The following is a 72,089-nucleotide window of genomic DNA, read 5'->3' as shown; positions in this document are numbered from 1 at the left end:
TGAAGTCTTTTGAGGATGAGTCTCAAGTCGAGTCTCAAGTCACTGTGTGTACGACTTTAGTCGCACTCGAGTCCAAGTGTCTAACTTGAGTCCCCATCTCTAATCCATCATTATGTGTATCTACTTTTATTATAGTAAGGTTACAGTTACATGTATGCGGAAATTCAGTGCAGTCTTTTTACATCAGTTTGTACATACAACTGCGCTGCAAAGGAACAAAAGGGGACCTGACTATTAAAGCAGGCAGAGTGTTGACTTTGAAAGGATATACCATATCTGAAGTTTGCAAGGCTGCAAGTGTTAACAAGTTTTATTTCATGCTGTAGGGAAATTAATTGAGTTCAGGCAGAGCACACAAGTTGTGCTTGCTTGAGTTGCCTGGCAATGGTTGCTTCATTCATGCTTCACCATAAGCTGCTTAGCCACGAGATGACTAGGAATGGCCTGAATGTTCAGAATCTTTTCTGCTAAATCTAACTGTATCATTATTTGCTATTCATGGTCAATTAATCAAATAACGTATGTATGACAGCCACATTCACACATCTACTGTATAACACAACATTTAATATCGGGGAAAATACTGAAAGAAAGTGTTAGGAAAAAAAGTCAATGAATTAAATGCAAATACCAGAGGATCCTCTTGACTAGTCACCATCTGCAGAGTCTCATCCAGATTTACAGAGCTCAGTTTCTTTCTGGGTAGAAAACAAACACATTTAAACTATTTAAATGAATATAAGATTATCCACAAATAAAACCAGGGGATAATTATAGATTATCTGGTGTACCTTTGGCATTTCTTTGCCAAAGAGCAAAGGGCTGCTGAAAAGAGTACCCCAATCAAAAAGGCAATGATGATTTTCAGCCATGAAACCATTTTTGATAGTTTGCTGGTCTGATCTGCAATCAAGAGCAACAAAATAAATCTTGGTGTCCATCTTGTTCAACAATAATATATTTGCAATAGCTTATTTCTTGTGGGACAAAGGTCACAGTAATAAGTGAGAGGAAAGGCAATGGTCTGCAATAGCAGAAGTGTTTTAGTTGAGGAAACGTACCCTCTTGTTCGGATGCGTTTGTTCTGATGGTGAAGTTCTCTTTTGCCTCCCTGCTTGCCTCATTGCTGCTGACACACTGAACAACAGTGCTGTTGTGGTCATTTGATTTTAGGGTGATGGTGCTGTTGACTGTGTGTTTGGACACAGTGGTAATAACAGAGTATTCAGTGTGGTCCTTCAACAGCGGCCATTTAATGGTGGGTAAAGGAAACCCCTCACTGATACACATACAGGTCAGAACCTCTGACTGATTTCTGCATCCAGAGCTGTTCAGGATCTTTGGAAACACTGCAAAAACAGAATCACAACATCAAACAAAGTGCACAGGAAGCTGACACACACACATCAGGACCTCCGATTAAATAAATCCGGTTAATAGTGTAAAATGTGAACATACACTTCCTTTTCAAGAAGATTAGTACAGCCTACTTACAAGTCACAGTTATATCAGCATTTACAGTCAGAGTCGTGTCCAGGTGTTTTGCTGTACAGATGTACTGTCCAGAATGTTCTACAGTCACATTATGAATGACAAGTGTGGCTGATCCAGTGTCGTTCTGCAGGCCAGTCTCAGGTCCATTACGCAGGTGTGTGTTGGAACCAAGAACAGTCCACGTGATATGAGATAGAGGGAAACTTTCAACACTGCAGGTCAGATCCAGAGCATCTCCCTCCTTAACAATCGTATTCCCAGTGATTACAGGCTTTTTCATATCTGTGAAGAAAACATTTGAAGAGAAGATAGAAAACACATTTCTTTGTTTTTTTTCTTATGCAAGCACACACATAGTTGGTCAAATGTATACATTCACACAATTATAATTAGTCCTGTAGTCCTGTAACTTGAAAAGACTTTCTTCAGGCACTATAGTGACTTTCTTACCCACAGAAATAGGAAAAGTCTGCCATAGTGTATGTGCTACCAGTAATACTTAATAGTTAAATGGGTATGACTCCAAATTATGCATAAACTGCCCCTAAAAATATACACGGTATGATATACAGTATATACTTAATGAGATATATATCCTTTTACACATTGTAAATTAAGTAAATGATCTTGTGATGGCATTCATGCATGGTCGCAGTGTTTTTTTAATATACTACCACTGGAAGGCGCCAAAGTCTCAACATGTTCGAGCTCTACACAGTGGTTTTCACAGACAAGTTTTTATTATTCCGAACACGTGGCTACAGTGAGAACAACCTGGAAGCCTTCACAATGCCTCCAAGGGCTTTTCTTATTTACATTAGAAACTAAGGCAAATAGTCAAAAAAGAAATCATCTCAGTTTCAGTTAACTAAAAGAGGAAATACTACATGAAATGTACTTACACATCACTGTTACATCAACGTTTTGGATCAGTGTGTTGTTCAGATGTTTGGCTGTGCAGGTGTACTGTCCTGAATCTTCTGCTGTCATGTTAGCGATGGAAAAAGTTCCTATTCCACTTTCTTCCTGCAGGTAGGTTTCAGTGTCGTTCTGCTGAGTAGTTTCTGTTCCATTTTGCTTGTATTTGTCAGAATATATAGTCCATGTGATTAGAGATGGAGGGAAACTTTCAACACTGCAGGTCAGATTCAGAGTCTCACCCTCCTTCACACGTGTTTTCCCAGTGATTTTAACTCCTTTACATCTATGAGACAAAGTGATATATGATATTATTTACAATGTTATATAGCACCTCTAAATTCCCAACTTTCCTGTAAGAAGACTGGATTTATAAAATTGAACACAGCTCAGAAAACCATCAGAAGTGACATGAGAGAACATCTCTTAACAAATACTTTAGATGAAAGGTAAAGGTGATAACAGACAGTAGGTGCTACTCACAGATCACATTCAGAGTCACTGTCTCCTCTGTAGTGATGTTGTTTGTGAACCTGACCCTGCAGGTGACATTGGTGCCGTGGTGTTCAGCTGAAGAGTTAAACATCAAAGTTGAGCTGTGTCTTTGTGTGACAGCAGTCTCAGTCTTGAAAGCAGTGATGTTTCCTGTGATGTGAGAGTCGTTCTGTCCTGGTCCTCTCCACAGCCAGGTGATTTCAGGATCAGATCCAGAGCAGAGACCAGGAGCAGTGCAGGTCAGTGTGGTCTGCTGTCCCTCTGTTAGTGGAGGAATCATAACTGTGGGCTTCTGGATCAGATCTAATGAGAGAGCAGTCCATGAGTGGAATCAGGTGAGCAGATGATGATCATTCACTAACATTTGGGCCAAAACAATCAGATACTTTGTTGAACATTTCAATGGGCAACAACATTATTTATGCTCCATTAAGACTGCAAATATAACAACTATGTTGGTGCACTTTTTCAGCACAACAATAAAAATCTTCACTGTATATTTTTGTTGTAGCTCTACATACCTGTAACAGAGACAGTTGCTCTTGGAGAGAATGTAAATCCTCTGCCCTCTCATACCAGGTGACACCAGTAACTCTGAGCTGATATGATCCAGAGTCTGACTCAGTGAGGTCACTGATGATGATGCTGCAGTTCTTCTGACTCACGTCAGGCTCCAATAGTGACACTCGTCCTTCAAACCCAGACTGAACTTGTCTGTTGTTGTTAGTTTGGAACATTACGTCTGAATCAGCACATCTTGGTTTAGATTGTTCACATTTGTACCAAACTATATTTTGGGGTGTGAAGCCATAACTAGTGGTGAAAGAACACGGTATCACAACACAGAATCCAGCCACTGCTGTTGTTTCTCCTTCATTAAGAGTGATACAGAATCCACTTTGACAGCGTGTTCTTTTCTCCACTGATGCTCCTGTTAATGCAAACAGTGAGAGAAAAACAGGGATAGAGGATATTTATATTTTGACAACACACCAATGTTTATTAACTGACGAAGAAAGGCTAATACTCCTGACAGATCAGAAATCAGATTTAGAAATACTTTATTGATCCCAGAGGGAAAATTATTTTGTAACAATTGTCACTTTGCATGTCAGAAATAGAAATAATAATAGAAAGTAGGTAAGTAGAAAATATATGTAGCCAGGTGAACCAGGGGTACAGAGTTAAATAATAGTAATTCGGTTAGCTGCATATCAGGCTTTTGTCAGCTCAAGGGGGTAAGCCAGGGATCGGACAGTGAAGCCGACCAAAGCCTGCATGGAGGGATCCATGTAGGCCCAAAAATGACGTCAAAACCCTGTGACACCCTGTGATGCACATGAGAGATGTAACCGTATTGCTTACATTATAAACTCTCTGCAATAAAAACAAACTATCAGAGCAATCAGAGACGCAGTGTTGTTGTTTGGCAGGTGAGCCTCGTAGGTGGGCTTCACTGCTTCACTGTCTGATCTCTGGCTTACCCCCTTGGTTGCGCGGTGTAGAGAAATACAGTAATAATCCTTAAGATCGGCAGACGAAAGAGTTAACTAACTAGCGGACCAAGGTAGATGCATGAAGACCTGGGTGTCCCAGCTGATTCCTGACGATTGATAGACGAGTGTGTGTGTGTGTGTGTGTGTGTGTGTGTGTGTCTTCGCCACGAGGGGAAGAGACTGCTGACCAGCGGCAACAGCAGGGAGATATGTGTGCGGAGTTCTTGGTGTGTGTGTGTGTGTGTGTGTGTGAGGATGCACACTGCACAGTAGAACAAAAGGCCACTACTGTTGTCTAGTCTAGAGTGGTGTTATCTAATCCAGATGTCTAGATTTTGATGTTGCCCAGATTTTGGCTGTTTTACAGCTTTGGTTGTTGAGAATTTAGGTCTAGAGTTCCAGTTTAGAGGTAACTGGATTCTACCAGAGTGAGTGTGAACTAGTTATGGCAGCTGTTTACATATCGTGATATGGTTAAGGTGTACTATAGGGTACTGTTAAGTCACATAGTTGAGATCAGATGCAATAAGCAAAGGATGACTAAGAAAGTTATTCCTGTGTTTTATATAACCACCAACTGCCTTAAACCCTTGACTTTACATGGTTAACGCTGTTCTCATTTGGGGAATAAAAACCCAAATTTATTGTGTGTTTGGCCTCATCATTCCTGGCCTAGCCACATATAACATAAAAATAAATTTAAAATATAAAGGAGTGTGGATATATACAGTACTTTACAGTATTATCAGAAATATAATGATAAATAGTATTAGTGAATAACATAGTAATAGTAATAATGATTGGTTATTTTGTCTTTGTCTTGTCTTTATCTCTAATATTGTTTGCAAAGAAAACCGTAATTTACAAAACTATTAACTATTTATACAGAGTTTCCAAGTAAGTCAATAAATGCTGTGAGCTGGTAAATTCAGGGTGGAAAAACTAAATAGTTGTAATTTGAAAGAGCATGTCAGGTAAACATTTACAGGCAAAATTATTGCTAACATTGTTATTCATATGAAACAAGAAAGGTAGTAAAGTAAGACCAGTGTGTGGTAGTTTGATTTTTCATCGTTATCCATATCTTTAAAGTTGGCATCACAACAAGATTTTGATAAAAATGCATACCTGTGTCTGCATTGCTGCCTCTTACAGAGAAAAGCAAAGTCGCCCAGATGAGAACAAACATCCTGATTTGATGATCACTCCACAGGACAAAATTTGCACTGAAAGTGTAGTAAACATGCAGAAACTGAACCAAAGGAAACTCCACAGATGACATCGGAAATCTTAATACAGGATATTGCATGTTCAGTTATTCCGTAGTTGCGAGATTAATACTTACCCAAGCATGTTACTAACCCTTTTTTCATTTGTAAAAGGGACCTTATGACATCTGTTCTCAAATGGTCTTTTATACTGTAACTTTTCTTTACACAATAATCTCTACAACAACTGTAGCTTTGGGCTCCCTTAATCATTTACTAAAGCGAACTAAAGCACTCTATAGGACAGTCCACTGTTGTGAATTATTTTAGAGCATTATAGCCTAAATTGTTATCATTAATTACTAGAGCAATGGTCTGCATTGTCATCATTTAAAGTGTTATTTTGTAGTGTAAAGTTAGGATCACAGTGTTAAAATGTCTCGGGTTACGTATGTAACCCTTGTTCCCCGAGAAGGGGAATGAGACACTGCGTCGGTGACGACACTATGGCAACGCCTCTGGGCGTGGCAGGGCTGAATCATGAATGAAACTACTCCAATCCTATTGGTGTTGCTAAAACGGTACTGTGTGACGGCGTAACTGGAGGCGTGTATAAGCACGCCAGCACACAGGACACCTCAGCTCTTTGTTATTCAGCAAGCACTCCAGGCGGGGTGAGGTGTGGCGGACCGACGCAATGTCTCGTTCCCCTTCTCGGGGGACAAGGGTTACATACGTAACCCGAGACATTCCCCTTCAAGGGAACTCAAACTGCGTCAACGCCCGCCCTTCTTCACGTTGAGATGAAGGTGGGCGAGGACGATATCTCGATGCCGAACCGCTAACTCTCGCGACTGAGCCAGAATGAGCCAGTCGTCAATGTAGTAGTATGCAGATGCCCTGGAGCCTCATCGGGGCCAGAGCTGCATCCATGCACTTGGTGAACGTGCGAGGGGAGAGCGCTAGGCCGAACAGAAAAACTCAATACTGGTACGCCGCGCCCCTGAAGGCGAACCTCAGGAACTACTTGGGAGAGGGACGGATGGAGATTTGGATTGTGACAAAACATGTATTACAAAACATACATTAATATAGACCATCACAGTAAGAATGTCCTGTTTCTAGCATGGAGCACAAACAACACCAGTTTATTCCACAAAAATCAGGTTATGGATGAAATAGCATGATCAAGCGGAGGGCATGAAAAGGACACAGGGAGGAGGAGCAGGCAATCAGGGACTTTCCCAGATCCAGGTGCAGTAAGAAAGAGAGCCAAGAGATGATGTGAAGCCAAGAAACAGAGCTAAAAAAGGAAGTCCAAGTCAGTTGTTACATGGTTTTCATGTCAACTCGGGTCACTGTTCTGGTAACAGAATGGAGCTCTATTTTGCACCGATCTCTGACACACTCCGGTGGAACTTTTGTATTCTAATTGGTGTCTGTTTTTGTTGATATGAATGTTGGTAAAAGTTCAGGCTTTCTTATCTGGCCCAAGTCTTGAATTTTTACACGACACCACCCCTACTACCAGAAAATTCACAAACGTCAAAAAGTATTTGATATTATTTTGAAATTAGTTAGGGAAGAATTAATCACTTCAGCAACTTCCATTTGGAGTCCAAAAACACATTTACAAACATTTTAGATCCTCCTGCTCTGAACTGACCCTTCTTCTCCTCTATTTTCTGTTTCTTTCCTTTTTGTGCAACAACATGGTTTCAGGAAGTCCCCAGTTCTCCCCTACTTCTAATTTTGTTTACATAGCACAATGTCACGGCTTTACAGCAAATGACACCCTCTTTTCTTAAACCGCTACTTGCCTACATATTGACCACTTTGTTGTGGTGGCAGCCCGGCTGACGGTGAGTGTCCTGGTTTTTTCTCCTTTTTATCAGTTTTTCTGCTTTTTTCCTTGGTTTCCTGTTCTCTGCCTGCCTCCCTGTGTTTTCTCCCCTGTGTGCTCTCTCTCTCCCTCTGCTCCTGAGCCCAGCCAACTACCTGCACCTGCATCCCATCCGCCACCTCGTCAGCCTGCCACACCTGCCAATAATCACCTCATGACTGCCTGTATTTCAACCCCGGTTCTCCACACCATCCTCGCTTGCTCCCTTGGTTCCCCGTGCCTGTGCTTCCCCGACGTCCTCCTCTCCCTCCACTCCAGTCCCTCTCACCCTTTTTCCCTCAATAAATCTCCTTCCCTCAGAGTGCTGCATTTGGGTCCTCTCTGTCCACACACCACACCCCGTAACAGAACGATCAAGCCAACTATGGACCCAGCAACCGCCCTTCAGGAGGCGGCTAGTCAGCTGTGCAAGGAGCTGTTGGAGTTGGAGGAGAAGTGGAGGGGCTCGACTCACACGGGCTACAAGCTGGCGCTTTTGACCTTTGGCCAGGTAAAGGTTTCTCAGAGGCCTTGGCTGAGAGACGCCGTCCCAGAGTGGCTGGCCAGATTTTTCCATCTCCCCGCTAGCCCTCGGTGGTCTCCTACCCAACCCGCTAGTTGCAGCCTGCCCCCATGCCTGCCAGCGCCGCTGGCCCCCAGCCTGTCCCTCGGCCTGCTAGCCCCCAGTTTGGTCCAGGTCCCCAGCCCGCTAGCGCCGCTGGCCCCCAGCCTGTCCTTTGGCCTGCTAGCGCTGCTAGCCCCCAGTCTGACCCTGTCCCTCGGCCTGCTAGCGCCGCTAGCCCCCAGTTTGGTCCAGATCCCCAACTCACTAGCGCCGCTAGCACCCAGCCTGGCCCTGATCCCCAGCCAGTTAGCCCCCTGCCTGGCCGGCCCATCTGCCCGCGTGACCCCCCCAACAAAGACTCTGGGACTATGAATCTCCTGGCCTTCTTTGCCATGAAGGCCGGGGAGTCAGAAGAAGCACGGGCAGCCAGTCTGCGGCCTACTAGTGTGGAGGCCAGTTTCCCCCCCCGGCTTCATGTCTGATCCACCTCCAGTAAGGCAAGCTGGAGGGCGACGTGGACCCCGCCGTCGAGGAGCAAAGACGTCGGTGGTCCGACCAACACCAGCCCCGTTGGTGGCCCAGCCGACCCCTGCTCCTCGTGTTCTGTTGGCGGATGGACCGGCTTCAGCCCCGCCGGTGGTCCGGCTGACCCCTGTTCCTCGCACCAAGGCCCTCAGCCCAGCAGCCTCATCCCTGACTCCCCCCGCTGCTGTCGCGCTGCCAGCCCCTAGCCCGGCTCCCCGGCCTCTGGAGAGGTCGCCAAGCCCGGCTCCCTGCCCGGCCGAACTCTCTGGCTTGTCTCGCCTTGCTCCCCGGCCTCTGGAGAGGTCGTCTCGCCCCCTAGCCCGTCCCTCGGGCCGCCCGCCCGAACTCTCTGGCTTGTCTCGCCTTGCTCCCCGGCCTCTGGAGAGGTCGACCCTCCTGGCTCCCCAGCTCTGTCCTCGGGCCGCCCGCCGGACCTCCCTGGCTCCCCCAGTTCGCCCTTGGGCGGCACAGCTCAGTCCTTGGCCTGCCCGCTGGACCAACCTGGCTCCCCTGCTCTGTCCTCAGTCAGCCCCCCTGAACTCCATGGCTCCCCTGGTCCGCCCGAACCCCTTGGTCCCTCTGCTGCCCTCGGGACGTCCGCCTATATTGGATACATACATACATATACACATATTTCTAAACATCATAACAATCAATTGGGAAATCTCACATTAAAAAGAGAATCTTAAAAATCACATATGTCAAACATTTTGACATTCAAATACTAGATGGTCTCTGACAGGGTTGTCAAGTTCCTGATTTTACATAAAGAATATGCTTTCAAATATAAGATGAAGCTGACAAAAAGGTTAAATGCGTATATTAGAATAAGAGCACAGGGAAAGTATTTTATTACTAGCAGTGACATGGTGTAGTACTGGTACTGCTAGCAAACATTTTTATTTTAAGTACTGACAACGTAGATATTAAGACCATTGCCAACTGCACGATGAAATTTAAACAATACACTACATTTAAAGGTTTAAATCAAACTGAAATCTCACACAGCTGAAGATGTGACCAATTAACTGCCAAATGTGAGAACTGAGTACATTTACTCAACAACATTTAGAAAATGAATGATGGTATAAAAGCTTCAACAACAATTTTTGTCCAAAATTTATTTATTCCAGTGCAAAAAAAATCCTTCATGCACGCTGTCTGAAAACCATCCCTGAAGACTGTAAAGACATGGTGAAAGCTGATTTGTCACTTCAAAGGTTGTCCAATAACACCATACTCTGGTGATCTGTCTGTTTTCTGCAGGGACTTCTAAGTTCTGTCCACTTGACTTGGTTTCACTTTTTTTCTTGCTTTCCTTTGGAGAAAAATATAGAATGAGTCATGATCTTTTGCCTAAAAGTCTCCAGTGCATCAACATACCATTTAAACATAACATGCAGATGGAGTAACATGCCAAAGGAACATCACGTAGATTCTGTAGAAGACACTTCCACTATACCAGCAACGGCCTGGGGAAGCACTTCAGATCTGCAATGTTGCACAGGACCTACAGTAAGAAATGACATAATGTAGATTGTATAAATGTTCTAGTATTATCATTATGCTGTACATGTTTCGGCCACTTTTTATTAGCCATATAGACCCAGTGAGTGAGTCACCTTTAAATTTTGTATTGTCAAATAATGTGTATGAAAAGGCCAGAGAAAAAGAAGGAACTGTAATTGCTCCATTGTGTTTTGGATAACAGAATTGTATAAACTGGTAACACAATATGATTATACCATTATGATACAATACAACAATGTAATTATTTTAATTATTGTCCCGCTCTACCCAACTAGCCCAAGATCTCAGAATCATTTTTAAAATCTCTGAAAACTAAAGCAAAATCCTCCCTTAAGTCCTGTAGTCATTTAATTAAATGTAAATTGCACAAACTTACAGGAGGGAGTAGCCAACACAATATCCACACAGAAGTACAGCTTGTAAAGGTAATAATGGTACAGACTGAAAATGAATAATGGTACAGATATTTATAGTAGTGTTAATAACATTAATAACAAAAATAATAACAAAAGGACTAGTTATAATAATTGTAGCAGAGGATGTCGAGCAGGAACACAGGGGCAGCAGGTGACTCTCAGGTGCTAATGAGCTGGTAAATTCAGGGTGGAAAAACCAAAGAACCTCAGGAAGGACATCCATCCATCATCAAACGCTTATCCTGCGTACAGGGTCGCGGGGGGCTGGAGCCAATCCCAGCCAAATCCAGTAATGATGCATACCTGTGTCTGCATTACTGCCTCTCACAGAGAAAAGCAAAGTCACCCAGATGAGAGCAAACATCCTGATTTGATGCTTGAGACATTCAGTCTCTCCCTCCACAGGACAACGTTACACTGCAAGTGTGGTAAGAAAAAACAAAAAATACCCAGTTCAATTCAGTTGCTGAAAATGAAACAGGTGAAGCTCCAGAGTTGACATCACACATCTCAATACAGGATGTTGCATATTCAGTTATTCCACAGTTGCTTAATTAAATTTGGCCACCTCTTCACCCAGGGTGCAGCTAATCTGATACTTTTATTGTGAAGCAGTTTTTTAAAATCTGCTCTAGAAAGGTCCTATATAAATAAACAGAATTATAACAGCTCTGAATTAATATATATAATTTCTGCAATACTCCAGGGCCCATGTCCGAGTGTGGGTCCCCTGAATCATTGATACCCCCACAGTAACAAAAAACAACTCTGACAAAAAAGAACATCTGTAATCCTCCCAGCCCTTAAGCACCATTTCTCTAGTGCCAACAGTCACCTTTACTTATCAGTATTATTTTTATTCAAAAAGATTTAACAAGGTAAATGTTGTGTTTTACCTCTAGCTTGTTCTCCTGCTCTCTTTTCTCCACAGTGATTTCTGCTGAGTGGTTCTGACTCTTCACTTTTCAATTTCTCCCATCTTTGTGCAACAGCAAGGATTCAGGAAGTTTCCTTTCCTGGTATAAGCATGCAAAACTAAGCAAGTAAACTAAGGGGTGGTGAGGGTGTGCCTTTTCCCAAACTATGTCTGAGGGGTGGCCCACAGTCCCAGACTTTGAAAAGCTCTGATTTAACAAATCAGTCAGATGATGGTCCTGCCATCTTCCCCAAATTCAGTGGAAGGTGACACTTGTTAGTTCTGAGGCTGGCCAATGTCATCCTACTCTGGTGATGGGTCTGTCTTCTGCAGTGACGTACGTTCTGTCCTCTTTGTTTGGTTTCACCTTTTTTCTTGTGTTTTCCTATGGAGAGAAGAACGAGTGGAACATGATGTCTCTGCACTGACAGAGCCTTCAAACCATAAAATGATGATGTAGTAACATACCAAAGGAACATCATGCAGATGACAGGGAAGCACTGCACTTGGTCCATGTTGATCTGATTTTTGAAATTACATACTGTCAATTGTATAACTATTCAAGTGTTCTACTCAGTGGCTATTGTGTACACACCCCCATTTACCAAATCATAAATCTTTATATAAAATGATTCAGTAATATTCAAATTATAGCCGATATAGGGTATATATAAAACAGCTGAAGGCCAAGAAGAAACAAGGGAAAACTTTTCAGCATAATATATATTTTTATACAATCAGCTCAACTAAGGGTTTCTTTATATACTTGATAATTTGTGCACGTTTTTTAAGCTGCTGTTAATTAAACCCAATGCTTCTGAAAGACTACTTGTGAGTTTCACATTAATCCAGAGTATGTAATATCACTGGCATAATATAGTAAAAGTGAGGCAGAGGAAATTAGAAAAACATGTTGCTCCAATGTGAGCTGGTAATTTAATAAAACCTTCAGAAGATTGAAATGTTTAGTTGCTGTTTGAATGTGTGTGGGAACCATTGCATGGTTGTTTTTGCAACATCCTCCAGCATGACCGGTTTGGCGGTGGGTCAGTAATGATGGCGGGTGGCATTTCTTTGGGCGGCCGCACAGCCCTCCATGTGCTCGCCAGAGGTAGCCTGACTGCCATTAGGTACCGAGATGAGATCCTCAGACCCCTTGTGAGAACATACGCTGGAGCGGTTGGCCCTGGGTTCCTCCTAATGCAAGACAATGCTAGACCTCATGTGGCTGGAGTGTGTCAGCAGTTCTTGCAAGAGGAAGGCATTGATGCTATGGACTGGCCCGCCCGTTCCCCAGACCTGAATCCAATTGAGCACGTCTGGGACATCATGTCTCGCTCCATCCACAGACTGTCCAGGAGTTGGCGGATGCTTTAGTCCGGTGTGGGAGGAGATCCCTCAGGGGACCATCCGCCACCTCATCAGGAGCATGCCCAGGCGTTGTAGGGAGGTCATACAAGCACGTGGAGGCCACACACACTACTGAGCCTCATTTTGACTTGTTTTAAGGACATTACATCAAAGTTGAATCAGCCTGTAGTGTGGTTTTCCACTTTGATTTTGAGTGACTCCAAATCCAGACCTCCATGGGTTGATAAATTTAATCTCCATTGATAATTTGTGTGATTGTTGTCAGCACATTCAAATATCTAAAGAAAGGAGTATTTAATGAGTATTTCATTCAGAGCTAGGATGTGTGTTCCCTTTATTGTTTTGAGCAGTGTATGTAGCTCCAAGCTGAAAACCACCTGTAAGCTTTAAAAATAAATAGCTTTCTATGCATTTCGGCCTTTTGTCCACATGCAAACTTTGCCATTGCCAGCAGCCTACCAGAATGTTTTTGCTGCAGTTTTCTCAAATTATTTTTGATTAAGAATTTGACTAAATTGGCACAAATCTGATTCTACATAAATGGAAGGATAACATTTTAAAGACATTTATAATTTAACATTGACATTCTTATCAGTATTGTTATTCAATTTTATTTATATAGCACCAAATCACAACAGTTATCTCACAGCTGACTGCAGACTGTACTCCGTTATCTACAGAAGCCCAACAATTCCCACCAAGAGCAAGCACTAGGTGACAGAGGCAAGGAAAACTTCCTTTTAAGAGGCAGAAACCTCAAGCAGAACCATGGCTCAGGGTGGGCGGACATCTGCCTCGACCGGTTGGGGGTGAGAGAATGGACAAGAGGAAGAGAGAAAAGATGGATGAAAGAGAGAGGCAGCCTACACAATACACACAGACAGTAAAGGTGATGTTGCTATAGACTAAATGAAAAGTGTTATAGAGTAGGTATAGTAGTGTTGATAACAATCATAATGTTAATAAGACTAGTAACAATAGTCGTAGCAGAGGGTGTCAAGCAGGAACACGGGGCAGCAGGTGACCCGCAGCAACAGATCCAGACACCACAGCAGGAAGTGGTAGAACGAGGGACGAGAAAGCACAAGACTACCAGAAAGGGGAGAAGTCGAGTTAGTAACATGCAATAATGGGATGAGGTTGCATACAGAGGGAGAGAAAGTAGAGAGAGGAGCTCAGTGCATCATGGGAAATTGCCCGGCAGTCTAGGCCTATAGCAGCATAACTAAGGGATGGTTCAGGACTCACCTGAGCCAGCCCTAACTATAAGCTTTATTAGAGGAAAGTCTTAAGCCTACTCTTAAATGTGGATGTGTCTGCCTCCTGAACCCAAACTGGAACCTGGTTCCACAGGAGAGGAGCTTGATAGCTGAATGCTCTGGCTCCTAGTCTACTTTTGGAGACTCTAGGAACCACAAGTAACCCTGCATTCTGGGAGCGCAGTGCTCTGGTGGGGTAGTAAGGTACTATGAGCTCTTTAAGATAAGATGGTGCCTGATCATTAAGAGCTTTGTAGGTAAGAAGAATGATTTTAAATTCCATTCTGGATTTTACTGGAAGCCAATGCAAAGAAGCTAAAACAGGAGAAATGTGATCTCTTTTCCTGGTTCCTGTCAGAACACGTTCTGCAGCATTCTGGATCAGCTGAAGAGTCTTAATGGACTTTTGAGCAGCCTGATAAGAATTGCAGTAATCCAGCCTGGAAGTAACAAATGCATGGACTAGTTTTTCTGCATCTTTTTAGACAGGATGTTCGCAATATTATGTAGGTGAAAAAAGGCAGTCCTTGAAATTTGCTTAATGTGAGACTTAAATGACATGTCCTGATCAAAGATAACTCCAAGATTCCTCAGTTGTGCTGGAGGCCAGGGCGATGTCATCAAGGGAAACTCTTTAGATAATGCGTCACGGAGGTACTTATGGTTATGAGGCAAGGCTGGTGGTGACACTAAAAGGAATCGCCACCAGACACTAACTATCCAACAACGCCACCTGGGGACTTCCCCAGGAAATGCTCTGCTTTGACTAACCCTTTATACAAAGGCTACACAGGCTTATTGAAGTAACAGACATGGCTCCGAAAGAATAACTCATTTATTGATAACTGGCAACTGGAAGTGCCTGAAAAGATGAATAATGTAAATAAATATCAAATTACAATTGAATACAAAAGATTAAATTTTGCAGACAAGTTTCTTTTTTTTTTTTTTTTTTTTTTTTTTAAGAACACTCCCAGTTATTGAATATAATTGACAGAGTGGGCCAGCTGTGGAGAGTCAAACTAAGGTGTGCTCCAGGGGTGCACCAATTTACCCACTGCAATCCAGTTCACTGCAAGTTGTCTCACTACCAAATCGTGCCCCAGTGCCGTTAACACTACAATCAGTGAAGGGAGCCAAACTAGTGTGCCTAGCTTCCACCACAAACAGACCACTAAAACAAAAAAAAATACAAAGCGTAGTCAACTGGGGAGTGCCACCTGGAGGCACTACCACCAGTGTACCAGCAACAGTTGTTAAAATCCTAATTTAACAAAGGCAAAACAGCAGCTGACAACCTACAATTAAAGACACAACAGGTTTAAAAAAGTAATCAGTGTGCAATGTCATCTCAGGTAGTTACCATACCTAACTTGTTGCTCATTAAGCTTCTCATACCTTAACACACAGTGCTCTGTACAGGACAATGCATCATGCCTCTCCAGAATGGGAACCTTGGAATCAGCCAAAACACATAACACACAGGCAGCATACTGCTGCAAAACATAACCTCAGTCAGTGGAAAAACAAAACACAAACATAAGGTTTTCTTTAACTCAATCACCTACCTAAACATCAGAGGGTTACATGTGGCAACCTACAGGCAGGGAAAAGGCAAAGAGACAACCATAATAACACAGCTGCCTTAAATAAGCTCTGCTAATGAGGGGGTTTGATCTGGGTGGAGCTAATTTGATGCTCTAGAGGTGCGTTCAAGAGCAGCTAAACACCTATAGGCCTGCATAGAAGCACACACCACTACAGTAACAAGATTCAGTAAAGTATTACACTGTACCTGTCACAGAGAAGAGCGGCGTTGCCCAGATGAGAACAAACATCCTACTTATTGAGAGAGTCAGTGAAGTAGGACAAACGAAAGGACAAACTTTACCTTTCAGAAGTGCAAACATTTTATACGTTAAGTGCAACAATCACAGGACGTTTAGTTGATGAAGCTGAAGAAATTCCTTCAATGGTGACAGCAAAGATTTAAATACAGGATGTTGCATGATCACATTTTCTGTAGTCACATTAATAAATACGGCTAACATCTTCTTCAGTTGTATCCTTGGAGTGTTTACAGTTTTTCCCAATTGCCAACACACTAAAATGACATGCACAGCACAATTATTTAAACGGACACACAGAGAGCAACACTTCTTCTCAAGTCTCCAAAAATCTAAACACATTTTCTGCTTTACACACATTTTGCATTTCAAAATGCCACTTTTTAAATGCGCTGAACACAGTTCTCTGCATAAGACACAACAATCTGACATAAAGTGACATGTTTGCCATTTCAAAACACTACCATTCAAAATGACACTACATGAGCTAATTGGCCAATTACATGTGCCACCTGGCCAAACACCGCAATGGTTAATTGTTAACACTTCAATCAGGATGTAAGCACTATGAAAAGACCACAGGTGAGCACCTTTTTTTTTACAACAACAATGGAAGACGTTGCAGAGAGAGGAAGAGGAAGAGGGAGGTTGAGAATAAGAGGGGAGGAAGAGTGAGAGGTAGGGGTAGAGCAGGTAGAGGAGTTCATGGCCAAAGAAGACAAACACTTTCAAATGAAATCAGAGCAACCATAGTAGATCATGTCATCAACCATGGGCTGACAATGCGTGAGGCTGGACAGAGAGTGCAGCCAAACTTGAGCCGTTTTACTGTCCAAGTTTCAAACTGTACAAGTTTCCTGTACAATGTACTCTACTGTGGGGGAAAAATATTTAGGCTGTATTGTCCAAGCCCTATATATTTTTTTATTTTCTTTTTTAAGGACTGAGAGACGACACCATGGTGGAGGAAGGGGCCAAATGTTCACCGGGGCACAGGAAGCTGGCATTGTAAACTTGGTTTTGGAACATAATGAAATCAGATTACAAGAAACGTGGTGGGAACATCACAATGTGCGCTGCCATTTCCAGTATGCATGGTGTCCTCCACCGTCATGCCAACCTTGGACCATACAACACAGCCCATATTCTCACATTTCTGGACAGACTTCACAACATTCTCATACCACCAGAGCATATGAATGATGCAGACCATCAAAGAAACCGGTACGTTGTAGTATGGGACAACGTGAGCTTTCATAGTGCAGCCCCAGTCCAAAACTGGTTTGCTGACCACCCAACATTTCTCGTGCAATACCTCCCACCATACTCACCATTTCTGAACCCCATAGAAGAGTTTCTTTTCGGCATGGCGGTGGAAGGTATACGACCGGCAGCCCTTTGTGCGCATGCCTCTTGTGCAGGCTACGGAAGAGGCATGTGATGAGATTGATGTGGGTGCAATTCAGGGATGGATAAGGCACTCAAGGTGCTTCTTCCCTCGCTGTCTGGCAAGGGAAGATATTGCCTGTGATGTTGACGAGGCGTTGTGGCCAGACCCGGCTGTGCGGCAAGATGCTGCCTAATTATTTTTCTTGCCTTTTTTTTTACTATAATATATTTTTTCTGAAATTTTCTTTTTCAGTTTACTGTTTTTTGTAAGAATATTTTTGTTCAGTCTCATGTAAATATATCTGCTGTGCATATGTTGCACTGACTTGTTTACTGTAGTGAAAAATAAAATAAAGTTTCAACAGCATGTGTGTGTATCTGCAAATATTTCTGTGCATGTGAACAATCTGATACATATTTTAGTATTATGGCAAAGCATACAAAAGATGGGGGTGCTTTTCATTATGCCCAACAGTGTGTAGTTAGTTAGGCAAAAATCTGGTATTATGAATGAAGTGTGTGCCATTATATTGCAAACGTTTGATTTTGATAATGCTTCATTTTACATTAGGGAATTACTTCTACTGTTCCCATTTACACTTTAAAAGATTTTGAAAATAAGGTAAAGGTTGTGTTTTACCTGTGTTTTATCACTTGTTGCCCTGTGCTCTTGTGTCTCAGTGATGTCTGGGTTTTTTGCACCACAAGTTTCCAGGAAGTTTTTCTACACTGTTGGCCATTGTTGTACCACCACACTACAATATCTAATAAACATGTAATATTGCAACTTCGGAAGGTGCATCATCATCTTCAAGACTGAAATGGTATAGTGGGATGTGCATAGTTACATTTTTTTACAACTGCTTAAACATGTTTTCAAAACTATTTCTCCTCTTTTCAAAACTCTACACACAATTCCCAAAACTGCTCACACAAAATGCAAAATACCTCATATCTCCTTCTAAATGAAACACTGCATTCAAAATACCATAAACACACCCCAAAATGAAGCATTGGCATCAAAAGTACACTGTAAACAACAATGCAATGTTCAAACAGCAAATATAAATTTGGCAAAACATCACTGTTGTAACAGTAGCACAGTGTTGTATCCAGCAGCATACAAGAAAAGGAAACCATAAACATATGTAGATCAAAAGTATAATTTTTACTTTTATTGCCAAAAATTAATACTTATTTTACAATACTGTACTGCTGAAATAACCATTAAATTGTTGCATACCTGTTCTAATTGCTAATTGCTAAAACACAATTTCTGAAATCTTGCTCCATTTTCTGAAAACATTAAACACAAAACCTCCGCTTGAAAACCTTTGACTCCTCGTGCAAAATGAAACTTTGGCCTCAAAAAAGATTTACCTTTGCTCAAAACCAAACACTTCTCTCAAATCATAAACAAAGCCATCAAAATTATATACACTATCAAGCAGTCAGTAAACAATACACCAAAAAATAGAAAACACGTTGTTCAAAACATATAGTTCTCAGGGAGAACATTTTTAATCTCAAAACAAATTTCAAATTGTCTTTGATGAATGAAAACATGTTCTATCATAGCAGTTCAAAATTATCAGAAATTATGCTCTGACTTGTTCTTTGCAATTGTTTTTATTCTTTCTCCTCCTTGTACCCCTATTTTAACATCACTGTACTGTGCATCTCACAAACTTGTCCTGTGTTTCTGTGATACTGTAATTCTTGTTCTTTGTTGATATGAACCTGCAACCAGATAAAAATATTGAGCAGTCAGTGCTGTAAACAAACATATGTCCTCCTCTTCCTCCTCGTCCCCCACCTCGCATATGCACTCGTCCTCTCACATTGTTTCTTCCATCCATTCATAGAATTTCTCCGTCCCACCTTCAACAACCTGTTTGCTCTCTGAACTGGCTTATGTTGGTTGTGTCACATGATTTGAAACAAGTGAAATCAATTTTGAGTAGTTGTGTTTAATTACAGTTTTTCTCGATTGTTTACACACATTTTCTGAAAGAATACCTCATATTCTCAGAACTCTACACACAAATCAAAAAACACACACACAATGGACAAAACCCCTCAATTCTCCTGCAAAATGAAACTTTACATTCAAAACAATGTTATTTCTTCTCAAAATAGTATTTTGTTTTCAAGTGACACACACAAATCATCATATGAATAGACATTCATAAGAACCAGTTGAACACTGATGTGCTCAATGTAAAACACTATGATGAATGGAAAACACTTCTTCTCCATTCATCATAATGACTTAGGCCTTTTTTTTTGTTCAGTGTTACACTTACTACAGACAGTACATACATAAGTGTGTTGTAAAATATTTGAGAATATTGTTTTTATACTCAGAACACACAAATACATGGTAACAAATATATTTTATTTGTCCCACAAAAACAATGTGAAGAATTTACTGTACACAGTTACAGTAAAAAAAATAAAATAAAAAAAAACTTTAAAAAAACTATGCTGCATCCTCTCTTCTGTTGCGGTCTGGCTACAGCACCTCATCCACATCACAAGCAATGTTTTCCCTGGCCAAGCAGCGAGGGAAATATCGCCTGGCATAGCGATTCCAGCCATGAAAGGCATCAGCAGCTATATCCGCGTTTGTGGATTTCAGTCATACACTTTCCATCTCCAGGCAGAAAAAAATTGAGGAATGGAGAATATGGAGGGAGATAAACAACTGAAAAGCGTGGGTGGGCGGTGAACCAGTTACGAACCAGAGCAGCCCTGTGGAAACTTACGTTGTCCCAAATGACAACGTGACTGAGCTGCTCTGGGCCTTCTACCTGATCTGTTGGAATGAGTGTGTTGTGTAGGGTGTCCAGGAATGTGATCAGATGGGCGGTGTTGTAGGGGCCATGGGTAGCATGATGATGGATGCTGCACACATTGTGATGTTCCCTCCGCGCTGGCCAGGGACTTCAACAATGGCACGCTGGCCGATGACATTCCTTCCCCTCTTTCGTCTTTTTGTGAGGTTGAACCCTCATCAATGAAGATGAACTGGTGCTCCACTGCAGCCACCTCTAGCTCAAGGACTCTCTGAAACACACATGACAATATCAGAAATAGACATGGAGTGGTCACTATTGTGAAGCACAATCATTATGATTACAATATTGAAATATGTATAATTTACTGTATACAGTGTTGGGAGTATGCATCAATTGTGGGACTCACTTGCACATAGTTATATCGCAATTCTTTGACTCTTTCTGAATTGCATTCAAATGGCACCCTGTAGACCTGCTTCATCCTGAGATGATTTCTGCACAAGACAAGGTCCAGTGTTGATAAGCTTACCCTATAAATTTTTGAAATATGTCATTGTTTTCTATTATTTTTCTTTGTATTTGCTGTAATGTTATGGCGTTGTTTTCTAGGACCATGTTTATGATTTCTGTTTCCTGTTCAGGAGACAGAAGACGTTCCCTTTTGTTGGTAATCTTTCAGTTCTGCCAAACAAATAGTAAAATAATAATAATAATAGCCACTTTGCCACTTTGGTTGATCATGTGGTCAACCATGGTCTAACAATGAGGGAGGCTGGGCAAAGAGTACAGCCAAATCTGAGTAGGTACACTGTAGCATCCATCATCCGGACTTTCCGAAATGAGAATAGGTAAGAAATCTACTCTCACTAGCAAATTGCAGTACTGCATATCAATACAGTACTCAATGAGTACAGTAGTACAGTATTGCCTGTGGACTGTTCTGTAGGAATGTAAAAATACTGTAAAGTATGTTTCAAGTATTTAGGAAATGTATACCTACTTTGTATTTACAGTATAATGACTATAGCCAGCTAGCTGAACTGTGTCCGCCTCAATATGATTGTTTTAGTCAACCGAGGGTCAGTGGTCGTGGTGGTGCGCTAGTGAGCGTGTATAGGAAAAATTTTAAATGTCATCAAGTACGCTGTGATAAAATTTAACTTCTTTGAAGTTCTCACTCTTAAAGTTGCAGGGCTACAACCTATCATATTTATTATAATTTATCGCTCCCCAAAACCACCTGGAGGATTTTTATCAGAATTTCCTGAATTTTTATCTACTCTGGTTTTAAATTATGATAGAATTGTTCTTTGTGGCAATTTTAATATTCATGTTGATGACCCCACCAATGTTAATGCAACTGACTTTTTAAATATGGCCACTTTTTTTAACTTCAAACAACATGTCAAATGGCAAACACATAACCGTGGTCATACACTGGACTTGGTTTTTACCCTGGGTGTCAGCATTTCCTCTGTTGAATTAGTGGACATGACCATATCTGACCACAGATGTATTGTTTTTAGCTGCGATTCCCCTGTTACTCATGCCGCCTCACCAAGCTCCAACCAAGTGTTTCAAAGTTTTGCACATTCTTTCAGAGCCAAAGCCAACACCTGTCTGATTCCAACACCAACAATCTGGTCGATCACTTCAATCATATCTGCTTGTTGTCACTAAATATTACTGCTCCTCTAAAGGTTAGGCCTACGTCTAAAGCTAGTAAGCAACCCTGGATAAATGACAGCATTCGGAGCCTAAAAAGGGAATGCAGGAAAGCAGAGCGCAGATGGAAAAAATCCAGTCTCCAAGTCCATTACCTCAGTCTGAAGGATTTATTAATTAACTACAATAACATGGTTAAGGATGCGAGAACACACTATTTTTCTGAACTCATTATTACACATAAACACAATCCCAGGTTTCTGTTTAAGACTGTGGATCAGCTGGTAAACCCAACCCTTCCTTGTGCCTCAGCTGGAAGTAATGATGACTGTGAATTGTTTTTATCTTATTTTACCAATAAGGTGGTGTCAATCAGAGCCTCTATTACCCCCGTGGCCTCTTACTCAGAGGTTCCTCACCAGCAACAAGAGAGTTTTAACCAGTTTTATCCCATCGACTTGTCTGAGCTTTAAAAAACAGTATCACAAATGAGAGTGTCCTCCAGCCCACTTGATGTAATACCTACAAAATTTTTACTGAAAGTAATGGATTCTGTTGGGCCCCATTTGATCTCTGTTTCCAACAGCTGCCTATCTACTGATTGTGTCCCTGATTATTTTTTAACGGCTTGCGTGAACCCACTTTTAAAGAAACCTGGTTTAGATCCCTCCCTCCCACATAATTTTAGACCAATTTCAAAACTGCCTTTTATTGCAAATATTCTAGAAAGAATTGTGTCCAAACAGCTGCTCACTGTACTGGAAAATAACAAATTATTTGAAAAGTTTCAATCTGGTTTCAGGAAGTACCACAGCACTGAGACTGCCCTGCTTAAAGTAACCATTGACCTTTTAATGTCTGCTGATGAAGGCATGTGCTCAGTCCTGGTACTCCTGGACCTTAGCGCTGCTTTTGACACCATTGATCACAACATCATGTTAGACAGACTGAGGCACTGGGTGGGGATCTCTGGTACTGCCCAAGAATTGTTTTCATCCTACCTGTCAAATAGGAAGTTTTGCGTGTCTGTGAACAACTATGTCTCTTCGTTCTGTCCAGTTAAATATGGTGTGCCTGAGGGGTCGGTCTTAGGACCCATTTTGTTTTCCTTGTATCTGCTTCCCCTTGGACATATTATCCATAAACATGACATTTCTTTTCATATTTATGCTGATGACACACAAATGTACTTGCCCATCAGATCCACAGACCCTGGAATGCTGAGTTCACTTAACAACTACCTTTGTGAAGTAAAAAAATGGATGTCAAATAATTTCCTCCAACTGAACTCAGACAAAACAGAAATCCTGGTCATCGGGTCCCAGCAGATGGTAAAACAAATACTGCCATCTGCTGGTTCCCTAGTAAATCACACATTAAGCCTATCAACCTTGGTGTTTGGTTTGATAGTAATTTAAATTTCGAGCAGCACACCACAAAGCTTGTTCAATCATGTTTTTATCAACTTAGAAATATAGCAAAAATTCAATCTATGTTAACTTTTAAAGGACACACAGACCATTTTACACGACTTCATCTCATCACGCCTGGATTATTGCAACAGCCTTTTCACCTGTTTAACCCAAAAATCTATTGATCGAATCCAGACTGTCCAGAACTCAGCTGCCAGGCTTTTAACCAGAACAAAGAAATATGACCACATTACTCCTATTTTAGCTTCATTACACTGGCTCCCAGTAGGTTTTAGAATTGACTTTAAAATTCTATTGATTACTTTTAAAGCTCTTCATGGCCTCTCACCTTGTTATATTTCTGACCTTTTAGTCCCATACACACCAGCATGTACCTTAAGATCCTCGGGCAGAGGTCTGTTGTCTGTTCCAGAGTCTCGACTGAAAACTAAAGGGGACAGAGCGTTTGCTGTCAGGGCCCCGAGGCTCTGGAACAGCCTGCCTGAGGAAATCAGGTCAGCTAAGTCAGTGAACTCTTTTAAGTCCCTTCTTAAAACACACTTTTATAGGTGAGCCTTTCCCGATCTTATTTGACATTATTTTATCCCTTTTATTTTATTGTATTTTACTAATTTTATATTTATCTTAAACGTGTATTTTAGTCTTTTCAATGTTTTCATGCTTTTATCTTGTATTGTTTTTGTATTATTGTCTCTTGGGTATTATTGTCTTTACACTTGTTAAAGCACTTTGTAACTAGTGTTGACAAAAGTGCTCTACAAATAAAGATCATTATTATTATTATTATTTTACTATTTTTTTGGCAGGACTGAAAGATTACCAACACAAGGTGGTCGGGAACATCTTCTGTCTCCTGATCAGGAAACAGAAATCATAAACATGGTCCTAGATAACAACGCCATAACATTACAGCAAATACAAAGCTTGCTTTTTGAAAAATGGAGTTATGGTTTGTAAATTTTAGTTCAAAAGCCTGGTTATAGTGTTTAAACAATGGAGAAAAAACTAATTAAATGCCGTTCTTGAACCATTTGGAGTAAATGCATGGTTTTGGGGCTTCTCTGAAAGATTCTCTGAAAGTTAGACACTCTGAAGTGTCTAACCCAAAAGTCAGAATCACTATAAATGCTACTGGATTTGATTCATATAAGTTTAAACACACTAAATAATATTTTTTTTTTATTTCCATGCAGACAACCACAGCATAAAGCCTTACCTAGTCCAATTTTAAACTTTACACCAATACCATGAATAATGAATATTTTACACAGGTTTTTCTAAGGATTTGTCTTAGCAAATTTTTTCAAAAGCAATACTGCCCCTCTGCGGCAAGGTGCTGCTGCTGCATCACGCCGTAGATTGACGCTGATGTGTTTTTTTGCTGGGAGATCATGAACTTGCTACTTAAAGCTGGATGTTGTTATTTTCAGAATTTTATTGGCTACACAAAGTGCCAGTCATCGGCACAATTGCTTGCAATTGGCTCGGCCTACCCACAAAATAATAGCGGCGGGCCCTTCCTTACAGCCCAGGCTCTTGTTGGCTGCTGTAGGCTGTGAAAGGGACATGTGAGCTCCTATTAGGTCGAATTAGCTGTCAGTCAGAAGGTCAGAAGGTCAGAGTTCAGCAGCTAATTTGAAATCAAGATATCACATTTGTTTACATCCAAATCGGAGTTATTACAGTTATAATGACATATCAGCCACGTTTGCCAGCAAATATAAAATGATGCAGCAGCAGTCCCTGGGGATTTTTTGATGGAAGAATGTGGTTGGACTAAATGTTTTTCTGGATTGCATCATCTGGACCTATTACAACCATGTTGACAACATGACAAGACCATTTTTGTTAGAAAATAATCAATCGGTGGATTAAGTTACTATGAGGCTTCAAAGATGAGTCACTTCAATTTTGATGGTACTGCTTCGTCTGACAGAGGTGCTGATTGTACCCGCTGTTGTGATTGTATCTTGAAATCATATAGCAGTTGTGGGCACATAAAGAGAGCTGCCATCAGAACCTGTTACCACCAGGAATGAGAGGTTTAAGAAGTTTTCACATAAAGTAAAGGATTATGCGCAAATGTTGGAATGAGCGATTGCAAGTATTAATTTAAAAAATCAAGTCATTTTCAAGTCATCTGTCTCAAGTCTAAGTCAAGTCTCAAGTCATGAACACCAAGTCAAAGTCAAGTCCAGTCTTTTGTCTGTTAGTCAAGCAAGTCTCAAGTCTTCAAATTTGCGACTCGAGTCATGTGAGTCATGTGACTCGAGTCCCCCAAAGGCCAAACGTTTTATCGTTTCATCAAAAAAAAAAAACAACATATAAATCTCAACAACTCAAGCACGGCATACTGATCTTTAATTTGTTATTTCATTTTGATTTAATATATAAAATGAATACCTATATAAATTCACACTAGTCTAATGTACATCAAAAGTGGTTAATACAATTGTTCCTTCTGTTCATACTGTCTCTGTCTGGATCCCACTGTGACTCAATTTCACTATAAGAGATGAGGGATAACAGTCGTTGTTGTGTCAAAAGATACATCCCAAAGTTCACTTGGCACTAATATTCGGCTTCAGCTGTCTGAGTTAGGCAACTGCTAATCAGCAAGAAAACACTGTCCCTGGAAACATTAGGAGAAAATTTTGAGCTACAGAAACTAACTTGCAGGACACTTGATTTGTCTTTGTCTCATACTCTGTCTTAACATCAAATATTGTTCAAAATGTCATTGTCTCATACTAGTTGTGGTTGACTTTTGGAATTCATTTTAGGTTGCAGATTGTCGTCCATCTCAAACACTGTACTTTTGCGCATATGAGAATTGCACTGAGAAGTTAAAAAAGTGTCAACCTACCCGTTGAATTTGTTTGCTGCAGACTGAAAACAGAAACAAGACAAATCATACAGCCACCCTCTCAGGGAAACTACAGCTGTGCTATAGGCTAAATGCTAACATCAGCCTGCTAACATGCTCACAATGGCATGCCGATGTTTACCGTGTGAAATGTTCTATGTTCACAATCTTAGTTTAGTTAGCCTGCTAATATTGACACTAAACACAAAATACAGCTTATTTATTTTGGACGAATTTGGTCATAAAGTGTTGGACAAATACAAATTTTGATCTGATGGTGCAAGATAAAAAGTTACGGGATCAATAAAGCTATTATAATAATATTTTAATAATATCAGCAAAGTCCTCAGTAATTATCTGGGAAACAGATATTTTATATGTTGTCAAATAGTTTATATTTGAGTCTGGAACAAAGTGGTGGATGACATTTATTACCCACAACAGACCACCACTTCACAAGAGCACATACTTGTTTCTTCAGCTTAAATAAAAAATGTATAACACAAAAGTACACATCACCTCTCAGAGCAGAGAGGACAGAGGAGGTTGCCCCTCTCGACCCTCCTTTTGCACACCACTGTCAGCCTTTTCATGGATTTGGGTACATTTATTTGGAAGGTTTATGAAAAGTGAACACATAGAAGCAAAATAACATTTGAATAAAATGGAAATTCTGTCCAACTTTCAGTCCACCCTCAGTTGAATGAATAAATTTGAACAGCCCCTAACATGTAGACAGTGTGAAGTCTCTCTCTCACTTCAGATTCTCACAGACTGAATTTAGCATTCGAAGATCACAGCTTGTGGTAGAAACAGTTCACAAGACTGCCATTCATTCACCAGAATAACAATCCATCAGTCCAATCCGTCACATTTAATGAGAGCAAAGAAACATTACTCCACAATCCAACAGTCTTTAAATCTCACCCATTATATCCTTCACGTTGGAGTACACCGCCACGTCCTCGTCTTCTGAGACACAATGTTTTGACTCCTCATCCTCCACTATCATCGCCTCCTCCTCTTTGTCCTCAAATACTTCACCTTCCTCTCTGTTGTCGTCTTTGCTGTCCTCTTTTACTTGCTTCTTAATTTCAGCGTATTCTGTCTCGGTGGTCTCTTGCTTCTTTGTTGCCTCCCTGGGACTCTTTCTTTTCAACACAGAGAAATTGATGCTGGCGTACTCCACATCTTTTGCTCCACCATCAAGATCAGGGGTTGCTTTTTCTGCTGTTCCATCTTCTCCTACTTCAGCTGCCTCTTGGTAGTAGGTCTGGTCATCTTCCAGTGCTTGACAAGGATCTATCTGTGAGGTACAATGGAAATGATATGACTCATTCAGCAGCTGCTACAAGCACCAAAACTGTGAGTAATAAACTGGGAGACTGTGGTACATGTAAAGTACTGCCAACCATTTTCATGAAGTCATTACATAATCTTTAAATCTTGTAATGTTTGGGTATTGGTTGTTTCTATACTATTTTAAAAAAAATCAACTTGAAGCAAGACTTGAAATGTTTTTGAGACATTGTTATCCATCATCATGTGTATCTACTTTTATTATAGTAAGTTTACAGTTACATGTAAGTGGAAATTCAGTGCAGTCTTTTTTCAGTTTGTACATTCATCTGCGCTGCAGAGGAACAAAAACGACCTGACTATTGAAGCAGGCAGGGTGTTGGCTTTGATAGGATATACAGTGTCTGAAGTTTGCAACAATGCATGTAACAAGTTGTTTTTCATGCTTTAGAGAAATGAGTTCAGGCAAAGCACACAAGTTGTGCTTGCTTGAGTTGACTGTCAGTCGCTGCTTCATTCATGCTTAGCAATGAGCTGACTATGAATTCCCAATCACATTCATGCAGGTGGACAAGGCAGCCATTAAAATCTAATACTTCTAATTATTACTCTGCCAATGTTGAAAATTCTTCGACAAGCCCAACCTTCTCCTTATATGCTGTGATTTTGGTATTGCTTAATAACCAAAATGTAATGTCTGGGATTCAGTCTCCTTGTTGCTGATCAGATTCATTGAGAGTTCCCTGAATGTGCAGAAAATATTCTGCCAAATCTAACTGTATAACAATTTGTTATTCATGGTCAATTAATCAAATTAGTGTGTTTAAACAATAAAAGCCACATTCACACATATAAAATATAACATTTAATATTACAATTCTGAAAAAAATGAAAACATATATATAAAATATTAGTTAAATGAATATAAATACCAGAGGATCCTCTTGACTAGTCATCATCTCCAGAGTTTCATCCAGATTTACAGAGCTCAGTTTCTTTCTGGGTAGAAAACAAACAAATAAACTATTTAAATGAATATAAGATTATCCACAAATAAAACCAGGGGATAATTATAGATTATCTGGTGTACCTTTGGCATTTCTTTGCCAAAGAGCAAAGGGCTGCTGAAAAGAGTACCCCAATCAAAAAGGCAATGATGATTTTCAGCCATGAAACCATTTTTGATAGTTTGCTGGTTGATCTGCAATCAAGAGCAACAAAATAAATCTTGGTGTCCATCTTGTTCAACAATAATATATTTGCAATAGCTTATTTCTTGTGGGACAAAGGTCACTGTAATTAGTGAGAGGAAAGGCAATGGTCTGCAATAGCAGAAGTGTTTTAGTTGAGGAAACGTACCCTCTTGTTCGGATGCGTTTATTCGGATGGTGAAGTTCTCTTTTGCCTCCCTGCTTGCCTCATTGCTGCTGACACACTGAACAACAGTGCTGTTGTGGTCATTTGCTTTTAGGGTGATGGTGCTGTTGACTGTGTGTTTGGACACAGTGGTAATAACAGAGTATTCAGTGTGGTCCTTCAACAGCGGCCATTTAATGGTGGGTAAAGGAAACCCCTCACTGATACACATACAGGTCAGAACCTCTGACTGATTTCTGCATCCAGAGCTGTTCAGGATCTTTGGAAACACTGCAAAAAAACAGAATCACAACATCAAACAAAGCGCACAGGAAGCTGACACACACACATCAGGATCTCCGATTAAATAAATCCGGTTAATAGTGTAAAATGTGAACATACACTTCCTTTTCAAGAAGATTAGTACAGCCTACTTACAAGTCACAGTTATATCAGCATTTACAGTCAGAGTCGTGTCCAGGTGTTTTGCTGTACAGATGTACTGTCCAGAATGTTCTACAGTCACATTATGAATGACAAGTGCGGCTGATCCAGTGTCGTTCTGCAGGCCAGTCTCAGGTCCATTACGCAGGTGTGTGTTGGAACCAAGAACAGTCCACGTGATATGAGATAGAGGGAAACTTTCAACACTGCAGGTCAGATCCAGAGCATCTCCCTCCTTAACAATCATATTCCCAGTGATTGCAGGCTTTTTCATATCTGTGAAGAAAACATTTGAAGAGAAGATAGAAAACACATTTCTTTGTTTTTTACTTATGCAAGCACACACATAGTTGGTCAAATGTATACATACACACAATTATAATTAGTCCTGTAGTGCAACTTCAAAAGACTTTCTTCAGGCACTATAGTGACTTTCTTACCCACTGAAATAGGAAAAGTCTGCCATAGTGTATGTGCTACCAGTAATACTTAATAGTTAAATGGGTATGACTCCAAATTATGCATACACTGCCCCTAAAAATATACACGGTATGATATACAGTATATACTTAATGAGATATATCCTTTTACACATTGTAAATTAAGTAAATGATCTTGTGATGGCATTCATGCATGGACGCAGTGTTTTTTTAATATACTACCACTGGAAGGCGCCAAAGTCTCAACATGTTCGAGCTCTACACAGTGGTTTTCACAGACAAGTTTTTATTATTCCAAACACGTGGCTACAGTGAGACAACCTGGAAGCCTTCACAATGCCTCCAAGGGCTTTTCTTATTTACATTAGAAACTAAGGCAAATAGTCAAAAATGAAATCATCTCAGTTTCAGTTAACTAGAAGAGGAAATACTACATGAAATGTACTTACACATCACTGTTACATCAACGTTTTGGATCAGTGTGTTGTTCAGATGTTTGGCTGTGCAGGTGTACTGTCCTGAATCTCTGCTGTCATGTTAGCGATGGAAAAAGTTCCTATTCCACTTTCTTCCTGCAGGTAGGTTTCAGTGTCATTCTGCTGAGTAGTTTCTGTTCCATTTTGCTTGTATTTGTCAGAATATATAGTCCATGTGATTAGAGATAGAGGAAAACTTTCAACACTGCAGGTCAGATTCAGAGTCTCACCCTCCTTCACACGTGTTTTCCCAGTGATTTTAACTCCCTTTACATCTATGAGGCAAAGAGATATATGATATTATTTACAATGTTATATAGCACCTCTAAATTCCCAACTTTCCTGTAAGAAAACTGGATTTATAAAATTGAACACAGCTCAGAAAACCATCAGAAGTGACATGAGAGAACATCTCTTAACAAATACTTTAGATGAAAGGTAAATGTGATAACGGACAGTAGGTGCTACTCACAGGTCACATTCAGAGTCACTGTCTCCTCTGTAGTGATGTTTGTGAACCTGACCCTGCAGGTGACATTGGTGCCGTGGTGTTCAGCTGAAGAGTTAAACATCAAAGTTGAGCTGTGTCTTTGTGTGACAGCAGTCAGATTCTCAGTCTTGAAAGCAGTGATGTTTCCTGTGATGTGAGAGTCGTTCTGTCCTGGTCCTCTCCACAGCCAGGTGATTTCAGGATCAGATCCAGAGCAGAGACCAGGAGCAGTGCAGGTCAGTGTGGTCTGCTGTCCCTCTGTTAGTGGAGGAACCATAACTGTGGGCGTCTGGATCAGATCTAATGGGAGAGCAGTCCATGAGTGGAATCAGGTGAGCAGCATGATGATCATCATTCACTAACATTTGGGCCAAAACAATCAGATACTTTGTTGAACATTTCAATGGGTAAAAAAAACATTATTTATGCTCCATTAAGACTATGAATAGCACAACAATTAACTTCATTGTATATTTTTGTTGTAGCTCTACATACCTGTAACAGAGACAGTTGCTCTTGGAGAGAATGTAAATCCATCTTTCATCTTATGCTGGTTGTTACCAGTAACTCTAAGCTGATATGATCCAGAGTCTGACTCAGTGAGGTCACTGATGATGATGCTGCAGTTCTTCTGACTCACGTCAGGCTCCAATAGTGACACTCGTCCTTTAAACCCAGACTGAACTTTTCTGTTGTTCTTGTTAGTGTGGAATATCATGTCTGAATCAACACATCTTGGTTTAGATTGTTCACATTTGTACCAAATTATATTTTGGGGTGTGAAGCCATAACTAGTGGTGAAAGAACACGGTATCACAACACAGAGTCCAGCCTCTGCTGTTGTCTCTCCTTCATTAAGAGTGATACAGAATCACTTTGACAGCGTGTTCTTTTCTCCACTGATTCTCCTGTTAATGCAAACAGTGAGAGAAAAACAGGGATAAGGGATATTTACACTACAGACCTGCCAGACATTTGTATTGTTTTTGTTTTAAACTAACTGCTGTTGTCAGCAGAACTGAACAAACACCACAATGGGATTTCAGCATTTAACATATTCTTTATTCCCAATATTGATGGTAAAGAAAATAGTCATTTACATAACATTTAACTATTTATCCCAGAGTTTCAAAGTAAGTCAATAAATGCTGTAAGTAATGTTACTAATGATAAAAATAAAACATTTAATTCAGGGTGGAAAAACTAAATACTTGTAATTTTTTAAACCTTTAAATGACATGTATCCTGGCAAATTATTGCAAACATTGTCAATCACATCTTTAATGTTGGCATTACAGGAAGATTATAATAAAGAGGCATACCTGTGTCTGCATTTCTGCCTCTCACAGAAAAAAGCAAAGTCGCCAGGATGAGAACAAACATCCTGATTAGATGCTGTCAGGACAAACTTTACACTGAAAGTACAAAACATGTGTGGAACTGAACCAAAGGAAACTCCACAGCTGTATATTGCATCTTTCTATAGTTGCAAGATATATACACTTTACCCATGTATAGCTAAGCTTTTTTTTAATTCACAGAAAGGACTTTATAACATGTGTTCTCAAACGGTCTTTTATACTGTAAATTAATTTTACTAAAATAATCTCTACAAAAACTGCAGCTTTAGGCTTCCTGAATCTTTTACTAAATGCACCAACAAGCTCTCTTTTTCAGCACAGTCGACCCCTATTACCAGCAAATACACAAACATCCAAAAGCATTTTGATATTAGTTTGATATTAATTAGGGAAGAATTAATCACTTTAGCAACTCCCATTCACTGTCCAAAAACTTATTTTAAAACATATTAGATCTTGTGTTTTACCTCTTTCGACCTCGTTCTCCGGCTCTCCTTCATGAACAGTGTTTAAGTTCTGAACTGACCCTTCCTCTCCTCACTTTTCTATTCCTTCCCTCTTTGTGCAACAACAAGGTTTCAGGAAGTCCCTAGACATTGCTGAGCAATATTTCTCCTGCCCAAACACTGGCAGGCTTTTACACGCATATAATCTCATAATATCACATTATGTGTATCTTATAACTAATTACACATTTACACCTTTAACAATGAATAATGATAAGAAAATGTTTTTTGTTTGCCCCTTTACCCTCTCGATTACTGAAGTAATGTAAAACGTTTTGAAAAGAGAAGTAGGCCCTACTGTTAACGTGTGATTTTTGACATCTTGAGAAACCGACAAACCAGCACAAGCACAGAACACTTCTCCTAAAGTGTTTTTTTCTTGTGATATGTGTTTTGAAGTGTTAATATTGAACAACTGTATGTCAGCAATCCGCCACAACACACACTGCACACATACTGTGCATCGCTGTTGGGTCTCTTTATTACTAACTAATATCTACAGTGATGATGGTCAAATGAACATTGTTATTAGTCACGTATTAAAAACATACCTTAAGACAGATCAAGTGCATTAAGTACCAACAGAGTCATACAGAAATAATCTGCTTTCAGCATTTCCCCATTTCAACTGCAAGCAGCCTCTTTGAACTGGAAGCACTTCTGCACACTTATGTGCTTTTATGGTTTGTTGTGCAATATCTGTAGATACTGTCACCAGAAGAGTCACTGTACTTGTTAAAAAGGCCAGCAACACATGGAACCTTACACCCCCTATCTTCAAGTGGTACTTTCCGCCCCCCTCTTAGAGTCCTATGTTCCGTCTGCCCAGTGCAGTTCACAGGCTGATGGAGAGATCTGAGAGTTCCAATGAAGTTACAAAAAGAGTGTTAATGTCTTTGTTTCCGACTGTGCGTCCATTGAACTGTAAGTTTCACATTATTATAGTTATAGTCTTCCCCTTTTCTTGTCTAAATCTTGCTCTAGCTCACTTTAGCTACTGTTAGTCATGTCAATTAGGCCCATTTACGAGCAAGTGAGTATCTACAGTGCTAGTTCTATATGTGTAGAGCTTGTGCTTAATGTAATTACAGTCAATGCACCTTTTTATTATTAATAGCTGCCTAGCTGTCAACTGCTTTCTTTAATGAGATAATGAGATTAATGAGATTGAGATTATGAGAAGCCACAGTCAGCTCATCTCTTTCTTTCAGTACTGTTTATTCATTTAAACATTGCCTCAGTACCACTGTTTCTCAGTCTCTTTAATACAGTTTTTCTCCATTGCTTAAAAACTATAACCAGGCTTCTGAACTAAAATTATTGAGAAAAAACTAGCATTCGATATTGTTCACTCAATCAGCACAGGTGGAAACACAAATAGTTAAAATTGATAACACACTAATCAGATGTTTCCACCAAACAGACAGATAAACGGGCCAGAGTCAGTCACAGTTTTTTACAACTGCTTACACATAAAATCTTTAAATGTCACACAATTTTTGAAACCTCTCACTCAAAGAGCAAAACCTCACCTCAAATCTCCAAAATCATTATCTATTTCTCTCTATTTCACTCAGTTTTCAATTGCATAAAACACTTTTTTCAAAGCATTACAGACAATTATCTGCCTAAAGGTGCGTCCACACTGAAAGCGAATCCAGCCTTTTGGGCAACTTGATTACATACAAAGTCAATGCAAAGACGCAAATTCGCTCCAGGCTGAGTTTGTCGCAACATTCGCTAGTTCGCACAAGTTAAAATTTTTCACTTGACGAGAGAAATTCACTTGACGCGATGTTGTGAAAGCCTATCAGCGGTGAGATTGTCCAAATGTCACCGGCGGCTTCGGAGTGTTGTTTGGACCTGGCGAGCGGTGTAATGACAATCCGCTGGCCGACGGAGAGCTGCTAAAGAACGGAGAAGTGTACGGGGAGCAGCACTGCAGCTTTTGGACAAATAAACACCCGTAGTCGGTCTAGATTATGCTCTGACAACTACGCCTAGTCCCAATTTGAGTCACTTTACATTAGCATCCATAATTTGAACCTTTAGAAATTAGAACAGGTATGGAACAATCTAATGGTTATTTCTGCAGTACAGTATTATAAAATAAGTATTCATTATTTATTTATCATTTATTATTTTCGGCAATAAAAGTAAAAATTATACTGGTTTACATAGCCCATATGTATAGTTTGCTTTTCTTGTATGCTACTGCATACAACACTGTAACAGTACAACAGTAATGTTTTGCCAAACAAATATCTTCTGTTTGAACATCATATTGGTGTTTACAGTGCACTTTTCAGCACCTCTTAGCAGATTAATTTCACTCTAGAACATTGCATGGAACATCAACGCCTATGAAAGACAAAAGAGAGCAACAGTGTGCAAATTGTACATGAAATGATTTACCATCTGATGCCAATGCTTCATTTTGGGATGTGTTTATGGCATTTTGAATGCAGTGTTTCATTTTGAAGGAGGCATTTTGCATTTTGTTTGAGCAGTTTTGGGAATAGTGTGTAGAGTTCTGAAAAAAGGAGACATAGTTTTGAAAACGTGTGTAAGCAGTTGTGAAAAAATTGTAATTCAGTTTTGGAAGGAAGAGGAGAAGGAAGAGGAACAGTAGGAGTTGAAGGAGGAGATGGGATAGGAGAAGGCGGAGCAGAAGTAGAGAGGAGAAGGAGGTGGAGGAGGTAGAGGAAGGAAGAGGAGGTGGAGAACAAGAATCTCTGGCCTGTCCCAGACCAAAAACAGGACACTGGGGCAAAATAATTAGCTATTTGGTGTGTTGTGCTGAAGTTTACTTTTTTTTTTCTTTTGTTGTGCTCATCATGTGAAAAGGTTTTGGAGGGGAGAACCACAAGCAACATTACTAATAGCCAGTTTTTGTAGTTCCATCCATCCATCGTCAGCTGATTATCCTGCGTACAGGGTCGCGGGGGGCTGGAGCCTATCCCAGCTGACATTGGGCGAAAGGCGGGGTACACCCTGGACAGGTCGCCAGCCCATCACAGGGCCGCACATAGACAAACAACCACTCACACCTAAGGACAATTCAGGGTCATCAATTAACCTAGTCCGCACTGTCTTTGGACGGTGGGAGGAAGCTGGAGCACCCGGAGAGAACCCACGCAGACATGGGGAGAACATGCAAACTCCACACAGAAAGGCCGGGGCAACCGGGGTTTGAACTGTGAGGCGACAGTGCTAACCACTGCACCACCGTGCCGTCCCAGTTTTTTTAGTGTTATTTTTAATTTATTACACCATTTTGTAAGACTGTGTTGTAGTGTGTGTGTTTTTGAGGGCAAAGTTTGGTTTTTCAGCAAGATTGAATGGATTTGAACAGAGAGCTTCATTTTGACCTTAAAATATGATGTTTGGGTTATTGAGTGAGAAGTTTTGAGAATGTATATATATATATATATATATATATAAATATATACACACAGTATGGATCTAGTTCATATTGAACCAACTTCATTCCACAGTAGCAGTAGACGAAAGACTAAAAACCTGCTCCAAACAGAGTGTGTGTGCGCGAGAGAGCTAAATCAGACACACACAACTCTCCTATTTAGTGCCATATCATTGCAGCTGAATGTATTTCCTCATGCAACAAACAGAGTACCATTGCTGTTTGTATAAAGTAACTTAATTATCACATTATTATAATTAATATTGTTTGTTATTTTAATAACTGTTCCTTTGAAAAATTCTACTGCTTGTCAAAAGGAAGACATATTTTCAATGTAACATTGGCCTATATCGTGTTTTTGTTGTTCTTATAATGTCTTTTCATTGTTTATTAATTATACATTTTTTATTGTTTATATGTGAATTAGTGCTCTGGCAACATTGCCACCTAAATATTCATGGCAATAGGCCAGAGAGAGAGAGAGAGAGAGAGAGAGAGATCTCATCTCATGGAAACAGGTTTCTGCCACTACATATCAAAGTTTCCTCCTCACTAGAGGAAGAGGTGTCCAGGCTGAACCCTGATTCTTCTCACAATAGGTGTTACAATAACAATCACAATAGAAAGTAAACTCAATCATGCGTGTCTTTATGCAGCAAACTTGCAGACATCAGCCCGGTTGCACATACAGGTCCGTGCGTGGCGGAGGCATCCTGATCCTCATACTGATCCTTCAGAAATGCTTGGGAAAATGTAGTGTGTGTGGAAGCTACCGTGCTATTCGGTCAATAAAAGCGCTTCGTTACTGAAAAGCTATTTGATTCAGAAAATAGCGACGCTACCACCAAGCCACTGAGAAATGTAGTCAAACTAGTAACGGTGCTACTTGTAGCGACGCTACTGCCCAACACTGGTTGTTCATTTCTAAGTGAGGTTACAGCCCGTTGACAAAAAGGCAGTAAAAAAAGGGATTCATTAATAAATAAGTGATTTCACTGGAAAAACTACATATAGTCCCTTTAAAAGGTGCAATGCTGATCCTGTAGCATTAGTAACAAAGACCTTTTGCCACATACCTGTTTAATTTTAAGGATGTTGCTTTCTGTTAATAGTTTCAAAGGTTTTGATAATAGCTTTCCTTCAAAGTTTTCTCCACAGAAATCCACAGTTGCTCATGAAGTTACTAATCAATGTAACCAACCAACTCTACTGCCTTCAGTAGACCTGACCTGACTGCCCCTACAGCAGTGCAATACCGTCTATCACAGCATAAACTGACTGACTTTTACCGCCCATTGCAATCCAGAGGGGAGCGTTTTAACCAATTTTATCATTCAGTAACAAAGACACAATTAAACATGCTTTCATATCCTTACTAGCTCTGCCTTTACAGAATGGCTTTCTTTAACAACTAATAAGTTTTAGTTTGAGATGGTTTTTACATGGCTAATAATTGTATTATTGAATGTTTTCTTTTATTGTGAATTAATGTTATATTTTTATTGTATAATGGATTGCTGCTTGTATCTCATGTAGCCTAGATGTCATAAATGCTGATTATGTCCTGCCATTGCCTTATGGCTTTCTAACTCTGTAAAGTATGTTTGTTGCTGTTGAACTGCTGATATAGACATTTATGCAAAAATGAATGCTGGGACTGTTACGGGGTGTGGTGTGTGGACAGAGAGGACCCAAATGCAGCGTTCAGAGGGAAGGAGGTTTATTGGGGGAAAAAAGGGTGAGAGGGACTGGAGTGGAGGGAGAGGAGGACGTCGGGGAAGTACTGGCACGGGGAACCAAGGAGACCGGGGGCCAGGGAGCCGGGGAACACAGGGGCCAAGGAAGCGAGGAGAGGCAGGGGAACAGGGAGGACGCCGAGAGGGAGGTCCGAAGGGGAGTGGGCCAGTGGATGAGCCCAGCCGAACGGAGGACGAGGGTGAGTGTACCTGGGAGGGAAACAGACAGAGAGACAAGGTTAGGGGGAGAGACAATGACAAGGCACAGGGTAAGTTTGAAAAAAACAAGAAACGAGGAAGCCTGAACACAGGAGTGGCACCAGGTATGGAGCAACGACGATCAAGCCAGGATGGTGTGGAGAACCGGGGTTGAAATACAGGCTGGGATGAGGTTGATTACTGGCAGGTGTGGCAGGCTGACGAGGTGGATGATGGGTTGCAGGTGCAGGTAGTTGGCTGGGCTCAGGAGCAGAGGGAGAGAGAGCACACGGGGGAGAAAACACAGAGAGGCGGGCAGAGAACAGGAAACCAAGGGAAAAAGCAGAAAAACTGATAAAAAGTAGAAAAAACCAGGACACTCACCGTCAGCCGGGCTGCCACCACAACAGGGACAAAAGCTTCAACGATTTTTGTGTACAATTTATTTATTTCAGTGCAAAAAATCATTCAGGGACACTGTCTGAAAACCATCCCTGAACACTGTAAAGATATGGTGAACTTGTCTCTTCAGAGGTTGGCCAATAACATCATACTGTGATCTGCCTGTTTTCTGCAGAGACGTGTAAGTTCTGTCCCCTTGACTTGGTTTCACTTTTTTTCTTGCTTTCCTATGGAGAAAAAGATCAGTCATGGGCTGTTGCCTAAAAGTCTCCAGTGCATCAACATACCATCTAAAACATAACATGCAGATGGAGTAACATACCAAAGGAACATCATGTAGATTGTGTAGAAGACGTTCACACTTAGAGATACACCAGCATACAGCCCAGGGAAGCACTGCACTGTAAGGTCTGCAATGTTGCACAGGACCTACAGTAAGAAAATGACATAAAAGGCAGAAGGCCAGGGGAAAAACAGAAGAAACTGTAATTGCTCCATTGTGTTTTAGATAACAGAATTGTTTAAAATGGTAACACAATCTCATCATATCATTATGATATAATAGCGCATCTCTGTCCATGAACAATGTAGTTAATTTTATTATTGTCCCGCTATACAGAACTAGTTATCAGAATTATTTTACAATCCCTGAAAACCAAAGTAAATTCCTCCTTTAAGTCTTGCAGTCATGTAATTAAATGCATAAAATTCACAAATTATGTGATGGTCACATAAATTTGAAGATGAAGGCTGTAAAAGTTATGTTCAGATTTTCAGCTATTAATAATGAATAACAGCAGCTACAACAACTAGAAACTTTCTGTATAAGAACAGTTACATTGCATATTTGCATTTTACTGTTCGGACAGTTTATTCTTTGGACATATTTATTTAATATATACATATTTGTTCTAGCTCTTAATACCTTTAACAAAGACAGTTACCCTTGGAGAAAAGGTAAATCCATCTGTCCTCCCAAATAAGAAGATACCAGTAACTCTGAGCTGATATGATCCAGAGTCTGACTCAGTGACGTCATTGATGATGATGCTGCAGTTCTTCTGATTCACGTCAGGCTCCAATAGTGACACTCGTCCTTCAAACCCAGACTGAACGTTTCTGTTGTTCTTGCTAGTGTGGAATATCATGTCTGAATCAACACATCTTGGTTTAGATTGTTCGCATTTGTACCAAATTATATTTTGGGGTGTGAAGTCATAACTACTGGTGAAAGAACACGGTATCACAACACAGAGTCCAGCCTCTGCTGTTGTCTCTCCTTCATTAAGAGTGATACAGAATCCACTTTGACAGTCTTGTCTTTGCCCCACTGTTCCTGTTAATGCAAACAGTGAGAGAAAAACTGGGAGGATATGTATATTTTAACAATACATCAGATTTATTAATTGAAGAAAGGCCACTACTCCGGACAGAAACCTATACTGTTTTTGTTTTATATAACTAAAGTTGTCAGCAGTGTTGAGCAAACACCACAACGGAATTTCAGAATTTTACATATTTCTGTATCCCCGATATTGTTGAAAGTAGAAAACAGTAATTTATATAACTATCAGGGTGGGGGGAGACACAGAAGAACCCCAGGTAGGACATGTATTGTGGTACATTGTTATGAACTAGTACTGATTATCTTTAAGGTTGGCACATAACAAGATTACAATAATGATTCATACCTTTGTCAGCATTGCTGTCTCTCGCAGAGAACAGCAAAGTCACCCAGAAAAGAACAAACATCATCTCGGGACATTCAGTCTGTCCCTCCACTGGACAACTATAAAACTATAAATGTGTTTTTTTTCAATCTGTTCAGTTGATGAAAATGAAACAAAGGAAGCTCCAGAGTTGACATTACACATCTTAATACAGGATGCTGAATGTTCAGTTATTCCACAGATGCTTAATTAAATTTGGCCACCACTTCACCCAGGGTGGGCACAGGCAGAAAAAATCTAAACCTAACCTAAAATAACATACCCAAAATGATTCAGGAATAACTCCACAACCATTTGGCCTAGATGCATAATTGTGGTCTCCTTTGAAAAGTCAGAAGCTAAGGAATATAAATCCATTGTATATTAACATATTTATTTTACTATTACAGACTACATAGAGATGCAATAAAGAACAAATCTGATATTTTCATCCTCGTCTGGTACAAAAAGCTATATTTTTAAACCATCAAAACCATCATAAGGAAGCTTATAATGCAACTGAACATCTTCTAATACACCTAGAATGCAATTGTAACTGTAAGTCTGATGAAAATAAACTAAAATACAACAGTTATCATACAACATTTTCATATACCAGGCGAATGCCCACATTTTGGCAATATTTACTGTTAAAATACTTTCTGTCCATACAACCAAGTTCCAAATCACAAAACATTGAAATATTGATAAAAACAGTCAGTATTCATCAACATTCCTGTCACCAAAAGCACACCCATGCATGTCTATGTATCTCCAACGGGTCGGCCACAAAGTGGCCAAAAACACTGTGTGTTCTTAAGTGGCACGTTCCCTCTCTGCAGAAATGTCGAGAGCAGGCAGGCAGCTCGCAGGTATTGCACAATAATCAAGATGGTGCCCGCTGAGACTCGAAGCAACAACATCGGCGGGTTTTGGACTGAAAAATAAATTCAGTTTTCAACAGGTTTTAAATGAATGCTTGCTTTCCTTGTGATCTAAGTTTTGGTTTTTTGGTTACAGAGATAGAGTAGTTTTGGGGAATTTTACTGTTTCTGCCACTTTATCGGAGTCAGAAATAAATGCCATGGCACTTTTTTTAATTTGGTGAAGTCTGAAATTGTGTCAAACAGCAATATTAGGCTGTATTGCCTCAATTGTTGAGTGTCTATGGGATCATAAAACATAATCGTAATCCCATACGCATCCAATAATTAAGCAAAACTAAGCATGTAAACTAAGGGGTGGTGAGGTGGTTCCTTTTTCCAAGCTTTGTCTCAGGGATGGCCCACAGTCCCAGACTTTGAAAAGCCCTGATTTGATGATTCAGATGATGGTCCTGCCATCTTCCCTACACTCAGTGGAAGGTTGGCCAATAACATCATACTCTGGTGATGGGTCTGTCTTCTGCAGTGACATGTACGTTTTGTCCTCTTGGTTTGGTTTCACCTTTTTTCTTGTGTTCCTATGGAGAGAAGAACGAGTGGAACATGATGTGTTGTCTTAAGTCTCCACTGCATTGACAGAGCCCTCAAAGCATAAAATGATGATGTAGTAACATACCAAAGGAACATCACGCAGATTATGCAGATGACATTGACAATGAGAGATATGACCGCGACGGCCCAGGGAAGCACTGCACTTGGTCCATGTTGACCTGCTTTTAGAAATGACATACAGTAAAGTGTTCTACTCAGTGGCTATTGTGTTAGCTACACACCCCCATTTACCGAAACATTAATCTTTAGATAAAATTATCTAGTAATATTCAAATTATAGCCGATATGGGATTTATATAAACAGCTGAAGGCCAAGAAGAAACAAGGGAAAACTTTTCAGCATAATGTACATTTTCATACAATCAGCTCAACAAAGCGTTTCTTTTATATAAACCAACCATAGCCTCTTATAGACAGTGTCACCCAATAGGTTTCTGTAGGACTGTCTTCAGGGGCGGCTGTGGCACAGGAGGTAGAGCGGGATGGCCGTTAATCAGAAGGTTGGCGGTTCAATCCCTGGCTCCCCCTGGTTGCGTGTCGAAGTGTCCTTGCGCAAGATACTAAACCCCGATTTGCCCCTGGCTGGCTATTCCGCCAGCGTATGAATGTGTGTGACTGGTGAATGCAGATGTAGTGTAAAAGCGTTTTGAGTGGTCGAAAAGACTAGAAAGGCGCTATACAAGTACAGAGCATTTACATTTACAAGGTTTGATTTGGGTTGACCTAATTCATTGTTCATTCATTGTCTGCTAGGGCAGCCAAAAACAAAATCAAAAAAACTTATTGGTGAAAGAGGGTGGAGCTTGAGATGAGAAGATGTGAACAAATGGCTTAGTGCGACTGAGTGAAGTACCAGCTATTCAAGCAACGATAAAGAAGAAGGGTTGGAAAAAAATAGCTGAATAGGTTGCATATTGTGCAGCTTTTCTGAGTGCAGTTTAAAGAGAAAAGTCCCACCCTCAACAGTCAATTTTAGTAGTTCCTGAACAAGAGAGGTGTGTTTGATGCTTTGCACTTGATGTCAGATCTTATGTAAACACCCAAGAGATTGTCAGGCTGTAAAACAGTTCTATGTTGACTTATATACAGTCTGCTAATAATCAGTGTGTCAAATAATGTGCAGTAAGTGAATAAGACTATCAAAGTAGAACAAAGGTGCTTTGGACAGTTTCCTTCACTCTTCTTTTAATCTACGCCAGACAGCCATGAAAGAAAATGGTGTGGGTGTGTGTGGGTGTGTGTGTGTGTGTGTAAAGGAAACCCCTCACTGATACACATACAGGTCAGAACCTCTGACTGATTTCTGCATCCAGAGCTGTTCAGGATCTTTGGATACACTGCAAAAAAGCAGAATCACAACATCAAACAAAGCACACAGGAAGCTGACACACCCACACCAGGAACTCACACCCAGAGTTTTGCCTGTAAACACAAGGATCATAACAAAATGTTAAGTGTAAAATGTGACTTAAAACTTCCTTTTAAGAAGATTAGTACAGCCCACTTACAAGTCACAGTTACGTCAGCATATGTAGTCACAGTCGTGTCCAGGTGTTTTGCTGTACAGATGTACTGTCCAGAATGTTCTACAGTCACATTATGGATAACAAGTGTGGCTGATCCAGTGTCGTTCTGCAGGCCAGTCTCAGGTCCATTACACAGGTTTATGTTGGAACCAAGTACAGTCCACGTGATATGAGATAGAGGGAAACTTTCAACACTGCAGGTTAGATTCAGAGTCTCACCCTCCTTCACACGTGTTTTCCCAGTGATTTTAACTTCCTTTACATCTATGAGACAAAGTGATATATGATATTATTTACAATGTTATATAGCACCTCTAAATTCCCAACTTTCCTGTAAGAAGACTGGATTTATAAAATTGAACACAGCTCAGAAAACCATCAGAAGTGACATGAGAGAACATCTCTTAACAAATATTTTAGATGAAAGGTAAATGTGATAACAGACAGTAGGTGCTACTCACAGGTCACATTCAGAGTCACTGTCTCCTCTGTAGTGATGTTGTTTGTGAACCTGACCCTGCAGGTGACATTGGTGCCGTGGTGTTCAGCTGAAGAGTTAAACATCAAAGTTGAGCTGTGTCTTTGTGTGACAGCAGTCTCAGTCTTGAAAGCAGTGATGTTTCCTGTGATGTGAGAGTCGTTCTGTCCTGGTCCTCTCCACAGCTAGGTGATTTCAGGATCAGATCCAGAGCAGAGACCAGGAGCAGTGCAGGTCAGTGTGGTCTGCTGTCCCTCTGTTAGTGGAGGAACCCTAACTGTGGGCTTCTGGATCAGATCTAATGGGAGAGCAGTCCATGAGTGGAATCAGGTGAGCAGCATGATGATCATCATTCACTAACATTTGGTCCAAAACAATCAGATACTTTGGCAACAACATTATTTATGCTCCATTAAGACTATGAATACCACAAACATGTTGCAGTTCATTAGCACAACAATTAACTTCATTTTTATATTTTTGTTGCAGCTGGTCATACCTTTAACAGAGACAGTTGCTCTTGGAGAGAATGTAAATCCCTCTGCCCTCTCATACCAGGTGACACCAGTAACTCTGAGCTGATATGATCCAGAGTCTGACTCAGTGAGGTCACTGATGATGATGCTGCAGTTCTTCTGACTCACGTCCGGCTCCAATAGTGACACTCGTCCTTTAAACCCAGACTGAACGTTTCTGTTGTTCTTGTTAGTGTGGAATATCATGTCTGAATCAACACATCTTGGTTTAGATTGTTCGCATTTGTACCAAACTATATTTTGGGGTGTGAAGCCATAACTTGTGGTGAAAGAACACGGTATCACAACACAGAGTCCAGCCTCTGCTGTTGTTTCTCCTTCATTAACAGTGATACAGAATCCACTTTGACAGCGTGTTCTTTTCTCCACTGATTCTCCTGTTAATGCAAACAGTGAAAGAAAAACAGGGACAGAGAATATTTATATTTTGACAACACACCATATTTAATAAACAATGAAGACATATACAGATACATATACTGTTTTTGTTTTATATAACTGCTGTTGTCAGCAGAACTGAACAAATACAACAATGGAATTTCAGCATTTAACATATTTCTTCATCCCAAATATTGTTGGTAAAGAAAATAATCATTTAACTTACTATTAAAAATTTATCCCAGAGTTTCCAGGTAATTCAATAAATGCTGTGAGTAATGCTGCTAATGAGCTGGTAAATTCAGGGTGAAAAAACTAAATAACTTATTTGGAAGAACACTGTTATTCATATCTTTAATGTTGGGTATCACAGCAAGATTATAATAAACATGCACCTGTGTCTGCAATGCTGTCTCTCGCAGAGAAAAGCAAAGTCGCCCAGATGAGAACAAACATCCCGATTTGATGATCAATCCACAGGACAAACTTCACACTGAAAGTGCAGTAAACATGCAGAGACTGAACCAAAGGAAACTCCACAGCTGACATCTCAGATCTTAATACAGGATGTTGCATGTTCAGTTATTCCATAGTGAGGGGAATACACTTTACCCCAGGGTGTAACTGACCTTTTTCCTTAAGTTTGTAAAAGGACTTTGACATCTGGGCCCTGTTTCAGAAAGCATGCTTAACAAACTCTGAGCTTATCCCTGAGCTCTGAGTTGATTGAGCTTGAGGTGGGAAACTCTGAATTTCGGTTCCAGAACAGCAGATCAGAATAAGTTCAATCAACCCTGAGTGTTTTTGATGGAAGCCCATGCGATACTACGATTCACCATGGCAACGGGTAAACAAAGGCAGAGTCTCCATTTTAATCGGGTAGAGCTAGTGATATGAATGTGTGCCAACGCGGACCATGATAGGTTCTAAAACGCAGGAGTGGAAGACGGATCAATGCGTTAAAATTATTAGGCTACTATACAGCGTTGCTCATTCATCATTTACCAGACAGGAATTTCCTTAATGAATGATAAAGTGCTGCAGCCCATTACATTCGGCTATATTTATTAAGCTGTAACCCGACGGGACAAAATGCCGGTGGCAATCGCTTACCTAATTATGAAAATAGGTAGGCCTATGGATCAAATACACAGTTTACTCGTGGACCTGTGATTGTAAAGTCAGTCATACCCAGCAGGTTAGCTGATGAATTGTTTTTATAGTGGAAAATGTGTCTATAGGTTTAAGTTTTAGACGTCTATTTTACATGAATAAATCTTGCTCATTTTGTGTCACTTATTAATTCTGTCAAAACACATTCAGACTATCAGCAGGTAATGATGAAAAACTCACATTTAAACCTATAGGCCTGTTTGTTTCAGCTGCACCACAGTCACCTTCACTCAGAAATAGTCACATTATCTCCAGTTGATAATGACGATAGGAATGTTCCAATCTGTGCTACTAGTCTACAATATGAAAGATTACTGTTCATTGATCAGTTTTATAGGTAACATATTGAACAGTGATTACTGCAGTAACTTAGCACACAGTAAGTGTTTTCAGTGCGACTGTCCACAGAGTCACAGCGTTAAAGAGGACATAGCTGAGGATAAATCCACAATCTGCAGAGATCTGTCCATACATCGATGACAGATTGATCATGTTTGCATGAAAAACTAATAGCCTATCTAACCGGGATTTTAAAGTTTTTAAAGATGTAAATGCGTTCAAATGTGTGCTTTGATATCAACAGAATGAGGAAATTAAACTGTTTCAGACAGCCGCCTCATGCCGCTTTCAGGTCATTCAACCGCGATTTTTCGCCTTGCGACGCTTTCCTTGCGTGAGTACATTCGCTGCAAGTGTTCGCACACAATGCGAGAAGGCAATTTTAACGCGATAGCGTGAATAAACATTAAACAACAAACTCGCCATTACTGTATGAACCCAAAGTAAACCTTTTGCTGTGATTAAATAGCAATAAATGGATTAAATTGATGCCGAAATAACTACAACAAGATGCAGATTTGTTAAACATATGAATTCATGCTTTGTCAGGTCTGTCAGCAAGACAGCAGGACAACAACTTCTAAAATGTTTGTTTTCTCGATGGAGTTTGGATCGATCAGGGCTATGCTATGCTGACTTGGTCCCAGTAAAGTACGATAGCTGGAATAAAGTTACAGACACATGTTTTCTGAACTCACCAGGTAGTTCAACCTCCTCGCTTTCTTTTCTCCAAGTAATGTCCAGTTTTGTCCGTTTTTTTTATAAATATGAAGTCGAAGTCCAACAGAGCTAACGATGCTAACAACAACCCTGGAACAAGATGTGCACGGAAGGTAGCTGCTGAGAATCTCCAGTGAAGACAAATCAACGTTGAAATCCCAAAAACTAAAGTAAAAAGCTAATTTAATAAAAGCTGTAACTCTGAGCTCCTCCCGCGAGTAAACGGCGTAGTTGTCAGAGCACAATCCAACCGAGTACGGGTGTTTATTTGTCCAATGGTTGCAGCGCTGCTCCCTGCTCCTCTCCCTCAAGTTTAGAAGCTCTCAGCCGGCCAGCAGATTTTCAATCCCCCGCTCTGCCTGGACCTCTCCATGCAACCCTCTGAAGCCCCGGGCTCCGCGGGAGGGGAGGAGTCAGAGAGAAACTGATGGTTTTCCAACTTATCATCCTCCTCCTGAAGAGGTTAGGTTCACAGCATCAGTTGCCGGAGTTACTGATCTAGGGATTATCTGATCTCGCTCTCTGAAACGGAAAACTCAGTTTCCCTTGCAGGCTTAACATACTCAAAATTTTCACTAATCCGGCTTTCTGAAATGGGGCCCTGTTCTCAAAAAGTCTTTTGTACTGTAAATTAACTTTAACACAATAATCTCTACAAAAAATGCAGCTTTGGGAACAAACTAAAGCACTCTTCTCCAGCACAATCGACCACTCAAGATCAAAAAGTGTTTTGATATTATTTTGATATTAGTTAGGGAAGAATTAATCACTTTAACAACTTGTCCAAAAACTTATTTTAAAAACAGATCTTGTGTTTTACCTCTTTCGAGCTCGTTCTCCGGCTCTCCTTCATGAGAAGTGTTTAAGTTCTGAACTGACCCTTCCTCTCCTCACTTTTCTATTCCTTCCCTCTTTGTGCAACAACAAGGTTTCAGGAAGTGCCTAGACATTGCTGAGCAATATTTCTCCTGTCCTGAGACTGGCAGGCTTTTACACACTTATAATTTTGTAATATCACATATGCATTTACACCTTTAACAATGAATAATGAAAAGAAAATGTTTTTTGTTTGCCCCTTTACCCTCTACTGAAGTAATGTAAAACGTTTTGAAAAGGGAAGCAGTGTGTCAATGTGTGATTTTTATCAAGTTGAGAAACCGACAAACCAGCACAAGCATGGAACACTTCTCCTAAAGTGTTTTTTTCTTGTGATGTGTGTTTTGAAGTGTTAATATTGATCAACTGTATGTCATATATAGCTTACTCTAAAAATCACTTCAGCAATCCACAACACACACTGCACACATACTGTGCATCGCTGTTGGGTCTCTTTATTACTAACTAATATCTACAGTGATGATGGTCAAATGAACATTGTTATTAGTCATGTATTAAAAACATACCTTAAGACAGATCAAGTGCATTAAGTACCAACAGAGTCATACAGAAATAATCTGCTTTCAGCATTTCCCCATTTCAACTGCAAGCAGCCTCTTTGAATTGGAAGCACCTCTGCATACTTATGTAGATACTTTCCCCAGAAAAGTCACTGTAGTGTTTATTCATTTAAACATTGCCTTGGTACCACTGTTTCTCAGTCTCTGTAATAATTTACCGTGGTACCATATCTAACTATTTTTAGCAAAGAACTGGCTACAGTTTGGTTTCAATAATTTACTGGTCAAAAATCTAATTTTGTTTATATAGCTCAATATCACAAATTTACCTATGCATGTGACACTTTCTATTCTTATGCTGGGTACACACCAAAGGATTTTTTACATCTTATAAGATTTCTGATGTTGACTGTGTTTTCACCCTACATCGATTTGATTCTCCTTTGGCCTGATGGGCTTCAGCACATAAAACTTTGTTATTTTTTTTTAATTTTCATTTATTTATTTAAAAAGGGAAAGCATACAGTAAAACATAAACATTACCATTTGATGCACTGTACCAGATTATAGCTTCAAGCTAATTCACATCTGCAGTCCGTTGGCAGGTCATGGTTAAAAGCAACATAATAATAAATAAATGTGCTAAGGCTGACCAGTTCATTAGAATGTCACTAAAACTTTATTGTTTTTTTTATCGTTACATGGAGTTTATGATGGATTTTTTGTTGGAGTCTGTGTTTTGCTGGGTTGTTTAATGGTGTTAGTGCACTGCATTGCGTTAGCAGCAATGTTGTCACTGTAGTCTGCAAGAGACCGGGGAGAGCACATGTAGCTAGAACCTGAGCCGATTCCTTCACATAAGAAGCAGAATAGTAGCTGCTTTGTGGTAAGCAACAGCGAAAACAAGTGTGTTGTTCATTTCTAAGTCAGGTTACAGCCCGTTGACAACAAGGCAGTAAAAAAGTGATTCATAAGTGATTTAATTGGAAAAACTACATATAGCCCATAGCCGTCAGTAAGTTAGAAGCTGATTAAATGAACATTAATAGCTTAAACAAAATGCTTTATTTGCACATTTTATTTTATAATGTATAGTTTCTATGTTATTTAATGGAGCTGTGAGTCTGAGTTTTTGCATGTAAGTTAACATTAAAGTTAATTTATGTTTGCAGGCAGTCTTCTTGATTTTTATTTTAACTGGCTTTTCTGTTCTCTTATTTTCACAAGGTGGGAGCTCAGCCATATTGTGGGACCAAGACCATCTTCAGGATTCCAACCTGTAAAACTGTAAGTCCATTATTACTAACTAACATAACGTTATCATGGCCCATTATTGTAGAATGGCCCACTAAAATTACTAGATATATTTACATTTAGTTAGTGATTTATTGGATTTAAGATACTCTGAACTTGGTTTAAGCCATTTGCTATATTAAACATTTTACATGACAGCTAAAGATGAGCTTAATTAGTAGATAAAATTATTGCTTGTGGCAGCTTGTTGGTAATGCTTCGGTAAAACAGACCTGTATTATGAGTTACTATAAGTTATGATGGTCTAAGAACGTATATTTGAGAATAGTTGTGAATAAAACCAAAATTGTGTGTCTTGGTCCTCCTGTCACTAGAAATGAGAGTAAGTGTCCAATTTTTCCATTGACTCCCAGACTAAAATTGGATAGGAAAAAGTCTCTGAAAATACACCTGTCTGTACTCTAACTTATAGATAGGAGGGTGATGATTGAATACTCAAAGACTTGACATCAAAGCACTCACAGAAGTCATGTACATGTCCCTTACTGTGTCTGAGTCCACCATGTACCAAAATTCCCACCAAGTCACATTCAAAGGTATTGATTGTCTTGTGTAATCAGAGTGCAGATTAGCCTTTATAGATTCACTCAAAGGTGTTCAGATAATGTGAATTTCTGTACCAGTGATTGTTTTGTGTATTTCATTTTTTTGCAGGAGAATCACAACTGCTGTCACCACTGCCCACCACCATCCTCATCACCTGGCTCCCCCCACCCCCTCCATCCTCACCTATCTAACATCACCACCATTACTTCTCCGATGCTGACATCCCCAGAACACCTACAGTGAGAAATTGTTTTGTGAAGATTCTTTTGTGTATTGCAATGTGTCTTGACAGGATAACTGTGGCCTGGTTGAATGTTGAGCCAACAATTTCCCTGATTTTTGATTAGTTGTTATTTATTCTGATGATCTTTATGGAGAATGTCATGTTTAGCATGTGGGCAAGATGGTTGATGGCCCATATTTTCGACTAGTTGGATGGAAACACATCTATTTCAGTATTTTCTTATCTTCAAACTGGCTTTTCTAGTTTCAGTGGCTAGTTATAGGGAAATAATTTTAGAGAACCCCTTTTTATACATTGATTACTGACTGCCTACGACATTGTTAGATTATCAGTTTCAAAACAGATCTCTTTATATATGTGTTATTATGACTGTATTATTCTACTTGTGCAATAAACAATCTGCTTTTTGTGCAGTTAAGTCTTCAAATGTCCTTTGTCTTATTTTACATGAACAGCTAAATAACAGTATTTTATTCGTTATAATACTGTAAAAAACAGTAAATACAGTAAATTTTAAATTGTACTTAAAAATAACAAAGGCTACTGTACCAAATATTAACATTGATTTTCTCAGGTGTTCAAATACTTATTTGCAGCTGTATCATACAAATAAATAGTTAAAAAATCATACATTGTGATTTCTGGATATTTTTTTTTTAGATTATGTCTCTCACAGTGGACATGCACCTACGATGACAATTTCAGACCCCTCCATGATTTCTAAGTGGGAGAACTTGCAAAATAGCAGGGTGTTCAAATACTTATTTTCCTCACTGTACATCAATATAGTCCATCACAGTAACAATGTCCTGTTTCTAGCACGGAGCACAAACAACACCAGTTTATTCCACTAGTCAGGTTATGGATGAAATGGCATGATCAAGCGGAGGGCATGCAAAGGACACAAAGAGGAGGGGCAGGCAGTCAGGGAATTTGCAGATTGTATAAATGTTCTAGTATTAAGGTTATGGTGGCCATTTCATTAGCTATATAACCCCATTTAAGCAGTGAGCCACCTGTAAGTTTTTCATTGTCAAACGTGCAAAAGGCCAGGGGAAAAAGAGAAGGAACTGTAATTGCTCCACTGTGCTTTAGATAACAGAATTGTTTAAAATGGTTGCACAATCTGATCATCTCATTATGATACAATAGCGCATCTCTGTCCATGAACAATGTAGTCAATTTTGTTATTGTCCCACTGTACAGAACTAGTTATCAGAATTATTTTATAATCCCTGAAAACCAATTCCTCCTTTATGTCTTGCTGTCATGTAATTAAATGCACAAACTATGTGATGGTCACAGTTAGTTATTTTCAGCTATTAATAATGAATAACAGCAGCTACAACAACTAGAAACTAGAACCAGAAACAGTTATATTGCATATTTGCATTTTCTATAGTAAATTGTAATGCATTATAGTTTGCACAGTGGGCTGTATACTATTTGTCCCTGATGACTTTGTGGGATCACCTTGTGGCTAACATGTACATGGTGAAGTGGAGGAAAAAGCCCTCAACTCCTTCAGAGGAACAGCACCCAGCCACTGGTACAGATATGTGGATGACATTTGGGTCAAAAAAAAAACCCAGGAAGTGCAAGCCTTCACAGAACATATCAACTCCGTGGACAGTAACATTCACATTAATTCATTTAGTTGACGCTTTTATCCAAAGCGACTTACAATTGCTATACATGTCAGAGGTCGCACCGCAACTAGGGGTTAAGTGTCTCGCTCAGGGACACAATGGTGGATGTCTCACAGTGAGAATTGAACCCAGGTCTCCCACACCAAAGGCAAGTATCTTATCTATGCGCCACCACCACCGTAAGATCAAGTTCACACGAGAAGATGTGCAAAGAAGAAACAGAACCACCTGAAGGGGGCACTCGGCTACCCTAAATGGACCTTTGTGAAAACAGCCACAAAATCCAGGAAGAACACTACAGGGGATGAGGAGGAGAAGGTCAAACGCAACAACATTGTGATTCCATACGTGTCTAGACTATTAGAGAAACTCAGGAGGATTTTCAACAAACACGACATCCCTGTGTTTATTAAACCCAAGAACTTGCTAAGACAGATACTGGTCCTCCCCAAAGACCGCACACCCAATCACAAGGAAAGCAATCTAGTGTATGCAATCCAATGCAGTGATTAATGCACAGACCTGTATATTGTGGAAACTACCACTACACAAACGCATGGCTCAACAAAGAAGGGCCAACTCCTCAGGTCAAGACTCAGCAGTTTACTTACATCTGAAGGACAGAGAACACTCGTTTGAGGATCACCAGGTGCACATTTTAGACAGAGAAGATGGATGGTTTGAAAGAGGTGTCAAGGAAGTCATTTACAATGCATGCATCATTTCCCAGGAAACTGAACAAGCATTTCCAATTGGCCTCAGGTGAAGATACCAACGATGGTTGTTCAGACTCTGTCATTAAAACAGCCAGGAACACTAACGAACCAGCGGTATCGACGATCCTAGCTGTCAGTCAGAACTGAAGAAGTCTCTTGGATGAGGGACGAAACGTCTTCTAGTTTTTCTTCTACAAAGTCCAGTTGCCCTTGACCTTAACCTTTGTTGGATAACTATGACCTGGAAGACTGAGAACCTTCACAGACATTTTTCTTTTTGTGTTTTTAGTGTAATATCTTATGTCAAGACAGCTTCAGTACAAGCCAAACAGATTGTTTCTCTTAGCGCAACCGCTAACATCCAGGACACCGTGCTATGGGACCCCTCTGCCCTTCCAAGGCTTTCCTCCTGCTCAACGCTGAAGCATCAGTCAACCTGGGCTGAAGTGGTGGTTAAGTGGCTTGGACAGGGCTGCCTCTCCTCCGCACATTGGCCTCTCCAACCGCTATGCAGCCCTGTCTGACGACACTCCGGTCCTTCCAGCGGATGCACCTGCGGCTTCAAGTCTCCCTGATACGAATCTCTTTCGACGGATAGTGCCTGCCGACATTGTAGCATTTCTGCCACCGGCAAACCGTGATCAGCTGGGCCGCCGGTCTGCCGCTGGGCCTGATCGGCGGCCGTCATCCCGGTCAAAAACCTCCGCTTCCCGACGTAGGATCCTGAAGGAGACTGTGCTCAGACGCTCCGGAGGCCGTCTCTACCCTGCACCGTCGGGTAGCCCTTCTCTCAGGTCTGTTACTGCACACACTCCATCCTCAGTCCGCACGCAGTGTTGAAGCAGATTCTGCTCAGTCCTGCTCTGGAACCCCACAACCGGCATCTCCTCGTCCCCTTTTCTCCCCAACCACACTAATAATTGGTGACTCCATAACCAGAAACATCTGTTGCTTTAACGCTACCACTCACTGCTTCCCCGGTGCCACCACGGCTGACATTTAAAAAAAACTCCAGGACCTAATGCCATCGCTCCCGTCCTCCATCAAAAGAGTGATAGTCCATGTGGGAACAAATGACAGCTCTTCAGCTGTCTATCTGTCTTTTTAACTTTTTAAAGCAGTGTGGAAAGTTCGTTTTTATCTCTGGTCCCATTCCCACAGTTGGTCGCGGTGCTGGCCACTTCCGTAGACTCCTTGGCCTCCACAACTGGCTCCAATCCACCTGCAGGGCTCACCGTGTGTGTTATGTTGATAACTTTAATATTTTCTGGCAAAGAATGTCTCTTTTTAAGACAGACAGACTTCACCCAAACAAACGGGGCTCAGAAATGTTAGCTGCTCACATACAGCATGTGGTGCGAATGACTAATCATTCATGCAGCACACCTGGACACACCACCGGTCACTGAACATAACTCTGCCTCACTGCCACTAAGAACTGTCTTCACCTGCTGGCATGTAAAGCCGTCTGCTCCCAGCGCTGTTCCAAAGACTTCTATTCCTGTCATCATCACGCATAGACCAGTAAACCGAAATGTGCACATCCCACACAGCAATCATAGTAATCTTATAAGGATTAGGACAACTGCACCAACTCCAGATTTTATGTTTTTAACTGAATCCTGGTTGCAAATAAATGACTAGCCAGCTAGCTGAACTGTGTCCTCCTCAATATGATTGTTTTAGTCAACCGAGGGTCAGTGGTCGTGGTGGTGGGCTAGTGAGCGTGTATAGGAAAAATGTTAAATGTCATCAAGTACGCTGTGATGAATTGAACTCCTTTGAAGTTCTCACTCTTAAAGTTGGAGAGGTGTAACCTATCATATTTGTTATAATTTATCGCCCCCCAAAACCGCCTGGAGGATTTTTATCAGAACTTCCTGAATTTTTATCTGCTCTGGTTTTAAATAATGACAGAGTTGTTTTTGTGCCAATTTTAATATTCATGTTGATGAATGCAACTTTTTAAATATGGCCACTTCTTTTAACTTCAAACAACATGTCAAAGTGCAAACACATAACCGTGGTCATACACTGGACTTGGTTTTTACCCTGGGTGTCAGCATTTCCTCTGTGGAATTAGTGGACATGACCATATCTGACCACAGATGTATAGTTTTTTAGCTGTGATTCGCCTGTTACTCATGCCGCTTCACCAAGCTCCGTGTGTACTCACATCTTTAATGAACAAAGTGTTTCAAAGTTTTGCACATTCTTTCAGAGCCAAAGCCAACACCTGTCTGATTCCAACACCAACAATCTGGTCGATCACTTCAATCATATCTGCTTGTCATCACTAAATATTACTGCTCCTCTAAAGGTTAGGCCTACGTCTAAAGCTAGTAAGCAACCCTGGATAAATGAGCGCATTCGCAGCCTAAAAAGGGAATGCAGGAAAGCAGAGCGTAGATGGAAAAAATCCAGTCTCCAAGTCCATTACCTCAGTCTGAAGGATTTATTAATTAACTACAATAACATGGTTAAGGATGCGAGAACACACTATTTTTCTGAACTCATTACTACGCATAAACACAATCCCAGGTTTCTGACTGTGGATCAGCTGGTAAACCCAACCCTTCCTTGTGCCTCAGCTGGAAGTAATGATGACTGTGAATTGTTTTTATCTTATTTTACCAATAAGGTGGTGTCAATCAGAGCCTCTATTACCCCCATGGCCTCTTACTCAGAGGTCCCTCACCAGCAACAAGAGAGTTTTAACCAGTTTTATCCCATCGACTTGTCTGAGCTTTAAAAACAGTATCACAAATGAGAGTGTCCTCCAGCCCACTTGATATAATACCTACAAAGTTTTTACTGAAAGTAATGGATTCTGTTGGGCCCCATTTGATCTCTGTTTCCAACAGCTGCCTATCTACTGGTTGTGTCCCTGATTATTTTAAAACGGCTTACGTGAACCCACTTTTAAAGAAACCTGGTTTAGATCCCTCATTCCCACAAAATTTTAGACCAATTTCAAACCTGCCTTTTTTTGCAAATATTCTAGAAAGAATTGTGTCCAAACAGCTGCTCACTGTACTGGAAAATAACAAAATATTTGAAAAGTTTCAGTCTGGTTTTAGGAAGTATCACAGCACTGAGACTGCCCTGCTTAAAGTCACCAATGACCTTTTAATGTCTGCTGATGAAGGTATGTCCTGGACCTTAGTGCTGCTTTTGACACCATTGATCACAACATCATGTTAGACAGACTGGCACTGGGTGGGGATCTCTGCCCTAGAATGGTTTTCATCCTACCTGTCAAATAGGAAGTTTTGCGTGTCTGTAAACAACTATGTCTCTTGTTCTGTCCAGTTAAATATGGTGTGCCTCAGGGGTCGGTCTTAGGACCCATTTTGTTTTCCTTGTATCTGCTTCCCCTTGGACATATTATCCATAAACATGGTATTTCTTTTCATATGTATGCTAATGACACACAAATGTACTTGCCCGTCAGATCCTCAGACCCAGGAATGCCGAGTTCACTTACCGACTGCCTTTGTGAAGTTAAAAAATGGATGTCAAATAATTTTCTCCAGCTGAACTCAGACAAAACAGAAATCCTGGTCATCGGGTCCCAGCAGATCGCAAAACAAATACTGCCATCTGCTGGTTCCCTAGTAAATCACATTAAGCCTGTTGCAAAGAACCTTGGTGTTTGGTTTGATAGTAATTTAAATTTCGAGCAGCACACCACAAAGCTTGTTCAATCATGTTTTTATCAACTTAGAAATATAGCAAAAATTCAATCTATGTTAACTTTTAAGGACACCGAGACCATTTTACACGCCTTCATCTCATCACGCCTGGATTATTGCAACAGCCTTTTCACTTGTTTAACCCAGAAATTTACTAATCGACTCCAGATTGTCCAGAACTCAGCTGCCAGGCTTTTAGAACAAAGAAATATGACCACATTACTCCTATTTTAGCTTCATTACACTGGCTTCCAGTGTGTTTGAGAATTGACTTTAAAATTTTATTGATCACTTTTAAAACTCTTCATGGCCTCTCGCCTTGTTATATTTCTGACCTTTTAGTCCCATACGCATCAGCACGTACCTTGAGATCCTCGGGCAGAGGTCTGCTATCTGTTCCAGAGTTCAACTGAAAACTAAAGGGGACAGCGTTTGCTGTCAGGGCCCCGAGGCTCTGGCTTTATTTATCCTATTTTACTTATTTTATATTTATCATAAATGTGTATTTTAGTCTTTTCAATGTTTTCTTGCTTTTATCTTGTGCTTTCATCACAATCATGGTGACTTTTCATGTAACACCACCATGACGATGACATTTTTGTTGGACAGTTGCATGAAATGTGATCACCAAAGTCAATAGGGTTCATTCTCTGGGCACCATGAATACCTCATGGTTATTCATGGCAACTTTCATAGAAATCTAATAGCTTGCCATCCCTAAAGCCACTTCAAATGGCTAAAACAGCCTTGTAATTGGCACAATGTAGGTTTAATTCCAACAGTCACTGGTCAGCTAATGGTAGGTGCTGATAAAAACAACAACAACAACAACACAGTAATGATATATTTGAATGCTGCCAGAATATGTGTAAATCTTTAAAAGCAGAATGAGTAAGATTTTTCTCAAAAAGTCTGAGGGTGCCAGGTTGTATGAGTTCAAAAGGAAGCTATGGAAATTGCAGACACATTGCTGAAAAAACACAAATATAGTTGGGTAAAACAACAAGCAGACAAAGCTCCTTTCAAAACGAGAGTAAATCTGGGGTTGGCTCTCTGGTAAACACTGAAAGAGAGGATGGGAATAAAGAGCAATGCGGAATTCCTGTCTGAATGTTTGTGTTGTGCTTTATTGCAGGAGAGGGTTTAGGTGCGCAGGTGTTTCCTCTGCTTTTTATGGACAGGGCTCTAATTCTACCACGCTGCAAGATCATAGATTCTGCTTCACATTGGTCCCGGTCTGATTCCTGTTTTTACCCTATTCCTGCTCACCCAGAATCTGCGCTGGATCAGTCCAAATCTTCCCAATTCAGCACTTTGGTTCAAGTCTTTGCCTCAGTTTTCCCTGGCACAAAGACTCTAGCAATAAATTCTTTGTGCACCTCTCCCTCGTCACAGTTTCTGTGTTTTGCAGTGGGGTTCACACAACTAGCCTCCCTAACAGCCTGTTTGCTGTTGGACAGATAGGTGCAGGCGGTTTGCTTAGTTAGCTTGCTTAAAGCTAGAGAGCGAGACTTTTACATATAGGCCTAAATGAACATCTGTTACATCGAAGCTCTTGTCAAAGGATTTCACACAATGCTAATTAAGCCTGTCACCACCAGGTATGTATACCACTGTTTTTAAATCTGGTGACTGTGCCGATGCTGGCAACAGGTAATGATGTTTTTTATGCCAACCAGCAATGATTGATTTGCCAGAGCAGAAGGGGGAGCGACAGCAGCAACTCAGTATGGCAGAGCCTATATGTCACAAGCACTTGTCGATGGTTATTACTCTCACTGTCAGAAGGAGGAGACAAAACTTCCGCACTGCAGGTTTATGTATTGGCTTTTCCATTATAACAAATGTAACGTTCCAAAAATAGTAGCTAGCACACGAAGTGCTACTATCAAACAATGCAAATAAGTGAGAGTTTGACTTTAGAATAATTTTAACAGCTGTCCCAAACCAACATACTAAGGTGATCATTTGAGACGTGGTGTTATTGTAATGAGCTTGTTTATAGCTGACATTAGCTAATAGGACAGGAAAAAAGTAAAGCAGGCATGACGGGAATCATAAATAATTTTTTTTAAAGATAAATATGTAGTAAAATATAGATAAATGCTATTTTCTGATTTAAAAAAAAAAAAATTATTGGGAACTTGATTGGATGAGAGTCACTCTTCTGGGATTGGGACCGGACAGAAGTATTTTTGTGGGAATGGGATGGAACAGGAGTGAAAATCCACTCTTTTGTCAGCCTCTAATCCTTACCTTTATTCACCAAAAAACAACAATTAATTATTTCACTCCATAAAATGTCCAATCTCCATAAACTATGTAACATCAATAAATCCAGATGAAACTTAGCAAAGCCTAATTTGTGAGGGTTGATGTTTTAGTTGGACCATGTAAAACTGCACTTCAGGAGGACGTACAGTTTAACCAAATAAGTTTAACCAAGAAGTAAAATGAGCACGTCAAAGTTTCATCATAGTAATGTTGCTTTTCAAAAACAAAGAAAGGAGACAGCATGAGAAACAGATGGTTCACAGTTTTATATCAATCATCAACTGTTTCCATTTTGTGTTGATTTTTTTATGTTTGCGTGGGACTGAAGACAGATGAATTTGCTTGTGGCATGAAAGACTTGTTTAAAGTAAAAGAGCAAGCAAAGGACATCATTGCAGAAATCCTACTGTTATTAACTAACAGTGCTAATTTTCAGAGAGATTGCAAAAACCCTGATCTGAATTACTGTGTCAATCATACATGTAGAAAAAAATCTCGACAAAGTATAGGACATACTACACATTTGCTTTACAACGCACTGTGACAAAGATTAGGTTAGACATATTTGATATTTCTGCTTTTTCAAAACAATTAAATAAAAATAACCCCTTGAGTCATTCAAAGAACTAGTTATTGACTTTGTGCATACAGGCAATTTGAGAATGCTTGACAGCATATCCAACATAAACTCAACAGAAAAATGTCTTAATAAAAGGCTAATGTGAGAATAAATAGCTGGTTGACACTAGCTTTTCGTTGCGTGTTCAGAAAACTGCATTTTTGTCCTGTTTTGGATGGTGTGTAAATAATGTTCACCTCCCATACCTAGCTTTTTGTCTTACGTACCAAATCACTTTTTAGACCTGCTTAGGTTTTGTTTTGTTTTTTAATCAAAATGGAATTCTGACCATTCACTCAAATTTAATACAGTTGGCTTTTTGTCTGCTCTCTACATGTTTAATTTTAATACTTCAAACATGATGTGAAGTTTAACAATGAAGAACATGCAGCAACTCATCTGTTCCAATAATAACTGTTATGTAACTACTAAAATAGTGACAGTGAGTCACTTGGCGGCAGGTAAAGTAAACATAACAATGCATACTTTGGTATACATTACCACAAACACTGGTGATCATCTGGTGAGCAAGATCTCGCTTTTTTCATATGTAGTTTACACACTCAGACCTGCACAGCATTATGGGTATTTTTCGTTATCAGAAAAATGAACCTACACACCTCATCATCTTTCTTAGCTCTGTATCAGAGATAACTTGAGGCTTCATTAACATGCTTTATTCAATCTGGGGGTTTGGCGGGGGTTTGGCAGAGAGAGATTTATTTGGATTCATGTGAACATCTTAAACTGAAGTACTCCTCATAGTGTAATTTTCTTGTTTTCATATTGCCATTTCTGCCTGTCTTCCTACATATGGAGTTAGCAGTTATCAATCAGAGGCCTTTGCTGTATTTTGTACTTCTACTGATTGTAAAACCAATTAGAAACAGCTCACAGGGGACACACCACTGCCTTGATGAACTTTATCCATCATTTTAAATGAGACTGCCAAAATACCGCTACAGCGTATCTCTAGCTAGAATTTTACTTTCTACTTGAGCCTTGAATCAACATCTGTACATCAGCACAATGTAACAATGTTAAGTTGCATATTTGATGTTCAACACACAGTATTTTAGAAATCACTTCTTGCAGAGAAAATGGAGTAGGTAATTGTTTTGCATGATTCATTTAGACAACAAAATCATTTATCATGACATGACATTGTTAAAACAGTCGCACATACAATACATAGTAAATATCAATTTGCATTTTCACTACATAGCCTATGTAATTGAATGAAAGTAGACAGATTTAAAATACCAATCACACAACCGGTTGTCTTATTTAAAATGACAGACCATGTCAGTCAGTTACGGCTGCAGTGTGTCTATGAGTTATTTTTAAGCACTTTTGAGAGAAACCGAGGCGAATGACCTGCAAGATATGATGCAAAGTGAAAATAGTGAAGTGGAAAAAGCATAGTAGTGACTTCATTGGTGCGTTGAGTCTTTGTAAACATTAAAGGGGAACTCTGATTACTGACATAAAGGTAGGTATTTGTGATGGGCAGTACACCTCAGCCTGTTAAAACAGTTAATGTTCTCCTAAAGCGTGGCTCTGAAGAAGTTTGCAAAGTCTGAGAAAATAACCCTTGATGATATCATCAGGGTTATCTCTGCCTGAGTGTGGAGACTGCAATTTCATTATTATTGGCAACAAATTAAATCTGGAGCATGAAGTTGACATGGACTTTTACCAGGCCTGGAGGGTCTAACAAAAATATGATATTGCTTGCATTGTGGGTATTGTAGGATACAGTGGGTTTGGAACTTGACCCATACTACTGAAAGTCAGGACATCTCTGCGTGTGCTGCTTTGAATTTGACCACTCATTTTTAAATTATGTCTCTTGTAAGTCACCCAGTTTAATGGGCATGCAATACTATATTGCTGGAGTTCCCTATTAATGGTTAACATGGTTTGTATTATACTTTAAATCAACTACAATCAGAGTCAATAATGAGGTTACTCCCTGCATGTAAACGTAACCTCTGATTTGACTTTGGCTATAGTGCACACTAGTTAGAGGACGGTACTATTTACTTAACTCATATTAAGACAGTGTTCAGTCAAAAGTGTTTGGATGATGTGTGACAAGACTGTTTAACTTCTCAAACTGGCTTTTATCCATAATTTAATACTTAAATGTGTGCCTGCTGATAAAACAGTCATGCAGGGTATTTACTATACATACTGACATCCCTTCCCCTATCAATATACATCTTATTAATATATATTATTGACACAATCATTATCAAGTTAGACTATTAGTGCGCTTTAATATTACATCACAGGTTCATCAACTGTCTTTGAATAGCACAACCAACTGGCTATTCAGCATCACTTTCTGTCATTCAAACATCTGATGCAACCCTGTGAGAATAAAGCATCAACTTCTCAAGTGAAGTGATGGTCAGACTTCCCAAAGACCCCCCACTGATCAGTGATCAGTGTCCTATGATCTTTCAGCACGATTTGAACACACACACATACACTCACACACACATTGTCTAGAGAGATAACACTGTTGTGCTTAAGGTCTCCTTTTTCCAGATCAATCAGAGAGCTAGAACCCATGTTTTAGGAACAAGAAGTAGAAGATGAGACAGACATTTTGCATTGGCCACAGTGCAGGAAATTCCCCCCCAAAAACACATTCTACAGTTAACTGGAAAATGCTGGAAAGAAGCTGTGACATTTTTCAGAACTGGACAAATTTACAAAACCTCTTCAATTATTTCATGAGGGATGGTGACTTTTTATGAGAGGCTACCGAGTCACAGCACACATTAAATACAATTGTTTCCGTCTCTCGCCTCAGTCGGTTATCTTTTTGGGATGTAATTAACCAAAGGAAAGAGAGGAGAGGTTTTTCTCTCAGCTGATAGACACATAAATATAGGAGAACAAAAAGCGCAGTTACTCCTTACCCTGATGCTTCGGCTGGCAGCAGACACAGTGACAGTTAAAAGAGGCAAATGTAGAGCAAATAGTGAGACATATGCAAGCACTCAGATGTATGTCGTTTGACAATAACATCAAGAATAACATGGAAGAACATAGAGAAAGCAACAAAAAGATCGTTGGTGGTTAACACTGCATGTTTCCCATGTACTACAACTGAGGCCAGAAATTTAAATAATTTATTTTACATTGTCCAGTGGGTCATGTTCCGACCCAAAAAAGTACCAGTTTTCCAAAATGATGGTGCGTGAAAGGGGGTCCCATGGAGGAAGGGCAGGATGACGGGGTTGTACTGGCATCGAGTGGTACATTATATATGACAAATCTGAAGTGAGAGACAAGGAGTCATCATATGCAGGGTGAAATCCAGTAGAGTAATTAGACAGTTTATGGGGCAGAAAATGTGTTGGGGCTGCCACTGCGTCTCGCATAGCCGAGGGATCAGGGAAGGATTGCGATTCATTTGGCTTTGATTTCCGTGTAGTTGCTGCCATCATCCCCCCTCCCTGAGGCCCCCTCCCTGGACCTGGTCCCGATAAACTCCAGAGCAGCGTAATTCAACTCTTGCCTCTCCAGTCCTGCCATAGAGCCCACAGGTTGATAATCCCCGTCTTCTCCCTGCAGACAGAAGAACCGATCAGCGGCACAAATCACTGGCAAGGTGCCGGCGACACCTCAGATGACAGACGAGCCCGACAGACACCATAAAGAAAAGATGTTAGTCGTTACTGGTCACAACTGACAAGGAGATGTTTCCTGTTAGTTTGGCAATTTGTGTTAGCAATGACGCAGCCATGCAGAAGGCAGTTTCGGAAACAAACGGCAGTGTACAGAACACAGAAGCTGATATGCGAGGAGATGTATCTGTCACTGAGGCTTGTGTTTTTAATGGGGATTTTTTTAGGAACCTTACCGTAGTCTCCTCTAGAATGGAGTTAAACTTTGAGCCCAACAGCTCTGTCTTAAGCTGTGCAAGAGTTAGGGGAGAGAAAAACAGACAGAAAAACGCAGAGAAGCGATGAAAGCAAGAGAAAACAGTGTTTGGAAGGTCATGGTTGGAGCTACTGGACTGCTCGTGGGAGAGATTCCTTCTATTTTCAGAGGCCAAAATGGGGTCTCATAATTTACAACTTGTTGCAATACACAAAACTATAACCCCAAACAATCTGAGAATGGTCATCTAACCCATCCATCATAATCATAATCATTGACATCAGCATGTCTCACCACTTTCTTCCTCAGATTTTGTTTGTCCTTCTTGACTGCGCTGTAGTACAAAGCTGGGTTCTCCAGGACCACGTCCTGCCTAGGGTTGCCATTCTCTCTGGGGGACGGAGTCACATAATCAGACTCGGTCTCGACTGCCTCTAACGCAGGGCGACACGCCAAGCCTGGGCATCCATTTTAAAACAACAAGCTCTGTAAGGTTATGCTGGAGGGCAACTATGGCTGCGAGTGACGGGGTTAAATTATGGGTTTAGTGGCTGAGCTCACACCCACTTCAGGGGTGATTTGCCAGAGAAAGCTTGCAAATTTGGGGGTCCAAATATGCCTTGAGGCTAAAGTAAAGCACATTGGTTAAGAAGACTACCTGGGTTGCATTTAGCATAGCAGGTCAAGGATACAGAAGCAGTGTCAGAGCAGGGAATTGTGCCTGCAAAATATATGGTTAGTCCAGCTTACTAACCCACTCCACAAGGCAGCCAATGTGGATCTCCAACGATTTCAACAGGGTCTTGTCGTAGCAAATAAACTGAAATTGCTCTGGAGAAATGATTCTCACGTCCACATCAATCCCACATTCACTCACGTACAATGTGCATCAATGTGTTTTAGAATGGATGACTAGGCTTAAGTGTTTCCTTGGATTTCAGAAAATGCTTAGTCAGGAAAATGACTACTTCTGTCTCGCACCGCCCTTTCTATTAGTTTGTCATTTATACTCACTTCTTGTTATTGTGGCCAACATATCTCACTGCTGCAATAATGAAAGCTATGACCGCCACTCCTCCAATGGTGCCAACTATAACTGCCATCATGTACTTTTCTGGAAACAAAAATGAGGGCATAAAACTTAATTATTGATGAACATATTGAACAACACATAGAAAAAACATGACATCAATAAGAGCATACGAAGAGGAACACACCATCTTAGGCTTCCATTATGTAGTCTACAAAAAAGGGATGTTCACTTAAAAAAAACCATTGTGATTGCATCAGTTTAGGGAAAGCTGCAGTTTTCTCGGCCAATAACGAGTATACATAGGAGGGACAAGAGCAGGACAACCGTTTATAATGTCCATCATGTACTTCTATGAAAATGAGAGAATTAAAGGCATTAGGCAACAGTTGGGCACTATAGTTTTTAGCAAACATTACTCAAACAAGAGGAAATTTCATGTGGATGATTTCTGCTGCTGATCAGCAGTACAGCATATATGGGACCAACTACAAAACTACAGTGCCCACATTCATGGTAATGAAGGAACATCCCCACCTACGTCACCTAGTGCAACAATGTGGCTCACTGTGCTTTTAATAGTTTTTGAATGACAATGGTGGTCTATAGCACAAAGGAATATGATATATCAAGCTCTGGTTACACAGACAACACCAGCAATATCAACTATCACTAAGTAGTGTCAATTTATTGTTACTTTTTGTGGGATTTGTTGAAGAAAAATGTTCAACATAAGCCCTATTTTCACAGAACTAGTACAACCTGGGGACCTCTAGTAATTTGTATTAATCGTGGAGGCTGTCTGCGATGTTAACCCCGTGCAAATTTACATTTAAAATCCTTTTACATGGTTACGTGCCAAATCTGCCATGTCTGTAATTTATAAAAATTCCACCTCAAATTACCTACCTTTCCCAGTGGAGTCTGCTTTGGAAATTAAAAATTTAAGCATTGACAGTATTTCGGATGCAAATTCAGGAGGCTCATCTTGCTACACAGCAGGGAGACCCATTCGCAGAAAACGCAAACTCAAAACCATTAGAAGCGCAAAATCTCAAAAGATGATGAGATGGATGACATACAAGGAACATTTTTCTATCTTTTAACAGGCTCAACTGTTATTATGTGGTAGCCTACTAACAGTAACATTAGGCCTATAGGTAGCGATCAAATGCTTTCTAATCAATATTTCTCCAAAATAGTGCACAAGCAAGACAGCCGTCTGTTTTCTAGTACTAAAGTTGTGCTCGGTGACAGTATTTGCCAGCCTTAACATAATATCTGGGGGATAATGTCAGTAAATTCAAGTGAAATACAGACTTTGCTTATATTACACAGACATGGGGGGTAATTCATAAATCACATGATGTCTCCTAGTAATACTAATGTTGTGCGAAAACGGCCTAAGGTTTTTTTTAATCAAACTCACTACAAGAATCAGTAAGTCTCTACTCACTCTCCTGCTGTAGCTCCAGGTGTACACTTTCTCTTCCGTACATATTGTAGATGCTGCAGTGGACGTTGACAGCAGGGCCATTGTCGACCCGCTCGCCTTTCTCCCGCAGCTTGATCATACCCGTGGAGGTGTGTCCGTCTGTGTGCGTGAAGAAGTTGAACCGGCCGTCTGTTTCGTTGATGGTGACGTTCAGGTCGGGCAGGTAGAACTCGATGGTGGGTTCAGGGTTTCCTGTGGCCATGCAGACACACTGGACACCCTCCCTCACCACCGTGCACTTTGACTCCTCCAGAAGGACTGGGGCATCTATTGAACGAGGCAGCAAAGTAAAGAGCTACAATGCTGAATATAAATACATGTGAATATGAAACATAGTTTTTTCTCATGTATATTTTTGTGGACAAGTGTTTGTGAAGAATTGGTAAAGAAGCTTATTTACTCAATGACTGAATATTGTAGTTCACAAAGTTGTAACAGCATCTTTAGAGGTGCTGGTTCAGGTCACTGGTCATGTCCTACTTTTTTACACTACTGTTGGGTGAAATGCAGCACATTGAAGCACTCACACTCAACAGTGATGTTGAGGGAGCTGCTGGCTCTTCCGTGCTCATTCTCGGCCAGGCAGCGGTACTGTCCGTCTCCCTGTGGAGTGATCTCTAAGATCTCCAGCACTGACAGCTCGTCGGCAGTGATGGTGCCCACCAGCTCCCCGTCCTTCAGCCAGGTGAGGGTTGGGGCTGGGCTGCCCTGGGTACTACAGTGCAGGGCCAGCGAGGTTCCCTCCTGTACCGTCACAGAGTCGTTTACCACGGGCTCACGGGGAGGGTCTGCAACAATGTAGAGTTGTTTTTCTTATTCAGATTTTGAAATGTTTTTCATAATTCACTCAGTAAGTGTTAATTTAACTTAATTTAAAGGGACATTTAGTGAATTCTGTAAGACCAGATATTTTTGGCCTCTTGGGGGCAGCGGAAACAAGCTGTGAACACTGACATGTCATCACCAGCAGTTACAAAGAAACATTATCATTCATTTGGAGTCATGTTTCTAGCCATCTGGCAAATGTAAGTCCAATATTCTCTATTTTAACCCCTTTTTCGATCTCCTGATAGAAATAACTGGCTGCTGAATGCTCAACTGTGTTCACCAGCTAGTCTCTAACCGTATCTGTCTGCTGTTTGGAGCTGAGTAGGTAGTGTACAGTGGGCTTTTCGACGCCATTTTGCTCAAAACTACCAGCTATGAGACCGGTGAGAGTGAATCAAAACAGTTGAGAGCCGAATAGCCAAACAATGAGCTGAAACTCCTTATAAAGCTCCATAAATCCGAGGGGAGTTGAAAATCAGAATGAGATTCTCTGTCTTAATAGAAATTTAATAAATGCAAATGTTCAATGATTACTTTGGGCAGAGGTTTCTGGCTCTCAAAACACACAACTCCTACAACCCGCTCATATTTTGAACCGTTCAAGAGGAAGGTCAAGCACTCATGGTTTGTATCCCAGTTATACTACATATAAATGATCAGCAGCAGATTTTGATTATGTGGTGCGTTCACTCAGGAAAAATAAAAGTATACATAAATAATAAAGATGTCAGCATGAAGGCCTATACTAAATCCACTTAATTTTCTAATGTGGTATTGATCAACACTATTGTCTCACAAAGAAATACAAAAATAACAGCTGCAACCAAAAAAAAGTGGATTAAGGTTATACAGCTTCAGGGAGATATCAGAAAACATTACATCTTCATAAATATTTTATTTGTTGTGAAGTTTAAAAGGCAGTGGCATTCTAAGTTCACAGTCTTGTTGTGTCGTGTGTCACTTGGTGTTTGTCCAAAAAAAAATAACATTGATTATATTTGATGATATTTATGATTAGTATGTTGTATGGATTTAGGCCACAGATCTGTTTTTTCCGCAATATTGCACTTCTTTACTGTATTGTCCCCAGAATACTGTTTTGAAGCTTTATGTGTGTTCCATGTTGTAATCCATTGTACCTGTTGTGAATCAGCTGCCATGTTTTGACCAGACGCAAGCTATAAACTTTAGGAGCCACATTGCAAGTTCAACATGGGCAAGTATTTAAAACTACCAAATGCTAACCCAATGTAGCTTGCTGTGTCCCAATTCCCTATAACTAACTAAATACAGTATGTACAATATGTATCTCAGAGACTTACACTTGACAGCCAGGTACAATGAAGTGTTCATGAGGCCATAGCCATTGTCCCCAATGCAGGTGTAGACTCCCTCCTGTACAGGCGTCACATCGTCCAGGGAGAGGGTGACATTGGACGCCGTGTCCCATAGAAGCTCCTGGTCTCCGAACATCCAGGAGATTCTGGGAGGAGGGTTACTGTCCACCTCGCAGTGCAGAACACAGAGCTGCCCTCCATCACCTCTGAGGACACGTTCACCCACACAGAGCGTGGAGCGTCTGGGAGGGAAAGTAAGAAGGAGAATATAATGTCCCTAGACTTATCTGTCTACAATGACGGTATCTTAAAAAATACTTTGATCAAATACCTACAATACTGATGATATTCCAATCAGCCAATTTATGATTGTTAGCATTCTAAAACATTGCAAGGTTATCGTGCACCATGCATGCTGATTTTAGCGTTTAGTTTACTGCCTTACAGAGCCATTAGCAAGGCTAAATTCATTGTTGACTGCCATGTTTTGTGTCTGGTCTTTTTTGTGTTTTGCTGGATGTGGAGGAATGGCTGTCAGCTGAAAGCTAGCTTTAGTGTTAGCTCCACGATTGTTAAAACTTAAATTTGGAAACACTGAAGACTTTTTTTGTGTTTCTGTGCATGACACAAACTCTAAAGTGGATATGTTTGGGCCACCTCTGAGTCATTGCCTGGAGGCCACTCAAGACAGAAATTTGCTTAATAGGAATTCATAATTGCTGTTGAGACCTGATCGCATGTCAGACACAACAGCCCCTTTGAGATTATAGATATATTTTTGTCCTTACAGGGGTGTGCGTTTTTAACTTACACTTGACATCTAGAGAGATGACCCTCTCATAGACCAGTGTGGTGTTGGGGTAGTACACCCTGCAGCCCAAGAGCTGCCCGTTGTGCATGGGTCTGGGTGTGAAGGTGAGGGTGCTGGAGAGTACAGCTGTGTTGCTCTCCTCCAGGTAGTCAGAGCTGAATTCGGGGTCGGGCAGGTAGTCGGTGTACATCCACTGGATCTCTGGAGTCATGTCTGGGCAGTTGTCTGGAGCGTAGCATGTCAGCTCCAAATCCTCATCGCTGACAATCTCCTCAGGGACATCAATGTTGGGTTGATCTAGTGGACAGGAAAACAAATTATTCGCTTTCTTTAACGAAATATAATAACAGTACTTTTATTTGTAAAGCAGCATTTTTATCTTCATGCAGAGATGCAGCAAACTTAAACAGACAACTAGAGCAAAGGTACTGTATCAATCAATAAGTCGTCTTCATCTGCTGAGGAGACTGACGTCCTTTGATGTGTGCAGGACACTGTTAATATCATTCTATGACACTGTGGTGGTATCTGCCGTCTTCTATGCAGTAGTCTGTTGGGGAGCCGGAAGCACAGAGAGGGACAGAAAAATACTAAATAAACTGATTAAGAGGTCTAATTCTGTCCTGGACTGCCATCTAGACACCATAGAAGAGGTGGGTGAGAGGAGGATGTTAGCCAAGCTGACGTCAATCATGGACAACACCTCTCACCCCCTGCATGAGACTGTGAGGTCCCTGAGTAGCTCCTTCAGCAACAGACTGATGCACCCACGGTGCAAGAAGGAGTGCTACTGCAGGGCCTTCATTCCAACGGCATTCAGACTCTATAACACAGCAATGACATAATGTCCCACTGTTTGTTGTTTCTGTATCACTTATCACAGTCGAGTTTTCCAGTAGTCTGTCTATTTCTTATTCACACTGTATGTTTACCAGTACTGTATATCCACAGCCCTATTTTTATAGCCTACATTAACTAAACTACATTTCTGTATATAATCTGTCCTGTACGCCTATTCTTATCTTTTGATTTCTTTAATAGTTTGTACTTTTCTATTCAATTTTTATTTATTGTGCATTTTCCTATCTGTTGTGTTGTATCTGTAAAGGCAAAGGCAAGATTAAAAGTTCTTCAAAATGTCTTTATTTAAAATAAATAGCAAGCTTGCCATACAGTACATCATATGAATTGAAATTTACTTTCTTGTTTACACGACATTTATTACTTTCTTCTGTTATATTCCTCTAAAAATAAGGTTGAATTTTAATACACAGGTTAACAGATTTGGCCATTAAATATTGATGTTGTTGATGGATAAAAACATTGTGATTGTTGCTTACTTGGTCTAATGAATATTTTTTAGTCTTTGTGTTGACGTGAATAAAGGTTAATTATTACATTAAATTGTTAATTTATTATTAGCGATAAGCTAATTTCATATTTCAGGTTTACTGATTTCAGTTTAAAGCATATTCCACTCTAATCAGTAACTTACCCAAAACTTTGAGCTCAGCGTAATCTGGGAAGGTATACATGTTGGCTCCACCAAGGTCAGCACGAAAGTAGTATCTCCCTGAGTGCTCTGTGCCGATGTTGTTGATGAGCAGAGTGCAGTTCCTCTGGTGCAAGTCACCCAGCAGCTTGGTGCGGCCCTTGTAGCTCTCGTGCACAATGTCTGTGCGTGTTTTGAAAACAACAGGAGGGAAGAGTTGAGGGTACGGCTGACCGAAGTACCAGATACCGTGAATGCCTCTGTATGGCCTGACAGCAGATGGATACATGAAGGTGCACGGGATGACCACACAGGAGTTTGTCATGGCCGAAATATCCCGAGGTACCCAAACGTTCCACTGGCAACTGGCATCTGAGAGAATATCAAAAACAGACATTCAGTGAAATATAATTACAGAAATCTTCTCCAAAGGCGTAAGATCACTGCATGCATAGTGATGAGTGCGAGTTACAATGGAAAAATATGTCTACTGTGTCTACCATCAAAAAGGAATTTATTACCATTGATGATCAACAGTAGTGGTAAAAGCAGCTCCAAACACCACATGGTCTCTGCTCAACACTGGACCATAGACCACTGGAAGACATAACATCATGTCAGTTACAGCATATGCATTATGAAGAGGTAAAATAAATCCTGAAATGTCTTGGAGCATTGGTGCTGCTGTGTGACACAGGCACTGCATCTACCTGTAAGAATCACACTAATACAAAAAATGTTTCTGAGATTTAATAGTTTAGTATCTTAGTTTTGACTATGGCATTGTAGCCAAATCTCCATCACAAAACACAGAGAAAAACAAAGCTATTTTGAACTTTTATGACTATATATTTATTAGTTTAAACTTGTTCAGACATCTCAAAGGTTGCTCAACACAAAGAGGAAAATCTAGTCTTTTTACTGAATCCCTGATCACCAAAGTAGTAGAGGTTCCTCTGCAAAATGAAATATTCTTTGCAATAGCAAAGAAGCAATTTCAATTTCATGTTTTCATAACTCATCACAGACATACCTGTATTCAACTAAGCACAATAGCTAATTTCAAGGTCCAGATTAAACAAAGCTGATATAACACTGGATTCATGAGTCAAAGACATATTTATCCACAAAAACACCATGATGCACTTGTTTTCTCCTAGCAATAACCCTAACAACAGGTAGGGTATGATGGTTGTTGTTACATTAAAAGAAAAAGACAATGAAATTAGATATTATATGATATATATAAGGTGTTTTTCACCCAATATTCAATTACAAAACAGAACAGCACATTGTGGATCACAGAATATACGTAATAACTGGATCAAGTGACAGAAATATTTTATGTTCCAAATCCAAATTAACAAAATGACATCAAATATGTTCGTTTGTTATAGATGAACAAATTAAAATCCCTCTCATCAGGGTAGGAGACAGGAATTACATATGATAGTTACTATTCACAGCATAAGTTGGCAATTTGAACCCATTTCAAAATATATGAAAGGTGTTGAATGTATTGCAGTATCTTTAAGTATATTTACCTTATTTGTATTTTGAACTTGAGTTCAAAATAAATTTGGTGTATGTTTGTGTTAATTAATATATGCCCATTTTCTAAGTGGGTGGAGAGGTGAGGAAGATTAAAATGACTTAATTCTCATTGAAAACTGAAAAACTGAGAAAATGGAACATGTTTTTTGTCAAAGCCAAGTGATTAATGGTTCAATCCATATTTAGGGGGAGCTATGTGAGATATGTGCATTCTGTAGAAAAAAAAAAAAAACTGGTTAGTATCTTCTTTATAAAAATATGTGCAGTGACTTGTTGATGACTAAGGCATTACCTTGAAATGATGATGGTGAGAAACAGACAGACGCTCTGCAGTACAGCTTGTCAGCACCTCCACTAGAGGGTGTTCACTCACACCCAGACAGCTGACAGCCTTCTTCTCTGTGAAGAAAAAAAATACTAGTGACATCAGTATCATCAGGCAATGACATCACTGACTTACTCCCCTTACTCGAACAGAGCCATATATAGTAAGTCACACAAACTCAGTGTCAGTCAGCACCTGCTTGCAGCCCCTCAGAGTCACTCATTATGGTGACCATACGTAAGCCCATCAAATGAATGACACTCAGTGTTGGCTGAGCTCTGACATGACGCCAAACTCCAG

The 72,089-nt window shown here is 40.3% G+C and overlaps 1 protein-coding gene, 1 long non-coding RNA gene and 3 pseudogenes across 2 annotated transcripts; all 5 read right to left on the bottom strand.

Moving 5' to 3' along the window:
* LOC119897201 overlaps positions 1–5,634 on the bottom strand; it is an 8,309-nt pseudogene extending 2,675 nt beyond the window's left edge.
* Positions 5,635–9,689: 4,055 nt separating this feature from the next.
* Positions 9,690–11,825, bottom strand: LOC119897202. The gene is made up of 3 exons (XR_005443368.1): positions 11,426–11,825; positions 10,833–10,946; positions 9,690–10,093 (listed from the first exon to the last, which is right to left on the bottom strand). It is a non-coding gene; the product is annotated as an uncharacterized LOC119897202 (long non-coding RNA).
* Positions 11,826–25,554: 13,729 nt separating this feature from the next.
* LOC119898216 lies at positions 25,555–31,452 on the bottom strand (annotated as a pseudogene).
* A 9,099-nt stretch (positions 31,453–40,551) lies between these two features.
* Positions 40,552–44,989, bottom strand: LOC119897198 (sialic acid-binding Ig-like lectin 14). Its single transcript, XM_038710790.1, is given in 7 exon segments — positions 40,552–41,379; positions 41,478–41,571; positions 42,694–42,750; positions 42,922–43,203; positions 43,401–43,715; positions 43,917–44,330; positions 44,727–44,989. Coding segments are annotated over 7 exon segments (1,482 nt in total). The 5' UTR covers positions 44,908–44,989; the 3' UTR covers positions 40,552–41,240.
* Positions 44,990–61,282: 16,293 nt separating this feature from the next.
* LOC119897195 lies at positions 61,283–71,865 on the bottom strand (annotated as a pseudogene).
* Between the last annotated feature and the right edge of the window lie 224 nt (positions 71,866–72,089).

Source organism: Micropterus salmoides, unplaced genomic scaffold, assembly GCF_014851395.1.
Source record: "Micropterus salmoides isolate LMB-PRFRI ecotype aquatic unplaced genomic scaffold, ASM1485139v1 Ms_hic_scaffold_11, whole genome shotgun sequence".
Taxonomy (NCBI): Eukaryota; Metazoa; Chordata; class Actinopteri; order Centrarchiformes; family Centrarchidae; genus Micropterus; species Micropterus salmoides.
The sequence above is the reverse complement of the archived record's forward strand: the minus strand, read 5'-3'. Positions and strand labels throughout refer to the sequence as shown.